Source organism: Akebia trifoliata, chromosome 13 (genome assembly GCF_017979445.1).
Source record: "Akebia trifoliata isolate Shusen 1 chromosome 13, ASM1797944v1, whole genome shotgun sequence".
Classification (NCBI taxonomy): domain Eukaryota; kingdom Viridiplantae; phylum Streptophyta; class Magnoliopsida; order Ranunculales; family Lardizabalaceae; genus Akebia; species Akebia trifoliata.
The window spans coordinates 4,034,075-4,085,994 of NC_141387.1; the positions used below are offsets into that span (position 1 = coordinate 4,034,075).

The following is a 51,920-nucleotide window of genomic DNA, read 5'->3' on the forward strand; positions in this document are numbered from 1 at the left end:
TCCTTGTATTACTTCACAACTTTTTGCATAACACTTTCCTTACTAACATATTAAGATTTTAAGCCTTACTAATGGTCTTTTGCTCAATTGGATTATCACATCAGCAATCCAACACCACAACACTAAGTTTGTATAATTTTGTTCTCTAACAACCCTGAAGCATTAGATCATGTTTTCATATGCCAAGAGATGTGCCCAATGACCCTTAGTAATGGTGAAATCCTTACTAACTTAGTGAGGCTTGTTAGACTCCAAGTTTATTTTATTGTTACTTAGTGGATCACTAACTAAATTTATTAATTGGGAGAAGGATTCTCTTGCAATAGGATTTGGTGGATTAATTAGCTTGTGGAATCATGACTAATGTAATCCCACTCTTCTCCAAAATATATTTTTTTCCTACTAAATTGTGTCGGTTATAGATACCTGATTAGATTAGGATTTAAAATCAACTGCATTCTTCATTTTTTAATATTGAAATTCAAATCATCATCATTTTGTGGGAGAAAAATATAAACATTGCTCCACAAGAGCTTTTAAGGAACCATTCTTTGTGCAAAAATTACAATCCAAGAAAGCATGAAGTTAGAAGAACAAATTTTTCAAACAAAATATCCAAAAAATAGTTAGACAAATAAGGGTGTGGAAGTCATCATACCGAAGGGACAAAAAAATCTCACCTTTTATGATCCGTATTTTGAACAAAGACTAAAACAGAACATGAATACAAATAAATAAAGAAGTCATTTCCAAATTCAATTTTTTCATCAATGAACTCTAAATAAAAAAGAGTATTATAGATTTGAGAAAAAGAGCACCTACTCAAAGGAGATAAAGACCTCATTGGGATTCCTTTCCCTCTCCCTGTACATTAGAAAATGAAAACCTATATTTAGAGACAAATCAAAACCCACAAAAGTTGACAAGAGAGACAAAATACCTAAGATATTTTTTAAAGAAAAAATTAGAAGAAAAAAAAAATTTGTGAGAGAGTTCATTCGACTTAAAAGATAGAATTACTCTTGATGTTAATAGCGACATTCCAAGAAGCTCAAACCTAGTTATTGGTGCATATAGAATCAACCATTTGTTGCTTTATTTCTAATGTAATTCTAAATAAAGCAAAGTGATTCATGAGTATCTCACAAAACTATTGTTATATGCAGAAATTGAAATAAGGATTGATCAAAGTGAGATATAGGCCATTGACATTGGGTTTTCAATAAAAATCCAAAACCAATGGACAAATGTCTCGCAGAGCCAATAAATACAAACTAAGGTAATCACGAGAAAGAAATATGAACTTCTAACAAATAACCGCATTTTTTTCTATGTTTGAGTGTAGTGATGATAAACGGTTAGCTGGCACTTTTTTTTTTTTGGCTATGACAGGCTGCACGTACAAACCACCCTTACCATCTCAGGTAGCCTCTGAAGGTAAGGGTTAACCAACTCATAAGACACCAACTATCATAATAATTTCATTAAAATTAATCATTTTTATTTAGAAAATAATATATATATATATATATAGGGAAATGTTCGGCACCCTACAGTTTACCCTATACTTTATCCTCACCAAAAATCAATCCATTCTAAAACTTCTAACCTCATGTTTACAAGTTGAAGAATTTCTGACCTCTTTTCAAGCAAGATTGGCAGATAACTGCGCCCATGAACCATGTAGCTCCCCGAGCAATGGCCCGCATTCTAATATAAACTCGAGCATCGTACAAGCTTCAAAACCACCTGCTCTTCCTGCAAAATCAATTCCCAATATTTGGCACCTCATCTATGCTAATTGATGATTTTATTTTGCGCTCATCTTCTCAATTGTTGCCCGCAAGATATTTTACTCTTCAAGATGGATTGCCGATGACCCATTACTCATCTTCTAACAAAGACATTAATGGAATCCCCTTGGTAGAGAAATTCAAACACTTGACTTCAAGATGGATTGCCGACCTCAAAGTCTCTTCTACCATTTACCTACAAAGCACAAGTATTAAGAATGATATATTTTTGCAAATAATACATGCCATCTATAATTATAATTTTCAATTTCAAAGTGATAACAGTCATTTTATCAAAGGGAAGTTATGAATTTTGTGGTCTTGCATGTCGATAATAACAGATAACCCAAACAATCAAAAATAAAATATTTGAGGAAAAAAAAACAGATTCCAAAAAGAAAAAAAGCACCTCAAATGATCGGTTGTAAAGCTTGCTAAATAAATGTAGAGATAGATATGTGAACTAAGACTTTGGGCAAGTCGAATTCGTTCCACAGGGACAGTTTGGATTCAAAATCTCATTCGGATAAAAATGCCAAAACAGAATTACAAAACAGATTTTTTTAAAAACAAAACAAATTTGTTGCAAATTAGAAAATGAAAATTAGCAATAGAAAAGAGAAATTGAAACTAGTGAGAAAGGGCTTAGAGAGCTTAAGTCTACCATTGCAAGTCATCCAAAATGTTAATTAATTCTAAATATGACTCAATCCACGTAACAAGTCATTGCTCGTGGATCGGAAGATGATTCAAAGTATCCATTGATTGGAACCCAAAAGTATCCATGAAGATCTCTGATTTAGGCAAGATTATTCGCCTTATGCTTCCATTCATCACAAAGCATGAGTGTTCTTGAACTTATCTAAGTAATACTCATCAAAGCTTGAAATGGAAGTATAAATTGAATGATCTTATCATGAAAAGATTCACAGATTTAACATTAAACATAGAAATATAGAATTGAAATAACATGAGTAGAATGAACTTGCTCCGGCATCCTTGATCTCTCTAAAGAGGATTTAGCCACTCATAGCAAGGGTCATGGTTGCAACAATAAGAAAATAAAGAAGACAATAGATGGAGAGGAGAATGTAAAACAGAGTTGCAACTTGTGATTCCTTCTTTAAATGGTTCTCCAACGAATTACAATAAGAACTAATGGGGGAAAAACTAATACAATCAACTCTTAATCCTCTCACTATTACAAAACAAACATTCTCTCTAAAAGAAAAACTAGGAACTATGCAGAGAAATTAGGGAGAAAAAGAGGCTCAAGAGGGACCCAAGAGGGGACCCCTTCTTTGAAATCAATCCTCAAATTTATAATGTTCGTATTCGGGTAATCGGGTCAACTTTTCGGATGATTCGCTTCGAACGACCCATTCAGTTACAACCACCGAAGCAATTGGAAGCTTTTGTGAAAATCTCGAGGACAAATTCCTCGAAATCACTGCGGAGCACCAAAGCCTAACCGCGACGCGGTGACGTGGCGCCCAAATCAATCGAGATTTTTCTGGAAACTTCCTTTCAGCTCACGTATTGTAACCGTAGTTGTTACACCTTTTGTTGGTTTTCGAATGTACCATTTTCACCTGAAATTAGTAACAAACTATTGTTAGCCACATTAATTTGGGATTTAATATAATTTATTATTATTTTAAGGAATTAGCATTTAAACGATGATAATCTTGATGAAATTAAGGTCCCAAAATGAGATTATTGGGACCTTATCACTCCAATTTTTTAATGAAACAGATTTTGTGGATATGTGATGTGGTTGTCCTTCTATCGTCAAATATCACTACAGAGTACTACAAGAAAAACGCACTACAGAGGATCCATCCCCTGCATGTAGTGCGGTAGGGTGGGGATCGCATGTCCCTTGAGGATAAGTTAGTTGAATTAAAAGTTGTTAAATGAGAAATAATTTCACACCATCAACTCTTCCATTCAAGAGGGGATCGGGTCCGCACGTACCCCAAGGATAAGGTCGATTGACTAAAAGGTTGTTAAATGAAAAAAAATCTTGTATCATCAACTCTTCCATTCAAGACTACTCTAAAGCCACTCTCCGGCTATAGACACAAACAGTAGGTGCCAATTAGCTTAGCAGGTAAAGTTTTGGGAGATGATATCAATCAAAATACAAAAATGTATAAAGCAAACTCATAAATTGATATCTAAAGGAGATTGTAGACCTAATACAGCATAAGCTCAGCCCGGCCCAAAATTGGAGCAAATGCAGATGGGTTGGGTTAGAGGTGAGTCCATCTAGGACTTGCTATTTGTCTAAAAGCCCGGCCCAATCAATATGTTAGACTGGGGTATGCGAGGCCTAATTAAATCGGTCAGTCAAAGCCGATCCTACACCAACTCGACTGGCCTAACTCATTGACAGCCCTATAAATCACAATAGATTTTGGAATATTCCATGTTTTGATTGAAGAAATCTAACAAAACTTTTGCCAAAAACTTTGTGAGTCTACAATTTTAACAGCATGCCAATTTAGGCCATACTTATTATAATGAGAGAAGGCAGAGTACAAGTGGTTCCACACCAATTTTAGATCTCAAAAATGCTCCCAACCTTTACATTTAAACTTAATAAAATCATGACCATTTTGGTCAATAACTAAGAAAATTGCCTGTTCATTACTTTTCTAAATTACAAAAAATACAATTTTTAATATATATATATATATATATATATATATATATGTAATCTTCAAAAACACGTTACTAAATATTTTAAATTACAAAGAAGCCCTTTTGATATATGTGCATTTGTGCATGCCGTATTCTACATCTAGTCTTTTTAATAAATTTTATATTATCTTATTTATCAAAAATAATTTTGTGGGAGAATTTTGGGTCAATCTGACATCTTGAGATACATAGAGCTTCAAGCCCCCCAAATTTCTTTGATTTAAGATACCATTGACATACTTGCTAAAGAATCTCCAATGCCTAATTTAGATTCATATGAATAGACGTAGTTGATAGTAATAAAATTTTAAAAATGATTATAAAGTCTTTTTAATGAATTGTAAAACTAATAAATCAAAATTATAATATTATTATCATGATTTAACAACACATGCTATTTTCTTAAATAACTCAACAATGTGAATCCATGTAAGGATACAATAATTTTGCCAAATTAGTGGGACCAGGAATGGACTTTGCTTTGGAAAGAAATTTTGCAAAAGTTTAGTGTGCTCTGTACACAGAAAATGGCATCAGAACACTATAAAATTACAACTACTTATGTCAAGAAAACTACGTAATTAAGGAAGTCAAGAGCACCACCAAGTTATCGTCCTCCAACTGTCGTTATCGTCACAGTATTTATCGAGATACTACTTACATTTGCAGACAAATCAGAGCTCACATGTGTTCTCTCGAAAGTAAATGCAGGTTGCTTTGGGGTTGGAAGGGTTGTCTCACTGCCAAGCATGAAAACTATTGTAGACATGTTTGGCCTATCAATTGCATGTTCTTGCACACAAAGTAGTCCCACATGAATGCATCTCATCAATTCTAATGGAGAATATGAGTCAACCAATGATGGATCCATCAACTCACATGCCTTGTCTTCATTCCACAATCTCCATGCCTGAAAAGAATTACAAGTATTCCAACTTGACAATTATAAGAAACAATCAGATTGTAAATTATATAAAATAGAATAAATTGAAATACGCTTACATATCTTAAAAGGTTTAAAGATTGTTCATGCTGATAGAAGCTTGTATTCCTCTTACTGCTCACAATCTCTAATAGCAAGACTCCAAAGCTAAAGACATCAGATTTCTCGGAAAATGTACCTTCCATGGCATACTCTGGGGACATATAGCCACTGCAGTAGGTCGTAAACAAGTTATAATTAATCAAATTATTAAGGTAAGAAGGACAAATAAAACAGGTTTTATTTATGAAATGAAACTTACTATGTTCCAACAACTCTATTTGTATTTGCTAGTGTTTGCTTCCCTCCAAATATCCTAGCCATGCCAAAGTCTGAAATTTTAGGGTTCATATCCTCATCCAAAAGAATGTTACTGGCCTTCAAATCTCGATGAATCACTTTTAGCCGAGAATCACGATGAAGATAAAGAAGGCCCCAAGCGATACCATCAACAATGTTGAAGCGTTTACCCCAATCTAGCAACACTCGTCTTTTTGGATCTGAGACACATACCAATTACAATATGATGTCCACATGTAGGTATGTTTTACAAGTATAAATTAAATGATATTGTGATAAATGTAACATCAATAGGTTTGTATTCTAGATTCTTGGTTTAATTAGTCAAAATATGCATTTTGAACTATTTAAAATTCTTCAAATTTGCACAATATTTTTTATTAAAAATAAGGTCAATATATATCTTTAAGAGAGTATTTGGGTATACTAACCAAAGAGAAAGGCATCCAAACTTTTATGAGGCATGTACTCATAGACTAAAATCTTCTCTTCCCCATCAATGCAGAAGCCGAGAAGCCTAACAAGGTTCCTATGTTTGAGTTTAGATACCAACTTAAGTTCATTCTTGAACTCTTCAATGCCTTGTCCGGAGCTTCTTGATAGTCTTTTCACAGCTATTTCTTGTCCATCTTGTAGCGTACCCTGAAAAAAACACAATCATGGAAGGAATTAATTCTTCATATTCAAACCGATCCATTTCTTACATTTTAATAAATTAAAGATTACCTTATAAACAGGACCAAATCCCCCCTCCCCAAGTTTATTCGCAAAGTAGTTTGTAGCGATTTTTATGGTCCCAAAGTCAAATAATGGTAGTTCTGTGTTTTCGCTTCCCTTTGCATGACCTTTCAACAAAATTGCCTCTGGAGACTATAATTTTACCTGAATCAGTAATCTCTTGCAACTCTTTCTTTTTCCCTGAATTAGAAAATGAGCATTGAAAATTTGATAATCTCGAACAAATGAAGGTATGATTTAGGAACTTTACTAGACTCACTAACAGAGTAACGAAGCACTAACCTCTTTGTTTTGCCTTCAACCAATACAAAATGAATGCTAAGGCGCTCACGATTATTAATCCAGCAATGGTTATGAGTACAATGATGTATGTCTTAAGTTTCTTTCCCCCTGTATAAAAAAATAATTAGTAAGCGAAGCGGACAAAATGTATATACAACTTTCTTAATATCTACATAAAAAAAACAAAAAAACTCATTTCAACCCATAACATCTCGGAACAAGTTTGTCTCAGAGTCCCCAAAGAATCCAAAATAAAAATTGTAAAGTGGGAGTAGTTGAAAACAGAATAGTAAATAAATAATAAGATATTGAACAAGAAGAGAGATGAAGAAATAGTAAATTGGATTAATACATAGTTCTAACTATGAATTGTGTTCCCTTGATGAATGCATCCTCCTTTCGCTCACAGCGTTATATGGTCCTGAAGGTTTGAGTGCAGAAATAGAGAGGACCATACAACACCATGGCCTCAAGAAGGGTGTACTCTTCAACGATTCCGTTCTTGTAAACGTAGGCACCCATTCTGTTGGAACATGTGCGAGGTGAACTCTTCATGAGAGGGATATATAACTTACCAAATGCTGAGTGCGCAAGGCGAAGGAAAAGATTCTCTCCACCAATGGTAAACTCCCGAATATCGATCAGATCACCTCCCCAAACTAGACAATCAATTCCTTCAACAAACGCATATGCTAGACACGAACAATTTCTAAAGCACTCATCTTTGCATTGTGTTTCATTGTCAACATTCAAGTAATTTGAAAAATCTGGCAATTTAAAACCTTCCAACTTGAAAAACTCATCTCCTTTCCCCTCATTTAAATTTGTATTATTTTTCTCACACTGCAATTGTGTTCTTCTAACACACCCTCCACTCCAATTCCCCTTTCCCCATTCCTCAATAAAATTGGGTTCAAATCCTTCAGACAGCTACACATCGGTGATTTAACCATGTTACATGTCCCGAAAGGTCCACACTTACCATAAAAATCACATTGATCATCAGGTGTCCTCCAATCTTCAGTCCATTTCTTGACCCCTTCATTCCAACTTATTTCGTGAGAATTCCTGAAGAACCCATAGTGAGAAATAAAGCCTGCATGTTGTTGTACAACGAAAATGAAAAATATACCCCGCCTTTCTGAAAACCATTAAAATAAATTGAATTCATTTCTGGCACTCCAATTAGGGTAGACCCATTCCATTCCCCACTTCTCCAGTACGGAGCCGATCCGTTCCAAATAAAAGCCTGTGGTATTTGTGGATGACCGACACCGAAAATGAAATTTCCGGGTGATGGATCATTGTCGCTTTTCCATGAAGTTAGGAAATTTGTTTTGTTGGTTTTAGTGTTCAATCCGATCTTCATATTCTGCAAGAACGTATCCGTGGGGTGATTGAAGCTCTGCCATAAGTAATTGGTTTGTTGTGAATTATTTGTATTTAAAACAAGATTTCCATCATCTAAGAGTTGTGCTATTGAATTAGTGGATGAAACAGTAACATTTGTGGACCATATAGTGTTTTGTCTCCCATCCAAAAGCATAAGATTTCCGTCCCTACTAATCGTTAGAACTCCAGAGGAATCACTTAACGGTGTCTCTCTATTCGCGACCCATACTACTTTTCGATCAGAGATTTTCATGTACCACATTCCAACGTAACGATTACTAGAATTTCCAGGACTAAAGAAGCCTAATTCAAAAACTTCACCTACCGACGTTAATGTTTCTCCATCTTTGATCGATTGGGTTGATGATATAATGTTTATCCCAAAGCAAAATCGTGAAACAAACAAGTATACAAACAATATAGCTGAAAGAAGAAAACTTACTTCTCTATTTTCAATACCCATTTGCATCAAAATATCTTCTTCTTGAGAATGAAATGCTGAGGAAGGAAATATAACTATGGTGTGTGTGATGCAAGTTGTTTCGATCACTAGAAGTCAATAATTCAATTAAACTGATTATATTTTGTAATGTAAATCACTAAATCTAATACCATTTTGTATTTGAAGGAAAAAAGAATAGGAGTCTAAGACTAGTTAAACGTAGAAATATATATTTGAATAATCAAAGATGATTACCACATCTTTATATAGTATTATTTTTAAGAACTCAGTTGGTACAGGTGACAAGGACTTTGTTCTTTGAAGAAAATGTGAACACTTGAATAATCAACCAATCTTTCACTGTCAGATTTTCTTTTTAATTAAAATAATAGCAAGATGGCCTTCTGAGGAAGACAATTTACGCTGTGTTTGGATTGAGAGAATTGGAGAGAAGAGAAGAGAAGATAAATGAGTTTCTCTTCATTTCTCTTGTTTGGATTGTTAAGTAGGGAGGGAAGAGAAAGGAATTGAAGAGAGAAGAGGAGAGAAAAATAGGCAAGTTTTCTTTCTCTCCAAAAGAGGAGAGAAGAGAGAAATGGAGAGAAAGCCTTTTTCAAATATTTTATAATTCTAACTTTGCCTTAGATCTCTTTTAAGATATTTTAAATTTTCAAAATTATCCCCTTTTCTCTCCTATCAATCCAAACATGATGGAGAGAAATTAAAGATCAGAGCAGCAAATTTTCAAGCTTCTCTTCGCTTCTCTTCTCTCCACTTCTGTCAATCCAAACATAGAATGGATTTAAAGATCATAGCAGCAAAATCAGATGTAACAATACTATGGAAGAATCAAAAAAGAAATTTCAACAGAAACTAAATTCAAAAAAACTATTCGAAATGTATTGGGGTATTTAAGTCATTAAATAAATAAATGAAGGGTATTATAATCCAAAAATCACAAACTTAAATTTTATTTGACTTCAGGGAAAGCCCAGAAGGAGAAAGTGAGGCCTAACAAACCCACTAGAAATCTTAGAAGAAGTCAAGAAGATGCATGTTTCATATTTGATGTATAATAATATAAGAGAGCTGCTATTAGCACCCAAACTGTTACTTATTACAACCAAATTAAGCAAATGTGAATAACTAAAAATAAGTAAAAGTTGGGCTGCCAATAGAAACTCTCTTTCTTTTTTTTGTTTAGATTTCTATTTGTTAGATTTAGAATTTTATATGAGCCTAATCCCAATTGTAAAAAGCTGTTGAAGTGGTCTGAATGTGTTATAATGTTTTGCAATGTTGAAGTAATAACTTGGACCACACTTTTGTAATGTTTGAATGATGTGTTTTAATCTTTAATTAGAGTGTGATAAATAATTTAAGAAATAGGGATGTAATAAGTAAAAGTTGGGGTGTCAATAGCAGCTCTCTAATATATTTAGTGTGCAATAGAATGTCCCTAATAAAATTACTTGATTTTTAAAAATTATGACCCTAAGTAAAATTATCATTGATTAAAGATCCTTGGGTTTGACAATTGGTAGGGGCACGTATAAAGATTCTCTAAGGATCAAGTTAATATGAATTGGAAAATGCTGAAGTAGCATTAAAATTGACATCAATTCTCACATTGCTGATGTGGATGTATGTACGGAATCATAGATGATTTTCATCGAGATACGAGGAAAAAGCTATGTGTGCACCTCCATAACAGCAATGTGAGAATCAATGTCAATTTCAATGTTACTCCAGCATGACTCCGATAAATTTTATATAAAAGAGTTTAGGTTTTGGTTCGAGAAAAATACTGACCTTAACTATAAAAAGATTGTCATTTATTGGGTAAGAATCCCCATCTAGATTTATCATATTTTGTACCCTCGTCATCTCTTTCGTAGGGTCACTGCATAATCCTAAATACTACAAAAAAAAATTTATATAAATCAGATCAATACTACAACTGTCTTTTAAAATTCTTGTTCCATATTGAAACTTATTCTTAAATGCTCCAATATAGTCATGCTTGTAGCAAAAAATAATAGAAGAGAAGAAAGAAAAGAATAAGAATATGAACTAGAACAAGCACAGAAACGAAGAAATAGTAAATAGGGCTAATACATATAGTTCTAACTATGAATTGTGTCCCCTTAATGAGTGTATCCTTCTTTGGCTCACAGAGATATATGGTCCTGAAGATTTGGGGTGTAGGAATCAAGAGGACCATCCAACACCATGGCCTTAAGAAGATTGCACTCTTCAATGATTTGGTTCTTGCAAACGTTAACACACAATAAGTTGGAGCATGAGAGTGATGGATAACTTACCAAATTCTGAGTGTGCAAGACGAAGAAAAAGCACCTCCCCACCAACGGGAAACTCCTGAATATCAATCAGATCATCCCCCCCAAACCAACAATTAATTCCATCAACAAAGGCATACGCTAGGCATGAGCAGTTTCTCAAGCACTCATCTTGGCATTGTGTTGCATTCAAGTACTCCGAAAAATCTGGCAATTTAACACCTCTCAACTTGAAAAACCTATCTCCTTTCTCATTTAAATATGAGTTATTTTTCTCACACGGCAATTGAGTTCTTCTTACACACCCTCCACTCCAATTCTCCTTTCTCCATTCCTCAATATAATTGGGTTCAAATCCTTGCAAACACCAACATATCAGCGATTTAGCCATGTTACATGTACTGAGAGGCCCACACTTACCATAAAAATCACATTGATCCTCAGGTGTCCTCCATTTTTCAGACCATTGCTTGTCCCCTTCATACCAACTCATTAGCCTAAGAATTCCCGAAGAACACATAGTGAAAAGTGAAATGTAAGAGTTGTCGTACATTGAAAATGAAAAATCTACCCCTCCTTGATTATCGGGGAGGTACTGAATACCATTAAGATAAACTGAATTCATTGCTGGCACTCCAATCAGGGCAGACCCATTCCATTCCCCACTTCTCCAATGCGGAACCGATCCGTTCCAAACAAAAGCCTGCGGTATTTGTGGATGACCGACACCGAAAATGAAATTTCCGGATGATGGATCATCGTCGCTTTTCCATGAAGTTAGGAAATGTTTTTCCTTTGTTCTAGTGTTCAACCCCAACTTCATATTCTGCAAGAACGTATTCTATTTAAAAAAATTTATATTATCTTATTTATCAAAAATTATTTTGTGGGAGAATTTTGGGTCAATCTGACATCTTGAGATACATAGAGCTTCAAGCCCCCCAAATTTCTTTGATTTAAGATACCATTGTAATACTTGCTAAAGAATCTCCAATGCCTAATTTAGATTCATATGAATAGATGTAGTTGATAGTAATAAAATTTTAAAAATGATTATAAAGTATTTTTAATGAATTATAAAACAAATTAATCAAAATTATAATATTATTATCATGAGTTAACAACACATGCTATTTTCTTAAATAACTCAACAATGTGAATCCATGTAAGGATACAATAAACGTTTCTCTTATGGCCCATATAAGGATAATCTCTAATTAGACAGAAATTTTGCCAAATTAGTGGGACCAGGAATGGACTTTGTCACTTTGGAAAGAAATTTTGCAAAAGTTTAGTGTGCTCTGTACACAGAAAATGGCATCAGAACACTATAAAATTACAACTACTTATGTCAAGAAAACTACGTAATTACGGAAGTCAAGAGCACCACCAAGTTATCGTCCTCCAACTGTCGTTATCGTAGCAGTATTTATCGAGATACTACTTACATTTGCAGGCAAATCAGAGCTCACATGTGTTCTCTCGAAAGTAAATGCAGGTTGCTTTGGGGTTGGAAGGGTTGTCTCACTGCCAAGCATGAAAACTATTGTAGACATGTTTGGCCTATCAATTGCATGTTCTTGCACACAAAGTAGTCCCACATGAATGCATCTCATCAATTCTAATGGAGAATATGAGTCAACCAATGATGGATCCATCAACTCACATGCCTTGTCTTCATTCCACAATCTCCATGCCTGAAAAGAATAACAAGTATTCCAACTTGAAAATTATAAGAAAAAATCAGATTGTAAATTATATAAAATAGAATAAATTGAAATACACTTACATATCCTAAAAGGTTTAAAGATTGTTCATGCTGATAGAAGCTTGTATTCCTCTTACTGCTCACAATCTCTAATAGTAAGACTCCAAAGCTAAAGACGTCAGATTTCTCGGAAAATGTACCTTCCATGGCATACTCTGGGGACATATAGCCACTGCAGTCGATGGTAAACAAGTTATAATTAATCAAATTATTAAGGTAAGAAGGACAAATAAAACAGGTTTTATTTATGAAATGAAGCTTACTATGTTCCAACAACTCTATTCGTATTTGCCAGTGTTTGCTTCCCTCCAAATATCCTAGCCATGCCAAAGTCTGAAATTTTAGGGTTCATATCCTCATCCAAAAGAATGTTACTGGCCTTCAAATCTCGATGAATCACTTTTAGCCGAGAATCACGATGAAGATAAAGAAGCCCCCGAGCGATACCATCAACAATGTTGAAGCGTTTACCCCAATCTAGCAACACTCGTCTTGTTGGATCTGAGGCACATAACAATTACAATATGATGTCTACATGTAGGTATGTTCTACAAGTATAAATTAAATGATATTGTGATAAATGTAACATCAATAGGTTTGTATTCTAGATTCTTGGTTCAATTAGTCAAAATATGCATTTTGAACTATTTAAAATTCTTCAAATTCGCACAATATTTTTTATTAAAAATAAGGTCAATATATATCTTTAAGAGAGTATTTGGGTATACTAACCAAAGAGAAAGGCATCCAAACTTTTATGAGGCATGTATTCATAGACTAAAATCTTCTCTTCCCCATCAATGCAGAAGCCAAGAAGCCTAACGAGGTTCCTATGTTGGAGTTTAGATATCAACTTAAGTTCATTCTTGAACTCTTCAATGCCTTGTCCGGAGCTTCTTGATAGTCTTTTCACAGCTATTTCTTGTCCATCTTGTAGCGTACCCTGAAAAAAACACAATCATGGAAGGAATTAATTCTTCATATTCAAACCGATCCATTTCTTACATTTTAATAAATTAAAGATTACCTTATAAACAGGACCAAATCCCCCCTCCCCAAGTTTATTCGCAAAGTAGTTTGTAGCGATTTTTATGGTCCCAAAGTCAAATAATGGTAGTTCTATGTTTTCGCTTCCCTTTGCATGACCTTTCAACAAAATTGCCTCTGGAGACTCTATAATTTTACCTGAATCAGTAATCTCTTGCAACTCTTTCTTTTTCCCTGAATTAGAAAATGAGCATTGAAAATTTGATAATCTCGAACAAATGAAGGTATGATTTAGGAACTTTACTAGACTCACTAACAGAGTAACGAAGCACTAACCTCTTTGTTTTGCCTTCAACCAATACAAAATGAATGCTAAGGCGCTCACGATTATTAATCCAGCAATGGTTATGAGTACAATGATGTATGTCTTAAGTTTCTTTCCCCCTGTATAAAAAAATAATTAGTAAGCGAAGCGGACAAAATGTTTATACAACTTTCCTAAGATCGACCAAAAAAAAAAAAAAAACTCATTTCAACCCATAACATCTCGGAACAAGTTTGTCTCAGAGTCCCCAAAGAATCCAAAATAAAAATTGTAAAGTGGGAGTAGTTGAAAACAGAATAGTAAATAAATAATAAGATATTGAACAAGAAGAGAGATGAAGAAATAGTAAATTGGATTAATACATAGTTCTAACTATGAATTGTGTTCCCTTGATGAATGCATCCTCCTTTTGCTCACAGCGTTATATGGTCCTGAAGGTTTGAGTGCAGAAATAGAGAGGACCACCCAACACCATGGCCTCAAGAAGGGTGTACTCTTCAATGATTCCGTTCTTGTAAACGTAGGCACCCATTCTGTTGGAACATGTGCGAGGTGAACTCTTCACGAGAGGGATATATAACTTACCAAATTCTGAGTGCGCAATGTTGAAATAATAAACTTGATTTATCATAGTTTGTCTCTAGAGTTTCTAGAATTTTCTTGTAATTGGTAGAGTTTCTAGAATTATCTTGTAATTGCTAGAGTTTCTAGAATTTTCTTTTATTTACTAGAGTCACTAGAAATACTCTTGTATTTTCTAGAAACACTCATTTATTAATTGGTATGTAGGAAGTATCTAGAATAATCTAAGTTATGGTGTATCTAGAATTGTCCATAGAGTCCTATAAATAGAGATGTTCTCCCACCATTTTGTATCATCCAAAAAAGATCAAGTTGAGTTCAATAATAAAAAAACCTCTTCCATCCAAAATTATTCTCTCCAATTTTCTCTTTAATTCCCAACAAAGTGGTATCAGAGCAGCCAGGTTCGTGAAGAAAAATGGCAAGTGGAGGAATGGTCCCCTTCCAAGTTCCAATGCTCACCAAGAGCAACTATGACAATTGGAGTATTAAGATGAAGGCGTTACTAGGAGCTCAAGATGTGTGGGAAGTTGTCGAGAAAGGCCATAAGGAGCAAGACGATGTTGCTCTTTCCCAAACCCAGCGGGAAGCCTTGAGGGATTCAAGAAAGAGAGACAAGAAAGCTCTCTATCTCATCTATCAAGCAGTAGATGAAGATGCATTCGAGAAGATCTCAAATGCAACTACGGCCAAAGAAGCGTGGGAGAAGCTTCAAACTTGCAACAAAGGAGTCGAGCAAGTTAAAAAGATTCGTCTTCAAACTCTTAGAGGTGAGTTTGAACTTTTATTTATGGAGGAATCTGAATTAATTTCTGATTATTTTGCTAGAGTATTGGCCATTGTTAATCAACTAAGAAGAAATGGTGAAGATATTAGTGAAGTGAAAGTTATGGAGAAAATTCTTCGTACTTTGAATCCAAATTTTGAATTCATTGCTACGAACATTGAAGAAAATAAAAATTTAGAAACCATGACAGTTGAGCAACTCATGGGTTCTTTACAAGCCTATGAGGAAAAACAAAAGAGGAAAAAGAAGCAAAAGGAGACTATAGAGCAACTACTACAACTCAACTTGAAGGAAGAAAATTTTGGAAATAATAGAAATCAAAGAGGAAGAGGACGTGGCCAAGGACGTGGACGTGGACGAGGAAAAGAAGGAAGGGGCGGCTTCAACAACAACTTCAACAATTCCAACAACTCTAATTACTTCAACAACGGAGAAAGAAGTCGAAATCCACAAGCAACAAGAGGGCACGGAAGAAGCAACTCATGGTCAAGGAACGACAAATCTCACATCAAATGCTATAATTGCAATAAGTTCGGTCACTATGCCTCCGAGTGTAGATTGCCAAGCAAGGTCGAAGAAAAGGCCAATTTCATCGAAGATAAAGGTAGAGAAGAAGGTACGTTGCTGCTAGCTTGCAAAGACAAAGATGAAGGCCAAGAAAATAAATGGTATCTTGACACCGGCGCTAGCAATCACATGTGTGGACAAAGAAAAATGTTCGTGGAGCTCAATGAAGCGATAGGAGGGAATGTCTCCTTTGGAGATGAATCAAAAATACCCGTGAAAGGCAAAGGTAAAATTCTCATACGCTTAAAAAATGGAGGCCATCAATTCATCTCAAATGTTTATTTTGTGCCCAACATGAAGAATAATATTTTGAGCTTGGGTCAATTGCTAGAGAAAGGGTATGATATTCACTTAAAAGAAAATAACCTTTTCTTAAGAGACAGTAAAAGTAATTTGATTGCCAAGGTGCCCATGTCAAAAAATAGAATGTTCCTCTTGAACATTCAATACGATGTTCCAATGTGTCTAAAAGCTTGCTATAATGACTCGTCATGGTTATGGCATTTACGCTTTGGACACCTCAATTTTGGCGGGCTCGAACTTTTGGAAAAGAAGGAGATGGTAAGAGGTCTACCATGCATCAACCAACCCGATCAGCTTTGCGAAGGATGTTTGCTTGGGAAGCAATCCCGGAGAAGCTTTCCGAAGGAGTCATCATCAAGAGCTACAAAGCCGCTCGAGCTCGTACACACCGATGTTTGTGGACCAATTAAACCAAACTCTTTTGGTAAGAGCAAATACTTTCTCCTTTTCATTGATGATTTTTCAAGGAAAACGTGGGTTTACTTCCTAAAGGAGAAGTCGGAGGTGTTCGAGAATTTCAAGAAGTTCAAAGTCCTTGTTGAGAAAGAAAGCGGTCTTGCTATTAAGGCCATGAGATCTGACCGAGGAGGAGAATTCACATCAAACGAGTTCCAAAAGTACTGCGAAGATCATGGAATTCGTCGTCCCTTAACGGTGCCGAGATCCCCCCAACAAAATGGAGTGGCAGAGAGGAAGAATCGAACCATACTCAACATGGCTCGCAGCATGCTCAAGAGCAAAAGAATGCCCAAGGAGTTTTGGGCCGAAGCGGTGGCTTGTGCAGTCTACTTGGCAAATCGCTCTCCAACAAGAAGTGTGTATGAGAAGACACCACAAGAAGCATGGAGTGGAAGAAAGCCCGGAATTTCTCACCTCAAAGTCTTTGGAAGTGTTGCTTATGTTCATGTGCCTGATGAAAAGAGAACCAAGCTCGACGACAAAAGTGAGAAGTACGTATTCATTGGCTATGACTCAAGATCCAAAGGCTACAAGTTGTACAACCCAATTACCCGGAAAATTCTCATTAGTCGTGATGTAGAGTTCAATGAAGAAGATTCTTGGGATTGGAACACACAAGAAGACGAGTATGATTTTCTTCCTTACTTTGAAGAAGAAGAAGAAATGGAGCAACCGAGGATAGAAGAAACAAGACAAGAACTTCGAGAGCCTACTACTCCACCGATCTCACCAATCGGAAACCTGCATGAAGATTCGTCATCAAGTGAAAGTTCTAATGAGAAGACGCCACGCTTAAGAAGCTTACAAGAACTTTATGAGGTAACCGAAAATCAAAATGATATCACTCTTTTGTGTCTCTTTGGTGATTGTGAACCTCTAAGCTACCAAGAAGCGGTAGAAAACAAGAAATGGAAAGACGCTATGGATGAAGAAATCAATTCAATCACAAAGAACAACACATGGGAGCTAGCTACACTTCCACAAGAACACAAAGCGATTGGAGTAAAATGGGTGTACAAGACGAAGAAGAATGCTAAAGGAGACGTGGAGAGATACAAAGCAAGATTAGTGGCTAAAGGCTATAGTCAAAGAGAAGGCATCGACTATGATGAGGTATTTGCTCCTGTTGCTCGTCTTGAAACCGTTAGATTAATAATTTCTTTGGCAGCTCAAAATAGATGGAAGATCTACCAAATGGATGTAAAGTCCGCCTTCTTAAATGGTTTCCTTGAAGAAGAAGTCTACATCGAGCAACCATTGGGCTATGAAGTAAAAGGACATGAAGATAAAGTTTTGAGGTTGAAGAAGGCTTTATATGGCCTAAAGCAAGCGCCGAGAGCTTGGAATACTCGAATTGACAAGTACTTTCAAGATAAGAATTTCACCAAGTGTCCATATGAGCATGCACTCTATATCAAAGTTAAAAATGGAGATATTTTGATTGTATGCTTGTATGTGGATGACTTGATCTTCACAGGTAGCAACCCGAGTATGTTTGAGGAGTTCAAGAAAGAAATGGCGAAAGAGTTCGAGATGACAGACCTTGGGCTCATGTCTTACTACCTCGGCATTGAAGTAAAGCAAAAGGACAAAGGCATCTTCATTACTCAAGAAGGCTATGCTAAGGAAGTGCTTAAGAAGTTCAAGATGAATGACTCTAATCCAGTTGGCACGCCGATGGAATGTGGAATCAAGTTGTCAAAGCATGATGAAGGAGAAAAGGTGGACCCAACTCTCTATAAAAGTCTTATTGGAAGTTTGCGCTACCTAACTTGTACTAGGCCGGATATTCTCTATGCCGTTGGAATCGTTAGTCGCTACCTGGAAGCTCCAACAACAACCCACTTCAAGACTGCAAAGAGAATACTTCGATACATCAAAGGTACAACCAACTATGGCTTGTTTTATTCATCTTCTAACAATTATGAGATAGTTGGATATAGTGATAGCGATTGGGGTGGAGACTTGGATGATAGAAAGAGCACCACCGGATTTGTGTTCTTTATGGGAAACACTGCTTTCACTTGGATGTCAAAGAAGCAACCAATCGTCACACTATCAACTTGTGAAGCCGAATATGTTGCTGCAACATCATGTGTTTGTCATGCTATCTGGCTAAGAAACTTGTTGAAAGAATTAAATTTACCACAAGAAAAGCCTGTCGAGATTCGTGTTGACAACAAGTCAGCACTCGCACTAGCAAAGAATCCTGTCTTTCATGAAAGAAGTAAGCATATCGACACTCGTTATCATTATATACGAGAATGCATTGGAAGAAAGGAAGTAAGGTTGGAATTCGTGAAATCTCAAGATCAAGTAGCAGACATATTTACCAAGCCACTCAAGAGAGAAGCTTTTACCAAATTACAAGGTATTCTTGGAGTCACAAATCAAGTTTAAGGGGGGGTGTTGAAATAATAAACTTGATTTATCATAGTTTGTCTCTAGAGTTTCTAGAATTTTCTTGTAATTGGTAGAGTTTCTAGAATTATCTTGTAATTGCTAGAGTTTCTAGAATTTTCTTTTATTTACTAGAGTCACTAGAAATACTCTTGTATTTTCTAGAAACACTCATTTATTAATTGGTATGTAGGAAGTATCTAGAATAATCTAAGTTATGGTGTATCTAGAATTGTCCATAGAGTCCTATAAATAGAGATGTTCTCCCACCATTTTGTATCATCCAAAAAAGATCAAGTTGAGTTCAATAATAAAAAAACCTCTTCCATCCAAAATTATTCTCTCCAATTTTCTCTTTAATTCCCAACACGCAAGGCGTAGGAAAAGATTCTCTCCACCAATGGTAAACTCCCGAATATCGATCAGATCACCTCCCCAAACTAGACAATCAATTCCTTCAACAAACGCATATGCTAGACACGAACAATTTCTAAAGCACTCATCTTTGCATTGTGTTTCATTGTCGACATTCAAGTAATTTGAAAAATCTGGCAATTTAAAACCTTCCAACTTGAAAAACTCATCTCCTTTCCCCTCATTTAAATTTGTATTATTTTTCTCACACTGCAATTGTGTTCTCCTAACACACCCTCCACTCCAATTCCCCTTTCCCCATTCCTCAATAAAATTGGGTTCAAATCCTTGCAGACAGCTACAAATCGGTGATTTAACCATGTTACATGTCCCGAAAGGTCCACACTTACCATAAAAATCACATTGATCATTAGGTGTCCTCCAATCTTCAGTCCATTTCTTGACCCCTTCATTCCAACTTATTTGGTGAAGAATTCCTGAAGAACCCATAGTGAGAAATAAAACCTGCGTGTTGTTGTACATCGAAAATGAAAAATATACCCCGCCTTGATTATCGGGGAGGTACTGAAAACCATTAAAATAAATTGAATTCATTTCTGGCACTCCAATTAGGGTAGACCCATTCCATTCCCCACTTCTCCAATACCGAACCGATCCGTTCCAAACAAAAGCTTGTGGTATTTGTGGATGACCGACACCGAAAATGAAATTTCCGGGTGATGGATCATCGTCGCTTTTCCATGAAGTTAGGAAATTTGTTTTGTTGGTTTTAGTGTTCAATCCGATCTTCATATTCTGCAAGAACGTATCCGTGGGGTGCTCGAAGCTCTGCCAGAAGTAATTGGTTTGTTGTGAATTATTGGTATTTAAAACAAGATTTCCATCATCTAAGAGTTGTGCTATTGAATTATTGGATGAAACAGTAACATTTGTGGACCATATAGTATTTTGTCTTCCATCCAAAAGCATAAGATTTCCATCCCTACTAATCGTTAGAACTCCAGAGTAATCACTTAATGGTTTCTCTCGATTAGCGACCCATACTACTTTTCGATCAGAGATTTTCAAGTACCACATTCCAACGTAACGAGTACTAGAATTTCCAGGACTAAAGAAGCCTAATTCAAAAACTTCACCTACCGATGTTAATGTTTCTCCATCTTTGATCGATTGGGTGGATGATATAATGTTTATCCCACAGCAAAATTGCGAAATAAACAAGTATACAAACAATATAGATGAAAGAAGAAAACTTACTTCTCTATTTTCAATACCCATTTGCATCAAAATATCTTCTTGAGAATGAAATGATGAGGAAGGAAATATACCTATGATGTGATCGAAATCGTTTGGATCATTAGAAGTCAATAATTCAATTAAACTGATTATATTTTCTAATGTAAATCACTAAATCTAATAATATTTTGTATTTGAAGGAAAAAAGACTAGGAGTCTAGAACTAGTCAAACGTAGAAATTTCTATTTGAATAATGAAAGACGATTACCACATCCTTATATAATACCTTTTTTAAGAACTCAGTTGGTACAGGTGACAAGGACTTTGTTCTTTAAAGAAAACGTGAACAATTGAATAATCAACCACTCTTCACAGTCAGGTTTTCTTTTTAATTAAAATAATAGGAAGATGGACTTTTGGGGAAGACAATTCAAACGTTATGTTTGGATTGAGAGAAATGGAGAGAAGAGAAGAGAAGAGAAAATAATGAGTTTCTCTCCATTTCTCTTGTTTGGATTAAGTGAGAAGAGGAGAAAATAATTTGAGGGAAAAGGAAAGTAAAAAAAAATGTGAGTTTTCTTTCTCTCTAAAAGTGGAGAGAAAAAGAGAGAAATGAAGAGAAAACTTTTTAAAATATTTTATAATTTTAACTCTGCCCTTAAATCTCTTTGAAGATATTTTACATTTTCAAAAGTTGTCCCAAATTCTCTCCTGTCAATCCAAGTATGATGGAGAGAAATTGAGTTTCTCTTCTCTTCTTTTCTCTCCACTTCTCTCAATCCAAACATAAAACCAGATGTAACAATACTATGGAAGAATAAAAAAGGAAATTTCAACAGAAACTAAATTCAAAAAACTGACCGAAATGTATTGGGGTATTTAAATCATTAAATAAATAAATGAAGAGTATTATAATCCAAAAATCACAAACTTAAAATCTTATTTGATTCAGGGGAAGCCTAGAAGGAGAAAGTGAGGCCTAACAAACCCACTAGAAATCTTAGAAAAAGTCAACACGTTTCATATTTGATGTATAATAATATAAGAGAGCTGCTATTAGCCCCCGGACTTTTACTTATTACAACCAAAGTAAGCAAATGTGAATGACTAAAAATAAGTAAAACTTGGGCTGCCAATAGAAACTCTTTTTCTTTTTATGTTTAGATTTCTATTTGTTAGATTGAGGATGTTATATGAGCCTAATCCTAATTGTAAAAAACTGTTGAAGTTGCCTAAATGTATTATAATGCCACGTAATGTTGAGGTAATAATTTGGACCAAATTTTTGTAATGTTTGAATTATGTGTTTTAATCTTAATTAAGGTGTGATAAATAATTTAAGAAATTAGGGTGTAATAAGTAAAAGTTGGGTGTCAATAGCAGCTCTCTAATATATTTAGTGTGCAATAGAATGTTCCTACTAAAATTACTTGATTTTTAAAAATTTTGACCATGATAAATGTGGGTGGTCTTCCTTTCAACCTTGCCTCAGTTTACCATTGATTAATGATCCTTGGGTTTCACATTTGGTACTGGCACCTACAAAGATTCTTTTAAGGATCAAGTCAATATGAATTGGAAAATGTTGAAGTACCATTAAAATTGATATCGATTCTCACATTGCTGATGTGGATGTATGTACGGAATCATAAATGATTTTTCATTGAGATAAGAGGAAAATACTATGTGTGCACCTCCACGACACCAATGTGAGAATCAATGTCAATTTCAATGTGAACTCCAGCAAGACTTGTATGAATTTTATATAAAAGAGTTTAAGTATTGAGTAAGAATCCCTATATTGATTTATCATATTTTGTACCCTCGTCATCTCTTTATTATGGTCACTGCATAATACTAAATACTACGGAAAAAAAATTATTTAAATCAAATAAACACTACAACTGTCTTTTAAAATTCTTGTTCAATATTGAAATTTATTCATAAATACTCCAATATATTCATGCTTGTAGTAAAAAAGAATAGAAGAGAAGAAAGAAAAGAATGAGAATATGAACAAGAACAAGAACAGAAATGAAGAAATAGAAAATAGGGCTAAAACATAGTTCTAACTATGAATTGTGTCCCCTTGATGAGTGTATCCTTCTTTGGTTCACAGAGATATATGGTCCTGAAGATTTGGGTGCAGGAATCAAGAGGACCATCCAACACCATGCCTCAAGAAGGTTGCACTCTTCAATGATTCAGTTCTTGTAAACGTTGACACGCAATAAGTTGGAGCATGAGAGTGATAGATAACTCACCAAATTCTGAGTGTGCAAGACGAAGAAAAAGCACCTCCCCACCAACGGGAAACTCCCGAATACCGATCAGATCACCTCCCCAAACCATACAATTAATTCCTTCAACAAACGCATACGCTAGGCACGAGCAGTTTCTCGAGCACTCATCTTGGCATTGTGTTGCATTGGCAACATTCAAGTACTCTGAAAAATCTGGCAATTTAAGACCTCTTAACTTGAGAAACTTATCTCCTTTCTCCTCATTTAAATTTGAGTTATTTTTCTTACACGGCAATTGAGTTCTTCTTACACACCCTCCACTCCAATTCTCCTTTCTCCATTCCTCAATATAATTGGGTCTAAATCCTTGCAGACACCTACACAATTTAACCACGTTACATGTCCCGAAAGGTCCACACTTACCATAAAAATCACATTGATCATCAGGTGTCCTCCAATCTTCAGTCCATTTCTTGACCCCTTCATTCCAGCTTATTTGGTTAAGAATTCCTGAAGAACCCATGGTGAGAAATGAAACCTGCATATTGTTGTACATCGAAAATGAAAAATATACCCCCCCTTGATTATCGGGGAGGTACAGAAAACCATTAAAATAAGTTGAATTCATTTCTGGCACTCCAATTAGGGTAAACCCATTCCATTCCCCACTTCTCCAATACGGAACCGATCTGTTCCAAACAAAAGTCTGTGGTATTTGTGGATGACTGACACCGAAAATGAAATTTCCGGGTGATGGATCATCGTCGCTTTTCCATGAAGTTAGGAAATGTTTTTCCTTTGTTCTAGTGTTCAACCCCAACTTCATATTCTGCAAGAATGTATCCGTCGGGTGATTGAAGCTCTCCCATAAGTAATTCCTTTGCTGTGAATTATTTGGATTTAAAACAAGATTTCCATCATCGAAGAGTTGTGCTACTGAATTATTGGATGAAAAAGTAACATTTGTGGACCATATAGGGTTTTGTCTCCCATCCATAAGCACGAGATTTCCATCCCTACTAATCGTTAAAACTCCAGAGAAATCACTTAGTGGTTTCTCTCTATTAGCGACCCATACTACTTTTCGATCAGTGATTTTCATGTACCACATTCCAACATAACGATTACTAGAATTTCCAGGACTAAAGAAGCCTAATTCAAAAACTTCGCCTACCGACGTTAATGTTTCTCCATCAGTGATCGATTGGGTCGATGATATATGGTTTATCGCAAAGCAAGATCGTGATACAAGCAAGTACGTAAACAATATAGATGAAAGAAAAAAACTTACTTTTCTGTATCCAATACCCATTTGCATCAAAATATCTTGTTCTTGAGAATGAAATGATGGGGAAGGAAATATAGCTGTGGTGTGATGGAAATCGTTAGGATAGCTAGAAGTCTTTGATTCAATTTAACTGATACTATGTATATGTCATATTTAATGTCTCCTAATGTAAATGTTAAAGTGAATTTAGTATTGATCGAAATCGTTAGGATAGCTAGAAGTCTATGATTCAATTTAACTGATACTATGTATATGTCATATTTTATGTCTCCTAATGTGAATATTAAAGTGAATTTAGTAAGTATATAATACAAAAAGAATTGACTTAGAAATCCACGTTGAGGTGCCTGAAGTTCTTGATAAGTTTCCTTCCAAGCTCCTCCACTAAAATCACTTTCAATTCATCTTTCTTGACTGACTTTGATATTTATGGTCACAAATGCTTAGTCCCTTACAACCAGGTTCTCTACCAATACTGTGCTTTCAAGAGACTTAATTGCTACGTAAACTTCATTTGTCATATAAGTAATCATTTGTTAGAAACTTGTGTGAATAACTAGGGCACCACGTGGTATAAACAACTACCCAATACCCATATTTCGAAGTAATCATGATTAAAAATGATACTGCAACAAATAAACTAAACAACGAGCAAGAAATTGAATGCAAACGGAAAAAAAAAAAAATAGAAAACAAAAGACACGATTTACGTGGTTTGGTAAGATGCCTACGTCCACAGGTAATGATGATTAATCCATTATTTTCAACGAGATTTTACGAATTTCGTCAGAAACCCTAGTCCCCTGTTACACCCCTTTTCACTCTCTCTCTCTAACGGCTCTCTCTTACACGTTATATATATATATATATATATAGAAAATTGGTCAGATCAAAATCCAAACCAAATGGGTCCAAATTTTCGAGTCAAATGGGTCGGACAAAGGTGGGGAAACCCCACACATTACCAATTAATCAAGTCAAATGAGTTATTAACAGATCATCAAGAAATCGGATTGAATTCATGATAATTCTCCAACACTTCTGATAAAGAGATAAGGACAAATGTGGAAAGAATTCCAAAGGAATGAGAGAAGGAGAATTTATAAATAAGATGTCATCCAAAGTAAAGGAATGCAATTTCAATTCTCTCAAACATTTGCTCTACTGAAATCACGTATGACTCAATAATCAAAGAGTTTTTAGTAGACGGAGCAAAGATGTAACTGTAGACAAGAAAGAGGGAGATGACATCGTTATTCATTCTCCATCTTATCATTAAGAAAATTCGTTTTAAAATTTTCAAAGCACGGAAGCAGTACCATAACCACATCAGTCTTCTTCTTCTTTTTTCTTAGTATGCAATTAAAAATGCAGAAGAGATGGTAAAATTTTTGGCCCCTGATGTGTTGGTTGTACGAGTGCAATTTTAGAGACCGCACAAGACCACACATTCCTATTGGGCGACTTGTATTGAAGGGCATCTGAACGGGCGTAAAGTGGGTGTTTTTTATAATTTTGAGATGTCCTTTAATACACGTGGACCAATGGAATTGTATCGTGTCAATGCAGTCTCTAAAATCCCACTCTGGTAGTAACATTGTTAGTAATCGATATGAGAGAATATTAAGTACCCACTATCTTTTGGAAGATAATTAATCACAAAATTAGTAAATTTTTTCTTTCTAAATATCATCCACTTCTACAAAAATTTAAAGTATCCAATATCCTTCCTCACAATTTTTAATTTTTTTATAACTTGGTTGAGTTTTTCAATTGTGATTACAATTCATACCAACAATTTGTGATGGCAAGTGACTATCAAAGAATGACATGCTTAAAATAGCAAAGATTTAGACGTAATCTTCGACCTATAACAATAAATGACCAATGAAGAAGGACGTACTTATTACACCGGCTTTCAAGTGTTAGACTATGACTACTCATCCACATAAAATTAAGAAATACATAAAATATGCACGTTATCTACCTTCAAAAGATGTACTAGTGACATTGTTGATAGAACATATTTTATGGCTCTCTAGAGATAAATCCGACAATATGTCTTTCGGTAAATGGAGGTTGTTTTGGAGTAGGAAGGTTCGTACTGGTTGAAATGACTAGTATAAGGAAGAAAAAAAATTTCTTGTTTTTTTTTTTTTTTTTTACTGGTTGAAAATGAGGGTACTTGTGTGGCTTTTTGTGGGTCAACAAAGGGTGAATATTGTTAAGGGACACATGTCGCTAAATTGAAAACATTGGTGGGTGCTCATCTCAAATAAGGACCAAAATGTGCAGGGAGGTCTAAAGAACAAAAAAAAATTTAGGGGCCCCTTCCTTGCTCTGCCAGTGCATGCTTACCCCCAACCATGCATTAGAAGTGAATGTTTTCAACAAAAACAAAAACCTGTTAATTAGTGACCATTACACATGAACCTTCAGATTTTCAGAATAAAAAATTTAAAACATATTGTTCAAGGGTATATTTTGGACATAATGGACAGTCAATTCCCTTAAAAGAGTTCATTAGTGACCATTGGACCTGAACTTCTGCATTTTTGTTAAATAAAAAATTGAAAAGATGTCGTTCAAATGATGATTTTGGGATAGGTAAAATTGAAAACATGTCCTTAAACTGGATATTTTGATTATTTTTTAAAATAATTAGTTTTAAAAATTGAAAACATGTCCTTGAACCAGATGGTTTGACTGCCACGGTGAAAAGAGGCTATTCAAGGTCATATTTTGGGAGGGGTAAAATTGGCAACCTCAAAATAACCGGTTTGTTACTCTTTAAAAAAAAATTAAAAATCATTATTTTTTAATAAATAAATTGTTAGTTTTTTAATAATTTTTCCTTTTTTTTTTTTTTTTTCAAAGTTATATTGAAGAGACTTTCAAACAACCCCTTTATTTTTAGTTTGATTTTTTTTTGCCCTCAAACCACATCCTCCCTCTCTTTTTTCTTTATTTTCAAACTTAATTTACACGTGAAAGACTCTCAATATAGTTGAACTACTAAAGACAACAATGGTGTTTGAAATGAAGTTAACCGAATCACATTGATCTTTTGTAGATACTTGATAAATAGATAAGACAACTACAAGATTACTGATTCACCACCCTGGCCACTAGATTTAATCCTAAATATGATTCGGTAGTTCTCAATGTACCTTAAAAGGTAACAACATAACTATTTCTCTAACACGTACCCTCTCTCAATAGAGTGCTCTTTTGAATGAGGAAAGTATGATTGATCACATAATATCAATATCATCAATTGTACTTGTTGGATATCACCACCAATGTGTTGACGAACCTGATTGTCAATTGTTGTCTGAGAAAAATATACGCTATGTCCATGCATATAAAAGATGAGGAGCATGTCACTCAACTTAAATGGGCCGAGATTAGTTTAGGCCAGACTGAAATCGGACGGATGTTTATCCAGAAACGATTTGATAATCAAGTGATCTCCAATGGACCATTAAACGGGCTCAATGTCAGGATTATATTTTGGGCTTGATCATCAACCATGACCTCTATTGGGTTTAGAAAAACAGAATGGTCCTCATTGGGCCCAGGTGAGCTGGATCCTAACAGACTTAGAGATCCAAAATAGAGAGAATTATCAAGTTGGTATCAACCCAGCAGGCTTGAGACAAATAAGGCATCTTTTGGGCCTCAATTTAAAGTGATTGGGTTCATCTTAAGCCAATGGGCTTTTGATGTTCTTGCAATACCCATAAGCAATACTGAAAAAAAAGTTTTTTTTTAATTTATTTATTTATGTATTTATTTTTATTTAAGAAGAGAAAACGATGATTGGGGATATTATTATATGAACTAAAGAAAAGGGTTTTGACCATTAATGGATTGGACACTTACAAATAGGCAAAATCATAAAAGAAATATTGAAGGTTTTTTTGTAAAGTATGGTTTGTCTTGAACTTATTTAAATATAAACCATCAGAACAGTTAGAACAATCAACATTCCAACTGATAATATTTACTTAATAAATTTCACAATAAACAAAAAAGCATAACTACGAGAATAGTAAAAAGAAATTAATAGAAATTTACTCCGGCTTCCTCGATAGATCTAATGAGGAGTATTAGTCGATGGTCATCGCAAGAATAGTAAATAAATGAAACATAAAAAAGAGAGAAATTAGATATTATAAAATAAAATTCTTCTTTATTATTTTTTATTTTAAAATCAACAAAATATAAGAATAGAAGAAGAAGTTGATTTTCAAGGGAGATGAGATACCTTTTGCCTCTAGTCTGGTCTCTTATTTATAGAGTCCAGATTAGGGTTTCAAGGAGAATTAGGATTTTTAGGATTTCAAAATTACAATAACTAAAAAATCCTATTTCAATACGAATGGTATTCAACTGCGAATTTTCTACACAAATTTTAAGATTTGACTTACCGACATTATCGTGGTGCCCACGTTGACCAAGGCGCCACTATCCAAGTGCGCCCAAATGACTTGAATTTGGGTCCTAAGTCTTGTTTTGAATCCTAGATCAAAGTGGATACTTTGAATTTTTTTGATTCGTCTTGAAATTTTGTGATTTTTATCTGTTACACAAAAAGAATAGTAATTAATTCTAAAATACATCATTTTATTAAAATCAATGATAAATATAGACTAACCATGCATTATGTCTAATTATCAAATTTATTATGCAATTTATCCATATAGTTCATGCAATAAAGGCTTTAGAAATCACTTTCTAGATCTTGATCATAACCCCAAACCAAGATTTTGCTAGCCCCAAGTGAAAGTAAAGTAAAAAACTTAAAGTATAGATTACTTTCGTAAGTTACACAACTACATTTAATGGATACAACAAGTCCTTAAATCCCTAGACTACCCTTAGTGAACGAATTTAACTTAAACATGCAAATACAAGAAGACTAGGGTTTATATATGATGGAAAGAGCAATGACAAAATGCCTCACCCACTTAACATATTCAATCGACTTTCTTGACGTGGCATATGCTAAAATAATAAATCTATATTCCTCGGGATACACAATTGCATAACCCATAAATAAGTGTAGTTGTGTATGTTGCACATTTATAATGTTACGTCAAAGACAGTCAATTAAGTATCCACGTGGACAGTCATTTTATTACAATTCATGATGGCAAATGCTGAAGTAATATTAAATTTGACATTAATTCTCACATTGTTGACGTGAATGTATGTACAGAATCATAGATACTTTTCATCGAGATGCATGAGAAAAAGCATCCATGGCTATGTGTGCACCTCACAGCAATAGTATTGTGAGAATCATGTTACTCCAGCACGACTCTTATATGATACCGTATGTCTTTTGCAAGTAAGAGTCGTCTTGGAGTAATATTGAAATTGACATCGTTTCACACATTGGCGTGCACAAAATCAAAGATGCTTCTTAATTGTATCTCGGTTAAAAGCATCTATGTTTCTTTACACATCCATATTAGCAATGTGTGAAATGATGTCGATTGAAGTGTTACTTCAAACATTTTCCTCAAGTAAATTAATGCAATTACCTCTTTATAGAGAGTACGGTTTAACTCATTCATTTATGAGTCGTGATGATGCACGTTTCATTTAAAATCACAGATCTCTTTTTCTTCAGGAGTCGTCACGGCGTCAATGTAAGCCGTCTTTATTCAGCATTAGTCTACTAACGTCCATTCGATAATTTTGTTAAATAAAATACCTAAACTGCCCTTTTAACAATTCAAAGTACCTGTATTTGGTCTAAAAACAGTGAACCCCACGTTTTGAATAAAACATTTTTCTTGAACATCAATAGAAAATACATTTTTTTTTTTAGTCCTGATAATATGATTCACCAGACGCCATACTCAAATGATTCCATGATGAAGATAAATTTGATAATCGTAGATCTATATTTCTCGGGATACATGATTTCCTTGGGATGTATTTTTTATAAAGAAGTGCAATTGTGTATCCCAAGACATACAAATCTACAATATCAAAACTTGTCACGTCATGAAATCATTTGATTATGCCACCAGGTAAATGTTAATATCACCGACTCATTATTTATTTTTATTTTTATTTTTTCTGATTTTAGCTAAATTTTATAATCAAGAACTAGTGGTAATAAAAAAGAAATCAAAGTAAACCAATTTTTTTTTGTCAAAATTTGGCAGCTTGTCCTGTTTCACCACTCAATTATTGGTCTTCTCCATATCCCTCATTGCTTTCAAAACTTATCTAGGCCTTGAAGAGATTTCACCACTCAATTATTGGTTTTCTCCTTAGTTTTTGTCTTTATTTTAAAACTTTCTTGCTTGGAAGACAACTTATCTTTTAGTTTCACATTTTCTTCACTGAGAGTAATGTAAAGACTCTCATTCATGCCAAGACATTTGGTTCATAAAATATATAGCCACCATTAAAGACAAATATCAACTTGTCAAACGAGTCCGCATTTGCATAACAAAATGAGTCCTCGTAATATGACTTGCTAGGTGGCATACTCAAATGACTCCATAATGGGGACAACTTTGGGAACTATAGATATCTTTGCCTCGGGATACATGATTCCCTCGAGATACATTTTTTTATGAGAAAATGCAATCATATATCCTGAGGTGTATAGATCTACGATACCTGAACTTATCACATCATGAAGTCATTTGAGTATGCCACTGGTGTGTCATATTATCACAACTATAACAAAAGTGTAACCCCAAAGACCCAATGAGATGGCAAAGACCACGTCACATGAAACGGTCTTGACTTGAGCTTGAATCCCCCCTTAGGATCCCACCCTTGGGATTTATCCCATAAATTACTTGGTGTGTGTGGTGCATCTTCCTTGTAGTTCCCTGTAGTGCCTTCTAATTTGTAGAGATTGACATCTTGAAAACAAAATCAAACGACTCAACTCATGTTGTAAATCAAGTTTGAAAAAGAAATACAATTCTTTGAGTCCGATGAAGGCTTTGAAGATGGACGATCCATGACCTCCAATTTTTTAATGAAACAGATTTTGTGGATATGTGACGTGGTTGTCCTTCTATCGTCAAATATCACTACAGAGTACTACAGGAAAAACGCACTACCGCAGATTCATCCCCTGCATGTAGTGCGGTAGGGTGGGGATTGCATGTACCTTGAGGATAAGTTAGTTGAATTAAAAGTTGTTAAATGAGAAATAATTTCATACCATCAACTCTTCCATTCAAGAGGGGAACGGGTCCGCACGTACCCTGAGGACAAGGTCGATTGACTAAAAGGTTGTTAAATGAAAAATAATCTTGTATCATCAACTCTTCCATTCAAGACTACTCTAAAGCCACTCTCCGGCTATAGACACAAACAGTAGGTGCCAATTAGCTTAGCAGGTAAAGTTTTGGGAGATGATACAAATCAAAATACAAAAAATGTATAAAGCAAACTCATAAATTGATTAGACCTAATACATCATAAGCTCAGCCCGGCCCAAAATTGGAGCAAATGCAGATGGGTTGGTTAGAGGTGAATCCATCTAGGACTTGCTATTTGTTTAAATGCCCGGACCAATCAATATGTAAATCGACGGATCCTACACCAATTCGACCGGCCTAACTCATTGACAGCCCTATAAATCACAATAGATTTTGGAATATTCCATGTTTTGATTGAAGAAATCTACCAAAACTTTTGCCAAAAACTTTGTGAGTCTACAACTTTTACTGGCATGCAATTAAGGCAATACTTACTACTTTGCCTACTGAGTACAAGTGGTTCGACACCAATTTTAGATCTCAAAAATGCCCCCAACCTTTACATTTAAACTTAATAAAATCATGACCATTTTGGTCAGTAACAAAGAAAATTGCCCGTTCATTAGTTTTCCAAATTACAAAAAATACAATTTTTACTATATATGTAATCTTCAAAAACACCTTGCTAAATATTTTAAATTCCAAAGAAGCCCTTTTGATATATGGGCATTTGTGCATGCCGCATTCTACATCTAGTCTTTTTAATAAGTTTTCTATTATCTTATTTATCAAAAATTCTTTTGTGGGAGATTTTTTGGTCAATCTGACAGCTTGAGATACATAGAACTTCAAGCCCCCCAAATTTGTCGGATTTAAGATACCATTGTAATACTTGCTAAAGAATCTCCAATGCCTAATTTAGATTCATATGAATAGATATAGTTGATAGTAATAAAATTTTAAAAATGATTATAAATTTAATGAATTGTAAAACTAATTAATCAAAATTATAATATTATTATCATGAGTTAACAACACATGTTATTTTCTTAAATAACTCAACAATGTGAATCCATGTAAGGATACAATAAACGTTGCTCTTACGGCCCATATAAGGATAATCTATAATTGGACAGAAATTTTGCCAAATTAGAGGGACCAGGAATGGACTATGTCACTTTGGAAAGAAATTTTGCCAACTTTAGTGTGCTCTGTACACAGAAAATGGCATCAGAACACTATAAAATTACAACTACTTATGTCAAGAAAACTACGTAATTAAGGAAGTCAAGAGCACCACCAAGTTATCGTCCTCCAACTGTCGTTATCGTAACAGTATTTATCGAGATACTACTTACATTTGCAGACAAATCAGAGCTCACATGTGTTCTCTCGAAAGTAAATGCAGGTTGCTTTGGGGTTGGAAGGGTTGTCTCACTGCCAAGCATGAAAACTATTGTAGACATGTTTGGCCTATCAATTGCATGTTCTTGCACACAAAGTAGTCCCACATGAATGCATCTCATCAATTCTAATGGAGAATATGAGTCAACCAATGATGGATCCATCAACTCACATGCCTTGTCTTCATTCCACAATCTCCATGCCTGAAAAGAATAACAAGTATTCCAACTTGAAAATTATAAGAAAAAATCAGATTGTAAATTATATAAAATAGAATAAATTGAAATACGCTTACATATCCTAAAAGGTTTAAAGATTGTTCATGCTGATAGAAGCTTGTATTCCTCTTACTGCTCACAATCTCTAATAGTAAGACTCCAAAGCTAAAGACGTCAGATTTCTCGGAAAATGTACCTTCCATGGCATACTCTGGGGACATATAGCCACTGCAGTTGATCGTAAACAAGTTATAATTAATCAAATTATTAAGGTAAGAAGGACAAATAAAACAGGTTTTATTTATGAAATGAAACTTACTATGTTCCAACAACTCTATTTGTATTTGCTAGTGTTTGCTTCCCTCCAAATATCCTAGCCATGCCAAAGTCTGAAATTTTAGGGTTCATATCCTCATCCAAAAGAATGTTGCTGGCCTTCAAATCTCGATGAATCACTTTTAGCCGAGAATCACGATGAAGATAAAGAAGCCCCCGAGCGATACCATCAACAATGTTGAAGCGTTTACCCCAATCTAGCAACACTCTTCTTGTTGGATCTGAGACACATACTAATTACAATATGATGTCCACATGTAGGTATGTTTTACAAGTATAAATTAAATGATATAGCGATATATGTAACATCAATAGGTTTGTATTCTAGATTCTTGGTTTAATTAGTCAAAATATGCATTTTGAACTATTTAAAATTCTTCAAATTCGCACAATATTTTTTATTAAAACTAAGGTCAATATATATCTTTAAGAGAGTATTTGGGTATACTAACCAAAGAGAAAGGCATCCAAACTTTTATGAGGCATGTACTCATAGACTAAAATCTTCTCTTCCCCATCAATGCAGAAGCCGAGAAGCCTAACAAGGTTCCTATGTTGGAGTTTAGATACCAACTTAAGTTCATTCTTAAACTCTTCAATGCCTTGTCCGGAGTTTCTCGATAGTCTTTTCACTGCTATTTCTTGTCCATCTTGTAGCGTACCCTGAAAAAAACACAATCATGGAAGGAATTAATTCTTCATATTCAAACCGATCCATTTCTTACATTTTAAAAATTAAAGATTACCTTATAAACAGGACCAAATCCCCCCTCCCCAAGTTTATTCGCAAAGTAGTTTGTAGCGATTTTTATGGTCCCAAAGTCAAATAATGGTAGTTCTGTGTTTTCGCTTCCCTCTGCATGACCTTTCAACAAAATTGCCTGTGGAGACTCTATAATTTTACCTGAATCAGTAATCTCTTGCAACTCTTTCTTTTTCCCTGAATTAGAAAATGAGCATTGAAAATTTGATAATCTCGAACAAATGAAGGTATGATTTAGGAACTTTAATGGACTCACTAAAAGACTAACGAAGCACTAACCTCTTTGTTTTACCTTCAACCAATACAAAATGAATGCTAAGGCGCTCACGATTATTAATCCAGCAATGGTTATGAGTACAACGATGTATGTCTTAAGTTTCTTTCCCCCTGTATAAAAAAATAATTAGTAAGCGAAGCGGACAAAATGTATATACAACTTTCTTAATATCGACCAAAAAAAAAAAAAAAAAATCATTTCAACCCATAACATCTCGGAACAAGTTTGTCTCAGAGTCCCCAAAGAATCCAAAATAAAAATTGTAAAGTGGGAGTAGTTGAAAACAGAATAGTAAATTGGATTAATACATAGTTCTAACTATGAATTGTGTTCCCTTGATGAATGCATCCTCCTTTCGCTCACAGCGTTATATGGTCCTGAAGGTTTGAGTGCAGAAATAGAGAGGACCATCCAACACCATGGCCTCAAGAAGGGTGTACTCTTCAATGATTCCGTTCTTGTAAACGTAGGCACCCATTCTGTTGGAACATGTGCGAGGTGAACTCTTCATGAGAGGGATATGTAACTTACCAAATTCTGAGTGCGCAAGGCGAAGGAAAAGATTCTCTCCACCAATGGTAAACTCCCGAATATCGATCAGATCACCTCCCCAAACTAGACAATCAATTCCTTCAACAAACGCATATGCTAGACACGAACAATTTCTAAAGCACTCATCTTTGCATTGGGTTTCATTGTTGACATTCAAGTAATTCGAAAAATCTGGCAATTTAAAACCTTCCAACTTGAAAAACTCATCTCCTTTCCCCTCATTTAAATTTGTATTATTTTTCTCACACTGCAATTGTGTTCTTCTAACACACCCTCCACTCCAATTCCCCTTTTCCCATTCCTCAATAACATTGGGTTGAAATCCTTGCAGACAGCTACACATCGGTGATTTAACCATGTTACATGTCCCGAAAGGTCCACACTTACCATAAAAATCACATTGATCCTCAGGTGTCCTCCAATCTTCAGTCCATTTCTTGACCCCTTCATTCCAAATTATTTGGTGAAGAATTCCTGAAGAACCCATAGTGAGACATAAAACCTGCGTGTTGTTGTACAGCGAAAATGAAAAATATACCCCACCTTGATTATCGGGGAGGTACTGAAAACCATTAAAATAAATTGAATTCATTCCTGGCACGCCAATTAGGGTAGACCCATTCCATTCCCCACTTCTCCAATACGGAACCGATCCGTTCCAAACAAAAGCCTGTGGTATTTGTGGATGACCGACACCGAAAATGAAATTTCCGGGTGATGGATCATCGTTGCTTTTCCATGAAGTTAGGAAATTTGTTTTGTTGGTTTTAGTGTTCAATCCGATCTTCATATTCTGCAAGAACGTATCCGTGGGGTGATCGAAGCTCTGCCATAAGTAATTGGTTTGTTGTGAATTATTTGTATTTAAAACAAGATTTCCATCATCTAAGAGTTGTGCTATTGAATTATTGGATGAAAAAGTAACATTTGTGGACCATATAGGGTTTTGTCTCCCATCCATAAGCACGAGATTTCCATCCCTACTAATCGTTAAAACTCCAGAGAAATCACTTAGTGGTTTCTCTCTATTAGCGACCCATACTACTTTTCGATCAGAGATTTTCATGTACCACATTCCAACGTAACGATTACTAGAATTTCCAGGACTAAAGAAGCCTAATTCAAAAACTTCGCCTACCGACGTTAATGTTTCTCCATCAGTGATCGATTGGGTCGATGATATATGGTTTATCGCAAAGCAAGATCGTGATACAAGCAAATACGTAAACAATATAGATGAAAGGAAAAGACTTACTCTTCTGTATCCAATACCCATTTGCATCAAAATATCTTGTTCTTGAGAATGAGATGATGGGGAAGGAAATATAGCTGTGGTGTGAACGAAATCGTTAGGATAGCTACAAGTCTTTGATTCAATTTAACTGATACTATGTATATGTCATATTTTATGTCTCCTAATGTAAATGTGAAAGTGAATTTGGTAGGTAATACAAAAAGAATTGACTAAGAAATCAAAGTTGAGGTGCTTGAAGTTCTTGATACGTTTCCTTCCAAGCTCCTCCACTAAAATCACTTTCAATTCATCATTCTTGACTTTGACTTTGATATTTATGGTCACAAATGCTTAGTCCAATAATACTGTGCTTAGGCTTAATTGCTACGTAAACTTCATTCGTCATATAAGTAATCATTTGTTTGAAATTTGTGTGAATAATTAGGGCACCACATGGTATAAACAACTACTCAATACCCGTATTTTGAAGTAATCATGATTAAAAATTATATTACTTCTTGTTGTGTAAAAGCATGCAACAAATAAAATGAACAACGAACAAGAAATTGAATGCAAACGAAAATAGAAAAAAAATAGAAAACAGAAGACATGATTTACATGGTTCGGTAAGATGCATATGTCCACGGGTAGTGATGATCAATTCACTATCTTCAACAAGATTTTACGAAGTTCGTCAAAAACCCTAATCCCCTGTTACACCCCTTTTCACCATCTCTCTCTAGTGGCTTTCTCTTACACGTTAAGAATGAACCCTAAAAATACCCTTTATTTACTTAGGGTAAAAAGAAAATTTAAAAATGGGTCGGATCAAAACCCAAACCAAAATGGGCCCAAATTCTCAGATCAAACGGGTCATAGAAAAGGTGGGGAAACCCCCACACATTACCAATTAATCGGGTCAAACGGATCGTTAATAGATCACCAAGAAATCGGATTGAATACATGACAATTCTCCAACACTTCTAATAAAGGGATAAGGATGAATGTGGAAAGAATTCCAATGAACGAGAGAAAGAGAATTTATAAATAAGAGGTCATCCAAAGTAAAGGAATGCAATTTCAATTCTCTCAAACATTTGCTCTACTAAAATCATGTATGACTTAATAATCAAAGAGTTTTTAAGTGGGTCTCGTTTCGTCGTAGTAGTAGAAGGAGCAAATATGTAATTGTAGACAAGAAAGAGGGAGAAGACATCATTGTTCATTCTCCATCTTATCATTGTGAAAATTCGTTTTAAAATTTTCAAAGCATGGAAGTACACTATGTGAAAAATGGAAAATTCTACAGAAAAAATTACGGGCCAAGGCCCACAAATTTTAGAAATTGAATTTTGACAGTCTAGGACCGTTGAAATTCTTGATGTTCCTAGATTTGATAGCTTAGAGCTGTTGAATTTCTCTCTTCCTTCATTAATTTGATAGATTCAACCTGTCGAAAAAAAAATTGACAATGAAAAATTCGATGCCAATTCGACCTTTTGATCAGTCGTATTTTATGAAATTTGACGGCCAAAGACTATCAAATTTGGACTTTTTTCATATTGTGATAGTACTATAGACAAATCAGCCTTCTTCTTCTTTTTTCTTGGTATGCAATTAAAAATGCAGAAGAGATGGTCAAAATTTTGGCCCCTGATGTGTTGGTCGTACGAGTGCAATTTTGGAGACTGCATGAGACCACACATTCTCATTGGCCGATTTGTATTGAAGGGCATTCAAACGGGCATAAAGTGGATAGTTTTTGTAATTTTGAGATGTCGTTTAGTACACGTGGACCAGTGGGAATATATCGTGTCGGTGCATTCTCTAAAATCCCACTCTAGTAATAACATTGTTAGTATTCGATATGAAAAGGGAGAATATTAAGTACGCCCTATCTTTCAGAAGATAATTAATAATTAAATTAGTAAATTTTTTCTTTCTAAATACCATCCATTTCAACAAAAATTTAAACTATCCAATATCCTTCCTCACATCATTATTATTATTTTTTTTAACTCGGTAGAGTTTTTCAATTGTGATTATAATTCATACCAACAATTTGTGATGGCAAGTGACGAACGAAGAATGACATACTAATAATAGCAAAGATTTAGACCTAATCTTCGATCTATAACACTAAATGACCAATGAAGAAAATACTTACTACACTGGCTTTCAAGAGTTGACTATGACTCCTCGTCAACATAAAATTAAGAAATACATAAAATGTTATCTACCTTCAAAAGATGTACTAGTGACATTGCTGATAGAACATGTGTTATGGCTCTCTAGAGATAAATCTGACAATATGTCTTTCAGTAAATGGATGTTGTTTTCGAGTTGGAAGGTTCGTACTGGTTGAAATGACTAGTATAAGGAAGGTAAAAAAAATTCTTGTCTTTTTTTTTTTCGTTACTGGTTGAAAATGAGGGTACTTGTGTGCTTTTTGTGGGTCAACAAAGGGTGAATATTGTCAAGGGACACATGTCGTTAAAGTGAAAACATTGGTGGGCGCTCATCTCAAATAAGGACCAACTTGTGTAGCGAGGTCTAAAGTAAAAAAAAAAATTAGGGGCCCTTCCTTGCTTCGCCATTGCATGCTTACCCCCAACCATGCATTAGAAGTGAATGTTTTCAACAAAAACAAAAAGCTGTTAGTGACCATTGGACATGAACCTTCAGATTTTCAGAATAAAAAATTTTAAACATATTGTTCAAGGGTATATTTTGGACCTAATGGAGAGTCAATTCCCTTAAAAGAGTTCATTAGTGACCATTGGACTTGAACTTCTGCGTTTTTGTTAAATAAAAAATTGAAAAGATGTCGTTCAAATGATGATTTTGGGATAGGTAAAATTGAAAACATGTCCTTAAACTGGATGTGTTGATTATTTTTTAAAATAATTAGTTTTAAAAATTGAAAACATGTCCTTGAACCAGATGGTTTGACTGCCACGGTGAAAAGAGGCTAATCAAGAGCATATTTTAGGAGGGGTAAAATTGGCAACCTCAAAATAGCCGGTTTGTTACTCTTTAAAAAAATTAAAAATCATTATTTTTTAATAAATAAATTGTTATTTTTTAATAATTTTTCCTTTTTTTTTTCAAAGTTATATGGAGGAGACTTCCAAACAACCCCTTTATTTTTGGTTTGAGTTTTTTTTACCCTCAAACCACATCCTCCCTCTCTTTTCTTTCTTTTTTTCAAACTTAATTTACACGTGAAAGACTCTCAATATAGTTGAATTACTAAAGACAACAATGGTGTTTGAAATGAAGTTAGCCGAATCACATTGATCTTTTGTAGATACTTGATAAATAGATAAGACAACTACAAGATAACTGATTCACCACCCTGGCCACTAGATTTAATCCTAAATATGATTCGGTGGTTCTCAATGTACCTTAAAAGGTAACAACATAACTATTTCTCTAACACGTACCCTCTCTCAATCGAGTGCTCTTTTGAATGAGGAAAGTATGATTGATCACATAATATCAATATCATCAATTGTACTTGTTGGATATCACCACCAATGTGTTGACGAACCTGATTGTCAATTGTTGTCTGAGAAAAATATATGCTATGTCTATGCATATAAAAGATGAGGAGCATTTCACTCAACTTAAATGGGCCGAGATTAGTTTAGGCCAGACTGAAATCGGACGGATGTTAATCCAGAAACGATTAGATAATCAAGTGATCTCCAATGGACCATTAAACGGGCTCAATGTCGGATTATATTGTGGGCTTGATCATCAACCATGACCTCTATTGGGTCTAGAAAAAGAGAATGGACCTCAATTGGTCCAGGTGAGCTGGTTCCTAACAGATTTAGAGATTCAAAATAGACAGAATTATCAAGTTGGTCTCAACCCAGCAGGCTTGAGACAAATAAGGCATCTTTTGGGCCTCAATTTAAAGAGATTGGGTTCATCTTAAGCCAATGGGCTTTTGATTTTCTTGTCATACCCATAAGTAATACTGAAAAAAATGTTTTTTTTTTTTAAGAAAAGAGAAAAAGATGATCGGGGATATTATTATATGGACTAAAGAAAAGGGTTTTGACGATTAATGGATTGGACACTTACAAGTAGGCAAAATCAGAAGTTGATGGGCCTTAAGTTTGTAGTTGAAGTGGGCACAACAAAACTAATGGGTTGCTTTTTGGGCTCAATTGTAATGGCAAGATTTAGATTCGGAAATGTCAAGTCCGAAAAGATAGAATTTTGAGGTCTTCTTAGAGGACGGTACTTATGGTTGTTGTCAACCCAGTGACCAAAGGAATAAAGGGTTAATGAACCAACAAAACAAACCAAATAGAGTTTGAAGCTTATTTAGGTTGGAGGGGTTGTTGAAGAAATTTATTGGAATCTTGATGTGGTGTTGCATAGGAAGGTGGATGATTTGAAACAAAAAAAAATGTAATGGTGCATGGAACTTGTTTATTAAACTACCAACAAGAGATTACAAAGAAGAGCTGTGATTTTCTGACTCGAAAATTTTCACTCAGTCGACGTGGTAAGGACATGGATCCATAGATCTTTTTATTCAGGTTACACCAGGAAAAGAATCTATGGTTCAGTGCCCTTGCCACATCAACCGAGTATTGACTGAGTGAAAATTTTCGAGAAAAAAAATCATTAGTCTACAAAGGAAGGTGGTTGATGTGACACAATGCTTCAGCCTATGATAAGGGAGGATCCAACGGTGGTACATGTGCTTGAAAATAGATTTATTATTTGGGATAAACAAAAGAAGGTTAGCTGAAGGAGATGCAAATATCATGGGAAGATATATTGAGAACAGAGGACATGTATTGTGTAGGATCATGGCCGTCCTAATCACAAGATCGGAGCTGGCCATGGCTTTGATACCATGAAATACTTTTCAATATAGTTGAAATACCAAAGACAACAATGGCGTTTGAAATGAAGTTAACCGAATCACATTGATCTTTGTAGATACTTGATAAATAGAGAAGGCAACTACAAGTAGTTACATAACTGACTAACTCCTGACAACTTGATTTAATCCTAAATATGATTTTGTGGTTCTCAAAGTACCTTAAAAGGTTGCAACATAATTATTTATCGAAGGGGTGGGGCATATGTAAAAACATGTGTAAAAGCAATGTAATCATAATAAATTTTCAAAATATGGGTTAGAGGTTTTGGATTGAGCTGATGTTTTTTGTGGATGATCTCTATGATGAAAAGATCATCCTGAAAAGAAAAAAAAAATCAATCCAATCTGAAACTTCTTACCCCATCAAAAGTGATTTAGAATGTGGACCATCGATTTTTTATCAATAATTTGTAAACCACTTTTGATAGACTTACAAGTTTCATATTGAGTTGATTTTTTGTGAGAATGATCTTCTCATCATAGAGACCATCCTCACAAAAAATCAGCTCAATCCAAAACCTCTAACTCACATTCTGAATAATCATTGTTTTTACATAGGTCCCATGATCCGTCCCCTTATCTAAGAGGAGGTGTTATATGTCAAAATGGCTCATATCACGGATCATGTTCAAGTTTTTTGTCTTGAAATTAGACCCCATTATGGATTATTCGCATTCTATGAGCATTGTATGTGACGAAGAAGCAAAACCTTTATCTAAATCATTATTTAAATAAGTAATTGGGCCTAAATCGTTATATTGTTATATAGTGATATCTTTCGACTACAGATCTCTAGTTCACTTAAATATTGTAATTTCCCATGTTTTTGGAGAGAGCTCATTCACTTTGTACATATGGCCATTTTTGGACTTTATTTAGCAATTTGCTTTTTTTATTTTATTTTTAGGAAAGACTGTGTTTGTAATTCTCTTCCCTCTATGATATCTATAAATTGAAGAGAGGGACTCTTGTTTGAGAAGGATTTATTTTTTTTCAAATTATTTTAGATAATTTTCTCTTCTAAAGAGAGGAGGATAAGTTTAAATCTTGAGATATTTCTCCTGATCTTGAGAGAATTCTTTTGAGAAATTATGAAGAAGAACTATGTAAAATATAAGTGTCTCTTATTCATCTATTTGAAGGAACAAGAATTCATTCAGATATGTAGAGGATTATTTTTCTTTAGCTTACAATCTCTCGATTCTATATGTTTGATTATAAATTTATATATTGGATTTCGACTTGTTTACACTGGATTTTATTTCATTTTTATTTATGAAACAAATAAAATTTTTTTCCTTCTTCAAAGAAATGTGATTTTTTCAAGGCTTTTTATTGTTTTAATCATCTAAGGTACAAGACGTGTTTTAAATATTTTTTTTTCTTTAAAAAAACATCATTTTTTATTACTATATAAGGTTTAAAGTTTGGAATTTTTCCCATATGGATCTTCAAAAGCTTTTAAACACAAAGTGGGTCCCGTAATGTGGACCACATAAATGGTACGGCTCAGGGCAGAGCCAGGATTTTCTTCTAGTATGGCAAATTATGATTAGTTGTATGGTTGAAGAACTTGAAGATGAATGGTTTTAAGGAGAAATTTAAAAGTTTTTAGTAGAAGTTAAAGAAAATGATATTTAAGTCATTTCCAATTAATATATGAGAAGGCCCAGTCAAGAGGCAATGTCATCAACAAAAAATTGAAGAGGAGGGAGGCGGGGCAAAAATTAGAGGGAGGTGAGGGTGTGGGGGCAAATGGGAAGAGATGTGAGGGAATGAGTACAAATGGGACATGTAATTAATTGAAAATATAGGATTGTCTCAAACTTCTATGGAGGCAAGTGCCCCCACCAGCTCCACGCTAGCTCCATCCATGGTACAGCTCTAATAGGCATCTCCATATTTCTTAGGGTCCCACTTGAATAGCTATACATGGGACGACCTCTCTTGAATTTACTGCAATAATTATTATATAGTGGATCTCACATGCTCCACATTTAAGATTGGCCTCCACTCTTGGTTATAGAAATTTGGATTGCATTAAAATAGTGGTCCCACAAGTCTAGGTATCTAGTCGTATGACATGTGGCACCCAACACTTTAGGGTTTAATTAAGACTAACACCAAGTTTATTTAATAGTGGGTCTTATAAGCCTATGTGTTCAATGTCTCTTAGTGTGGACATGAACCAAATTAAGGTTGTGCACATTGGAGCATAAGAGTATCATGGCAGTCACAACCTTACACCTTCCAACATGCGGTCAGAGGTTAGTGTTTTGCAACATTAAAACAAAAACATATTAGTTGTTGAAATAGGTCTAATACCAATTGTTGAGGAGCGTAAAGGAAATTCAGCAACGTCAAATTGTTTTAAGTGTGTTTGGTAATACATTTGAAGTCAGAATGGGGATAGTCCACCTTTAAAATTCAGACTTCAAAAGTTTTATTACCGTTTATTTCGTTTCAGATTTAAGATTTCAGAACGAAAATTGAGAAGTTTTGTACTAGCGATGAGGGACGCTGAATGAACTTCTAAAGTATGATTTCTAGTTTCCAGACTTTAGATGTTTCCAAACTTTAGACTTCAGAAGTGTTACCGAACATAGCCAAGTCTTAGTCAGATTCCAAGAGAAATTCCACCAACGTACACTAACAACACCATACAACTCACTGGCAATAAATTCAACGTAAAATCATGTCTGCGCAATACAATACATTATTTGAGTCTACTCATACATAGTGGATCTCATTATGTTGGATTCATTCTCCAAATCTTTGGGATGAGGACTTTTTTTTTTTCTGTTTTTTCTTCAATAACATATAAGAAATACTTAAATTCGCACACTATCTTCCTTCACAACATGTAATAGTGACATTGTTTATAGAACATGCCATATTGCTATCTAGAGATGAATATGAACCTGAAGCTATCTGTCTTTCAGCAAATGCAGGTTGCTTTGGAGTAGGAAGGCTTGTAATTTCACGAGTAAGCATCAAAATTATGGTCAACACACTAGGTCTGTCGTTGGCAAAATCTTGCACACACAATAGTCCCACATGAATACACTTCAAAATTTCTTCTGTGAAAGATGGTTTAGATAAGGTCGAATCAATCAGTGCCACCACCTCGCCTTCATTCCATAATTTCCATGCATGTATCAATTAAATATATATACATAAAAAGATGTAATAATTACTTGAAAATGATTGACATTTTTAATTTGCTCAAATAAAGTAAATAAAATTAGTTTGTATACACTTACATATCGCGAAAGGCTCCAAGATTCGTGATATTGAAAATTAGCATTCCTTTTCCCACTCACAATCTCTAGTAGCAATACTCCAAAACTGAATACATCCGATTTTTCAGAAAATAATCCGTCCATTGCATACTCGGGACATGTAGCCGCTAGATTTCGTCGTGCAAGAAACAAATTCTAAGTGTTTAGAGACTGAAATATAAAAGAATTGGGATTGAAGACTACAAACCTTACCAAGATTGAGACTAGGCTAGCAAGAAAAACAAAAAAACTCTCTGCTTATCACTTGGAGGTATTCTTTGCTTTCTTTAAGTAACTATTAATTACTACTTCTAAAAATAATAATAACTCAATAGGAATAGGAATAATTATTATAATAGTTATTAAAGGAGTATTACTACTATGTCCCAACAACCCTTATGGTATTTGCTTGAAGTTCATTGGCTCCAAAAATTCTTGCCATTCCAAAGTCTGAAATTTTAGGATTCAGATCTTCATCCAACAAAATGTTGCTTGCCTTTAGATCTCTATGGATAACTCTTAATCTAAAATCTCTATGAAGATAAAGAATCCCTCGACCAATCCCTTCAATAATTTTGAGCTGCTTTTTCCAATCTGAGAGTGCCCGTTTAGTTGGATCTTATCAAGAAATCAAATAAAACAAGTAATTTTAGTTTAATGAATGAAAATTGAATAACATGAGTTCTATTAATTGCATCACTCATTAATTTGGAGAGTTAGGCACACCTTCCTTATTTAAAAATTCAATAATCAAAGAGACCTTTTTTTTTTTTTTTCAAGAATATGAAGAGGCATTTCAAAATTCACATAATTAATGAGTTAGATAAATCAAAATAGCCTATATAATACAAAATGTCAGACATTAATTTATATTTTGATTGCTTATTACTATCTTGTTCAGGAGCTAAAATCAAAACATTAAACCATCCTCAGAAATCTTGGAATTCCATTTATGGTACTAAAGAAATTACTATTAAAAATTGAAAAAAATAATTAACCAAAAAGAATTGAGAAAGTTTTACCGAAAATAAAGGATTCCAAACTTTTATTGGGCAGAAATTCATATATCAACATCTTTTCATCTCTTTCAATGTAGCAGAACATAAGTCTAATAAGATTCCTATGTTGAAGTTTTGAAATCACCACAACCTCATTCTTGAACTCCTCCACACCTTGTCCAGAGCTTGTTGAAAGTCATTTTACAGCTATTTTTTGTCCATTTGGTAATATTCCCTAGAAACAAACATCAATCTATTTAAAATAATCAATTTTTACAATAAACCCCTTCACAAAATTAGTTTTGTTAGTTCAAGTTGGGTGTTTTTAAAGCTAATTTTCATTTATAAGTGGGCAATTCTAATTTGCCTACTTTTAAGGGAGTAAAATTAAGAAGATAATGAAATCTAGTAAAACAACTAATACCTTGAAAACTGGCCCAAAACACCTTGCCCAAGCTTATTCCCATCTCAAAGTTGCTTGTAGCAATTGATATCATCTCAAAATTGAAAATTTACAAATCTGGGTTGTCTCCTAGCATATTTGAATATGCAAATTCTGCACTGATTTTATTTCTTCTCTGTTTAATCCCCATCCTCTTACAATATAAGTATGTGCAGACTCCAACACCGACGATAACTACTATTCCGATAACAACTGTAATTAAGATAATTACCTTTACATTCTTCTTATCTGCAATTTCAAAAGAGACTCGTGTCATTAAAAACAAGCTTGCATCTTCATATCACTTCAAACTAAACATATTTTAGTTTAAAAGGAATTACAATTGAGTTACCTTTAATTCCCAAGTAATTACTAGTCAAAGAAAAAAGTAGAGGTATTAATTGGACATGAAACAAATAGAGAGAAAAGGACTCAAACTATACCCAGATTTCCTATAAATATCAAAATCTTCTTTGATTTTGAACTATAAATGAAAGAACAAGATAAAAATAAAGAATCTGTTTTGATTTCAATTCGAAGTTTAAATGAATCACGATTATTCCAGTGGAACAAATCCTACTTACCCAAGTTTTATTCTAATATTTGTTTAATCTTACTCTCCAATCTACAAAAGTTGCAACGATCAAGAGTATTGTAGGAAAAACACACAACGGAGGATCCATCCCCTGCATGTAGTGCGGTGGGGTGGGGACTGCATGTACCCTGAGGATAAGTTGGTCGAATTAAAAGTTGTTAAATGAGAAATTATTTCATACCATCAACTCTTCCATTCAAGAGGGGAACGAGACCGCATGTACCCCGAGGATAAGGTTGATTGACTAAAAGGTTGTTAAATGAAAAATAATCTTGTATCATCAACTCTTCCAATCAAGACTACTCTAAAGCCACTCTCCGACTATAAACACAAACAATAGGTGCCAGCACCGAATCACAGAACTCATTAAAAATAGGTTTATAAATAATATAAATAAATAACACAAAGAATATGAGACTCACTTCACAATCGGATGAAGAAATAGAAAATGTTTGTGCTCTGATTGATTACTCAAAAGCAAAATATTTTTCTAGCATAAATCATATTATAATCTTTTTCTTTCAGATGAATTTAAAACTCTAGAATATATCTTATCAATCAAAATAAAAAAAATGTATAAAGCAAACTCATAAATTGATATCTAAAGGGGATTGTAGACTTAGGTGGTGTTTGTTTGTGCTATTTTTTATTGTTTATTGCTGAAAAAAATAAATTCAACAATTTTATCAAAATAGCATATTTTTTTACTCCATATTTTCAGCGTTTATTGCTGAAAATAAGTGAAAAAAATTCAGCACTATTTTGATGCTAAAAAAAATTGCTGGAACGGTAAGCACTTTGTTTTTTTCGGTACGGACAAATATACCCTTTGTTTTTTTGGGCATGGACATGTATGCCCTTATACTTAAAAGGATATTACCTCTTATATCCTATAGATAAGTATATAAGCACCCCATATATTAATAAACCCACACCATGGCCAAATTGTTTTGTCTTATATGGGTTAAAAGTCTTGAAATGAGTTGATTTTTGGTGAGGATGATCTCTACAATGAGGAGATCATCCTCATCAAAAATCAGCCCAGACCGAAAACTTCTAACCCCATCAAAACAAATTCAAGAATTGTAAATCGTTTTTTTCTTTTTTGAAAACTAGTTTTGACATGGTTAGAAGTTTTGAAATGGGCTGATTTTTGGTGAGTATGATCTCTAGACTATATAGATCATCTTCACAAAAAATTGGTTCATTCCAAAAACTTTAACCCATATAAGACAAAAAAATTTGACTTTGGTGTGGGTTGCCCTTATTAATTTGTGGGGTGCTTTTATAATTACACATCCTTCATTTCCATCAAAAATTATTCATCCCAAATTAAGTTCTTTCAATGTTGATTTCAAAATTTGGTGACTTGTATGATATTATTGTTTTTAATTTGAAATTTGTGAGCTTATAGAAATAAAAATTATTATTTATAAATTGAAACCTTGACTATTACGTATTATTTAAAAATGAATTGCATTTTAATTTTATAAAAAATAATATATTTTGTTGTATTTAATAAGAAATAGGCATTTGAAACATACAAACAATGTATAATATGATTATAAGGATAAAAAAGATAATTTATCAATTTCTACAATGTGTAACAAACATGATTCTACATCTAAACAAACAACTTTTTCAGCACTTAAATTCAGCGTTTATAAGTTTCAGTGCTTAATGCTATTCAGCACTTATTTTTTTCAGTTTAACAAACAATACCTTAATAACACCCTGAGCTCAGCCCGGCCCAAAATTGGAGCAAATGCAGATGGGTTGGATTAGAGGTGTCCCATCCAACACCAACTCAACCAGCCTGACTAATTGACAGCCCCAAGTGGTTCGACACCAATTTGAGATCTCAAGAATACCCCACCTTTACATTTAAACTTAATAAAATCATGACCATTTTGATCACTAACTAAGAAAATTGCCCGTTCATTAGTTTTCCAAATTACAAAAATACAATTTGTACTATATATGTAATCTTCAAAAACACTTTACTAAATATTTTAAATTACAAATAAGCCCTTTTGATATATGTGCATTTGTGCATGCGGCCTTCTACTTCTAGTATTTTTAATAAATTTTCCATTATCGTATTTATCAAAAATTCTTTTGTGGGAGATTTTTTTGGTCAATCCAACATCTTGAGATACATAGAACTTCAAGCCCCCTAAAGAATCTCCAATGCCTAATTTAGATTCATATGAATAGGTGTAGATGATAGTAATAAAATTTTAAAAATGATTATAAAGTATTTTTAATGAATTATAAAACTAATTAATCAAAATAATATGATTATTATCATGAGTTAACAACACATGCTATTTTCTTAAATAACTCAGCAATGTGAATCCGTATAAGGATACAATAAACGTTGCTCTTATGGCTCATGTAAGAATAATCTCTAATTGGACAGATATTTTGCCAAATTAGTGGGACTAGGAATGGACTTTGTCACTTTGGTTCAATTCAATAGGTGAATGAGTTCTATTACAAAATCCGATCAAGCCACCAGTTTGATTCGATCTTTCAAAATAAAGCCATTGTGGAACAAGTAAGAGTAAGATCGCTCAATTCATGCTTATTTTAAGAGAAATTTAGCCACTCATGTTAAAGTCATCACCGACCTACAACTGTTGGATTGGTGATATCACTCCTAGATTAGATTAAGGCTTTAAATTGGATTAGGATTCTATTTGTGTTAGATTGGAATTATTTTTAATTAAATAAAATTAGATTATTTTAAGAATTCTAGTTGTATTAGGATTTTAATTTTTTGTTATACATAAAGTCACTCATAGCCATGAGCAAGTTAGTATGCTGAATTTTATAGAGAAATAAAATAATATCTTCTTTAGTTCATGGGTGTGTGTCTTCTTCTTCTTTGGTTCGTGGGTGTGTGTTAATATTTCTTGGACATGCCGATTCGTAATTAGATCTAAAAAAATATAGATTTCTTTGGCTACATAAGTGAGATTCTATGGCAAAATAATTTCAACAATTGATATCAAAGCAGGAAATGATTTGTTGGGAGAAATTGTTCGACACGCCTACACAACAACTTTGATTGAAGAGGAAGTTGACTGGTGACTCGGGTTTCTCGATTTTACTAAAGCTCAACAATTCCAACTATGATTTATAGGTCACGAGCTTTGAGACGTAATGTGTGGAGATAACACGGTGCTGCCAAAAGACTCTACATCGAAGACAAAGTGGAATGTCAAGACTGGTCGAGCTCTCTACACACTAAAGCAATACGTAGATGACAACATGTTGGTTCATACCTCAGATGAGATGACACCAAAAGAGGCATATGATATATTTGTTGATTTATTCTCATAGAAGAATATGCATCGCCTTCAACTTTTAGAAAAGGAGATTGAAGCCTTGAACAAGGAAAACTCTTTGTGGTAGAGTATTTCCTTCACATGAAAATAGTGTGTAGAGAGTTGTCCCTATTAGATATAGATAATAAAATCTTGGATGCCAAGATGAAGAGACTTTTGATCAACAGTCTACAACCAAGTATGTGGCATACGTGACAACTATTGCCAAATGGGAGATGCAACCTTTTGTGGATAAGTTAGAACATTTGCTCGTTAGCCACAAGATGGTGTTCATTGAAATCGATACCTTTAAAATTGAAGACAAAGAAGAAGACATGTTCTCCAAAGATTTCAAAGAAAAGTGGCAAGACAAATTAAAATTAAAATGCAGCAAAGGTAGATTGAAAAGCAGGGAAGATACCAACATCAACGGAAAGAACTACAAAAAGACACAGGATGATAAGCAAATTAAAAAGTCAAGCAATCACTGTGGAAAATCAGAGTATTTTGCACATGATTGTAGAGTAAAGTTTATTCCTATAGAAACTAATACAACCACTAAAGATTAGTGACCTACAAAAGCTAGCAAACGAGGGGGAGCCAATGATGAGGAAGATTAGGACCCACAAGTAAACTATGCATAAACTGCAGAAGTGCAAGATATATCCACAACAACCATCAAAATAATCGAGGAGCATACATTTACAATTGTGCTGGAAGATCAACATGATGAAGTTAATTTGGCCTCAAAGAATTGCACATTTAAGCAGAATGCAACAATTTACTATGCGAAAGATTGGATTATGAACTCAGACTATTCAAACCACATGACGAGTGCTGAGAAGAAATTCATAACCATGCATCCATATAATCGAAATCAGATGGTTGTAGCGGTTGACAACTCAAAACATTCGATAAAACACATGAGTGATGCGGAAATTGTGACGAGATTTGGCGAGAACCACTTATTATGTGTTGTATGTTATGCTCCTAGCATGGTGAAAAATTTATTATTTTTTCCACAGATAACCAAGATAGGATGGTATGCTTTATTCGGACCCCAAGATGTGTAAATATTTTAGAATGTTAAAGTATATGGCATACCTGTGATGAAAGGAATACAAGTGAAGTCTATGTATGTAATGTCGGTGGAAGAAGCGTACAAAGAAAATACCAGAAAGAACAAGACACCAGACCTTTAGCATAGACAGTTAATGCATGTAGGATACAAAAAAGATCAATGAGATGGTAAAACGTGAATTTGTCAGAGGACTTCCAAATCTAGACTTTCATGAAGATACATTATATGCAGGATGCCAGTTTGGTAGGGCACATAGAACTCCCTTTGAAGAATTAAAGTTTCAATCAAAAGAATTGTTAGAGCTAGTGCGCACCAATATGTTTGGCAAGGTGAAGTATTTATCCATAAGTGCTAAGCGCTATATGATCACTTTCATCAATGATTTCTCAAGGTATGTTTGGGCATACTTCTTACAAGAAAAAATCTAAAGAATTCGATAAGTTTAAGGAATTTTGTGCAGAAATAGAGACATTGGTCGGAGACAACTGTTGTATATAGTCCAATAATGGTGAAGAACATATCTCAAAGGATTTCAACGAGTACTTGAAAAAACACAAAATTAGAAGACAACTCACTTGTGCAAACAAGCAACAACAAAACAGAGTAATTGAACGGAAGAATTGACATTTGGGTATCACGTGTTGATGTTTGTTGCACTCTATAAATGTGCAACCACAATTTTGGGCTGAGTGTATGGCAACAACGGCATAAGTGATCAACTGGCTACCAGATCCTCATCTTGAGTTTATTTTTCCATATACGAAATTGCTTGGACAAAAGTCAAGTATAAAACATCTTCGTGTTTTCATTTGTATTTGTTACGTTTTTATCATAGAAAATTTACAGACAAAACACATAATTTCGTCAATTTATGTGTTTGCATACAGGAACTAACAACACATGAGGAAGTAGATATATCTTCCCATCCAAACAGTCCCTTTAGTATCTACCTGGTTCAAGCCATGCGATTCTAACTATATTTTTACATCCTA

At 34.4% G+C, this 51,920-nt stretch overlaps 2 protein-coding genes and 3 pseudogenes across 4 annotated transcripts; all 5 read right to left on the reverse strand.

Annotated features, from left to right (window-relative positions):
- Positions 1–5,106: 5,106 nt before the first annotated feature.
- LOC147387397 (G-type lectin S-receptor-like serine/threonine-protein kinase B120) lies at positions 5,107–9,381 on the reverse strand (annotated as a pseudogene). Its single transcript, XR_015171471.1, has 6 exons — positions 7,264–9,381; positions 6,508–6,651; positions 6,213–6,423; positions 5,744–5,981; positions 5,502–5,652; positions 5,107–5,409 (listed from the first exon to the last, which is right to left on the reverse strand). The product of XR_015171471.1 is annotated as a G-type lectin S-receptor-like serine/threonine-protein kinase B120 (transcript).
- Positions 6,802–24,382, reverse strand: LOC147387398 (G-type lectin S-receptor-like serine/threonine-protein kinase At1g11300). Its single transcript, XM_086421583.1, has 10 exons — positions 22,925–24,382; positions 19,482–20,886; positions 14,601–14,633; positions 14,027–14,134; positions 13,731–13,924; positions 13,436–13,646; positions 12,967–13,204; positions 12,725–12,875; positions 10,960–12,632; positions 6,802–6,909 (listed from the first exon to the last, which is right to left on the reverse strand). The coding sequence occupies exons 1-9, from the start codon at positions 24,284–24,286 to the stop codon at positions 12,330–12,332; spliced, it is 4,005 nt and encodes a 1,334-aa protein (XP_086277709.1). The 5' UTR covers positions 24,287–24,382; the 3' UTR covers positions 6,802–6,909; positions 10,960–12,329.
- Positions 10,916–11,758, reverse strand: LOC147387399 (G-type lectin S-receptor-like serine/threonine-protein kinase At1g61360 pseudogene; annotated as a pseudogene).
- An 8,097-nt stretch (positions 24,383–32,479) lies between the features above and the next one.
- LOC147387400 (G-type lectin S-receptor-like serine/threonine-protein kinase B120) lies at positions 32,480–36,491 on the reverse strand. Of its 2 annotated transcripts, none has more exons than XM_086420419.1 (7): positions 35,033–36,491; positions 34,504–34,611; positions 34,208–34,401; positions 33,914–34,124; positions 33,445–33,694; positions 33,203–33,353; positions 32,480–33,110 (listed from the first exon to the last, which is right to left on the reverse strand). In XM_086420419.1, exons 1-7 carry the CDS (start codon positions 36,333–36,335, stop codon positions 32,808–32,810), a joined length of 2,520 nt encoding a protein of 839 aa, XP_086276545.1. In that variant the 5' UTR covers positions 36,336–36,491; the 3' UTR covers positions 32,480–32,807. The 2 variants fall into 2 exon arrangements, with proteins under 2 accessions (XP_086276545.1, XP_086276546.1); XM_086420420.1 differs by having other exon boundaries at positions 33,445–33,682; positions 35,033–36,486.
- Positions 36,492–44,043: 7,552 nt separating this feature from the next.
- LOC147387401 (G-type lectin S-receptor-like serine/threonine-protein kinase SD1-13) lies at positions 44,044–46,071 on the reverse strand (annotated as a pseudogene).
- Positions 46,072–51,920: the final 5,849 nt, after the last annotated feature.

Bases quoted from the DNA above. Each gene is read 5' to 3' on its own strand.
- LOC147387398 (XM_086421583.1), bottom strand. From the start codon at position 24,286: ATGCAAATGGGTATTGGATACAGAAAAGTAAGTTTTTTTCTTTCATCT. The intron at 20,887-22,924 runs TGAAGAGTGCAA...TAGTGATTTACA, and splicing joins GTTTACAAGAACTGAATCAT to TTAGAAAATATAATCAGTTT. The intron at 13,647-13,730 runs GTAATCTTTAAT...TGTTTTTTTCAG, and splicing joins GATTTGGTCCTGTTTATAAG to GGTACGCTACAAGATGGACA.
- LOC147387400 (XM_086420419.1), bottom strand. From the start codon at position 36,335: ATGCAAATGGGTATTGGATACAGAAGAGTAAGTCTTTTCCTTTCATCT. The intron at 33,695-33,913 runs GTTAGTATACCC...TATTGTAATTAG, and splicing joins TTTGGATGCCTTTCTCTTTG to TATGTGTCTCAGATCCAACA. The intron at 33,111-33,202 runs GTAAGCGTATTT...TATTCTTTTCAG, and splicing joins CTTTAAACCTTTTAGGATAT to GCATGGAGATTGTGGAATGA.